This window comes from Sturnira hondurensis, unplaced genomic scaffold, assembly GCF_014824575.4.
Source record: "Sturnira hondurensis isolate 20B ecotype Veracruz unplaced genomic scaffold, ASM1482457v3 Scaffold0019216, whole genome shotgun sequence".
Taxonomy (NCBI): domain Eukaryota; kingdom Metazoa; phylum Chordata; class Mammalia; order Chiroptera; family Phyllostomidae; genus Sturnira; species Sturnira hondurensis.
This window is the reverse complement of record NW_028091847.1, coordinates 3418900-3490988: the sequence shown is the minus strand read 5'-3', so window position 1 is coordinate 3490988 and position 72089 is coordinate 3418900. Positions and strand designations below refer to the sequence as shown.

General features: G+C 39.2%; 1 long non-coding RNA gene across 1 annotated transcript; it reads right to left on the bottom strand.

Annotated features, from left to right (window-relative positions):
* Positions 1–48400: 48400 nt before the first annotated feature.
* Positions 48401–65088, bottom strand: LOC118974255 (uncharacterized). The gene is made up of 3 exons (XR_005063829.1): positions 64889–65088; positions 64717–64792; positions 48401–48735 (listed from the first exon to the last, which is right to left on the bottom strand). It is a non-coding gene; the product is annotated as an uncharacterized LOC118974255 (long non-coding RNA).
* Positions 65089–72089: the final 7001 nt, after the last annotated feature.

Below are 72089 nucleotides of genomic sequence, written 5' to 3'. Positions count from 1 at the left end.
TAAAAGGAAAACTCAATTCAAAAGGCATCCTTGGTACATGTGTCCCTTCGTACTGGCACCTCTCATAGGCACTGTGGCAGAACTGATTCCCGAGGCTGAGTTCGTGAGGAGAGAACCATCTCTGCTCCTAAAGGGTGCAGCACCCAACCAATTGGTCAGGGGGAAGTCTTCTCTCTCCTGGCAAAAAAGGCAAATTTAAACTTCTCTTCTTTGAAAGATAGGAATGATTAGAAGAGAAAATAATGTCTTTGGAACTTTGTACAATCTTTCCTGCCTCACTGGGTCATGAGCAAGTCCTTATTGATTATGAATTCCCACCCCAGTCTTTGGACTTTTGAAAGGTTAAGAAGCCTGACCTGCATGCTCACATATCTACATGGTATGCCTATAAATTAACCAGACAGGTTTCTTTGTATAGTCTGTCTTATTTTACGCTAATAGCTCTCAAACTTCACTAGGGTACTTGTTGGAAAGTTGCTGGGCGACATCCTCAGATTTTGGTTCCTTAGGCCTGGGTTGGGGCCCAAGAACTTTCAGCTGAGAGGATGATTTGGAGGCCAAGGTCCACAAAAAACCACTGCTTTGTATGTGCTTTTCAAATGCTACCTTCTTCCCGGAAACAGCAAGGCTCCCAGTATGGACAGTCCTTGTGTATCCCCTAGTCCTTAAACTTGACCCTTTCCCTGCAGAATCAATCAATCAATCAATTAATTACACACTAAATATCCCCAAATGTACCCTACTTCATGTCGTCTTCCATAGGTTTTATTAAAATTTAAGACTTTAAGAGAATGTAAGTATTCTTAGAAGCTGCAACAACCTCAGCAATTTACCACCTCTTTCAAATGGACTGGTGGTTTCGAAAGAAAAAAATGAGAAAACTGCATATGAATGGTATGGGCTGAATCGTGTGCCCCCAACCCCATTCACATCGTGAAGCCCTAATCCCAGTACCTCAGAGGGCCACTGCGGACATAACTCACTAAGGTGGCCTCAACGGGGGGTGGTCGTATGGGAAGAAGAAGGACACATTCGGAGGGAGCACGATGTGAAACACAGGAAGAACACGACCTGTGAACCGCGGCGAGAGGACTGGAGCAGATCCTTCCCTCACAACCCTCAGAAGAAACACCTTGATTTGGGACTTCCAGCCTCCAGAAGCATTACCCAATAAAGCTCTGTTGTTTAAGCCACACAGTTCATGGTACTCTGTTAATAGGAGGCCTAGAGAATGAACATACCCGCGCTGAAGAGTCAGCAGAGAAAGAATATAGACGAAATTTAGTGTCTCCCAATACAAATGCTCCCTATTTATGGTTTTGCCTCTGTGTGTAGCTGTCTTGCTTAAAAGAGTAGAATAAAGTTTGTATTCCTGGTTAAACTTGATCCTACAATCCTGGAAATGAGGAGGGCCCTCATTATCTAGGTGCAATCCTGAAACCAAAATTGTGTAAGTTTGACCTGTTCTAGAGGGTGATCACTGTCCAGCCACTCCACCCAACGCAGGGGGCTCAGATACTGGCAGCAAGAGACTCCTACAAAAAATAAAATAAAACAACTTGTTTAAAAGTTATTGAAGGGATGTAAAAGAGAAATAATTGCATCCACTCGCTGTGGGAACCAACTTCTCATGGCAAACATTTCATTTCAGCAAACAGTTAAAGAAATCACTTGGAACTTCAGGGTGGCTCCAAGGGAATCAAATTTCTATGAAATTGCTGTTGGCCTTGCCAAGTCTGTCTTTAATGTTGTCTCACCACTGCTTCCACTTTCTGCCCAAAGATGTCTGTTATGGTACAACACTTGGCCAGGAGCTGATAGGATCTCAGCCACCAAGCTCAGACTGCAATCTATCTGCATAACCTGCAGACAGAGGGTTTCGGGAAAAGTTGTCTGAGGAGGGGCGGGAAGCAACAGGAAAACAGGGGACTGAATTATAGACTTAAAAACAAAAGATGGTGTAAAGTATGCTATCACAAATTTCACCAGGGAAATAATCAATGTGCAAAGTTCCTTATCTATGACAAAATAAGGCAAAAAGCACCACTGTGGTAGACTTTAAGCAACCTAGGAAAAAGAAGAAAACAATACAATCAGACCAACTGCAAAGAGCAACAATTAAAATGTAATAACACCATGTCCTTCATTTATAAAGTGAACAGGTGAATGGCACAGAGGACCAGTTATATATGCAATAGAGTAGTAAAAAATGGCAAGCTTGGAAAAGAAAAAGAGAATTTGTCTCATAAAAAGAAGGAAGTGATGAGAGATGAGAAATGTACTGAAACATCTGTTTAATTTCATAATTTAAAGTAGTTTACAGCCTTTTTATTATACCTCCAGATGTAACTTAGTGTTTGAGGGTCAAGAAAACAAGTGAATTTCTATGTTCAACACATTTACAGCATTGGCTTTATATATATTTATTCCAGCAAGAGAATAATGAAGCCTAGTATTTAAATTTTGTCCACTACTGAAATGCAAAAGAGTAAAACAGAATCTAACTCTTTCCCACTACTGAATTAATCTTAACCAGCTAAATAGGAGTCTTTCCCCCTTTTCAGTAATTACCTTAAAAAATGAAAACAGAAACACAAAAGAATACCCGGAGGCACTTCCTGTTATAATCAATTTTACTTTGTTGCTCATTATGACTTATTTTAGAATAAGAACTAAAATGACTTTTTATGGAAATGAGAAGCCAGCTTCGTCTTTCCAATTCTTTGACTTTATTCCTTTTCTCTATCCGTCAGTCTCTTTCTAGCTCTTCCTCTTTCTCTCTTTTATTTGATCACTTTTGGATTTTAAATGTACCCAAGTTCCCAACATCATGAGAGACAGAGAGACAGCAGAGGTCCGTTCTGAGGATTAAGCAGACAGCAAGGCAGAGCACGCAGTTCAACGCTTGTACAGTAGTCAGCTCTAAGAGTTATCATTATTCTTTGGAGTTCTGCTCCTCCAGTTTCTTTCCTCCAATTCTCAAGTTCATCTGCTCAGATTCAAGTTTTATGATGACTGCCTGAGGTTTGTCTGGAAGGAGAGGATTTCAAGTCAGTCAGATGCCCAGGGAAGACTACTTGGGGGCCAAACATCTCAAACATGCAGAAAGGCCAGTTCATTGGTGTGCCCCCTTTGCGGGGAGGAGGGCAGAGAGGAGGCCAAGCAAAGATTCAGACAGGCAGAGGTGGTAACCAGCCATGAAAACATAAAACAAAACCTGACCAAAAGTAGCCAGGGGCAGGTGCACAAGTGAGGAACTGACATCAGGACCCCCTGGTCTGGAAGGGACCACGGAGAGTGATGGGCTGGGATGTGGCCATTCCCGTGAGTGGAAGAGGTCAAGGAGCCTAAGTTGTAAGGTAAAGGCTGAAGCCTATTTTGAAAGGGGGAGTGAGCCAAAACAGGTTCATTCCGAATGCCACCTTTAAAGAGGTAAATCGAGCCTTCTTGTGGCCACCTGCCCGGGACACAGAGGTCTATGCTTATTTCCACTACCCACTGCATGTTGGCTTCTGTGGAGGTGAAGGCTTGGGCAGGCTCCAGTTCAGTGTTCTTCAACTCTGCACTAGGCAGGAGCACTGCTGCACGATGAAGCAGAGACTTCTGGAGGCAGATGGATACAAAGGGTCCCGAGTCCACCCCTCAGTACCCCATGGCCTAGATCATAACCACTTTCCTCATTAAAGGCTCACAGTGCCTGCTCATGACTGACTCCTTCCTGGTGGGTGTTCAGTAGATGTTTGGATGTGTAAAGAAGTAAGCATTCACAAGGTTTGTTACAATAATCCTTTCTCAACCTTTTTCCTCTCCCTTCTTTAGACAAAAATCTAACACAACCTCCAAAACCTTCTAAGTTTCATCTCAAGAAAAGAGGAGCTCTTTCTAGGCTCCCCTTCTGAGTCCTAGAGAGGAAGTGAGGTGAGCGGAATGAGCAGACACTGATGTGGGTAAAATTGGGGTTCAAATCCTATTCCACTTTTTGGAACTTCTCTGAGCTTTGCAGTTTTTCGCTGACAAAATGGAAATAAGAACTTCAAAGACATCACTCTGGGGGCCAGCTGAGATAGGTTGAAATCCTTGGTGCAGTCCCTGAGGCACAGGAAGTACTCAGTAAAATATAACTGTCACCCCTAATCGCTCTGGTATTTAATCATTTCACTCTCTCTCCAATATTGATGGTCTCTATTCTTACAGATTAGAAAATGCAAGAAAAGAAGAGATTAAGTAAATTGCTCAAATTGACACATTTCATGATAAAGCCTTAGGGAAGGAAAATGGTGAGTCTAATAAAATACATTAGTCTATTGAAGATCAAGTTGCCTGCTAGAAACAAATAGGTTTAATCAAGGAATGAATAGGCTTGCACCAGAAAAACAGAACCAGCATTACATGGACATGAAACAACAAGAACAACCAAATAGGCTCATTTAAAGTAAATGTAGACATTGATCTTACACCTTTCAAAAAATTAACCTAAAAGGAGTCATAGGTCTAAATGTAAATTGTTAAAACATAAAATTTTTAGAAGACAAAAAAAGGGAAAAAATCTAGGTGACTTTGGGTGTGGCAACAAGTCTTCAGGTACAACAGAAAAAGCACAATAAATGGAAGAAAAAATGGTAAGTTGGATTTCATTAGCTTTGGCTCTGCAAAAGACACTATTAAAAAAGTTAAAAGACAAGCCACAGACTCAGAGACAATATTTGCAAAACACATAGCTGATAAAGGATTTGTATCCAAAATACACACAGAACTTTTACAATTCAACAGTAAGAAAAGAAACATTCCAATTACAAATGGGCAGAAGATCTGAAAAAACACCTCACCAAAGAAGATATATGGATAGCAAATAAGCATGTGAAAAGATACTCAACATCACAGGCCATTAGGGAAATGCAAAGTAAAACACAAGATCCCACCCCACACCCAGTGGAAAAGAAAACCCACAACAGGTCATCATCTAATGCTGGTAAGGATGGGGAGCAACAGTATAGACACTTGGAAGAGAGTTTGGCAGTTTCTTATAAAAACTGAACTTAGTCTTATATGATCCTGCGATCACAGCCCTAGGTATTTACCAATGAGTTAGCAACTTACATTCACGTCAAAACTTGTGCATGGATATTGATGGCAGTTTTATTCATAATTACCCAAACTTTAAGGCAACATAAATGTCTTTTAATAGGTGACTATTTCTAGATATTAAAATATTAGTGAGCAATAAAAAAAAATCTGTCCAAGCAATGGAAAGAAAGACATGGGAGAACCTTAAATGAGCATTGCTAAGTGGAGGAAGCCAACCTAAAAAGGCTATATACTGAATGATTCCGACTATATAACATTCTAGAAGAAGAAGCCTACAGACACTGTGAAAAAAATCAATGGTTTACAGGATTTGGGAGGGCAGAGAGGGATGAAGAGGTAGGGCATGGGGACTTCTGAGACAGTGAAACTATTCTGTATGATACTGCGATAATGGATACCTGACATTATGCTTTTGGCAAAACTCATAAAACTATACAACAGAAAGAGTGAAGCACGATGTAAACTCTGCACTTCAGTTTGTAATACCTTGTAAGTTGTGACGAATGGACCGCACCCTTACAAGACTTAATAACAGGGGAATCTGAGGGAGTGGAGAGCAGTTGTACGGCAGTTATAGGGGAGCTCTCTGTACTTGCTGCTGAATTTTTCTGTACGCCTAAAACTACACCCCCTTCCCAATAAGGTCTATTAATGTACAAAAAGAGAAGTAAAGATAACCACTAGGAGCCTATAAACTATAACATTTATATGTTTTTGCATAATTTTGATCATGCTGCATACTTTCCCTGACCTAAAGCACTGTTTCTATTGACACAAGGCCCAACCTACACAAATGAGGCCCACGCAGCCTTGCATCTCTCCCTTGTTGTTTTAGCCTAACACTCATTAACTAAGGAAAACCTTTGATAATTGTTGTAGATATGGAAAGGAGAATGAGATCAGACTTGAAAATCACACTGTCTAGCAACAGAGGCAAATTAACTACAGTGGAACAAGATATTGTCATAAATAAAGTAAGAAAAATCTCTTAGAACCACAATAACCCAGTATTTTAAACTCTACAGGGCATTATTAAACTATATCAAAGATCACATTGTCTGCATTTTTTAGAAGTCCCCCAGCTTGCTTTTTTGCCACTGTCTCACATTTAAAATTCTTTTTAACCCTTTCCCTCCTATTCATATTTTTCAGTCACTTGTCACTTCCTGGAGATTGCTAACTCTCGATGACTTTCCGATTTAGTCACACTACTAGGCCAATGTATGTGTGTTCATCCAACACAATCATTGTGATTTTTCCATGAGAGAGAAAGAGAGGCGGATGACCTTTTCTAAAGGTACAGTGTCATTAGGGGCGGGGGTAGGGATGCTACCAGCATGTGATTTCAATGCCATATGCCAAAAGGGGGTGGTGGGGTCAGAAGTGAAATGGTGTGGAGTCTAGAGTGCAGAGTTCAACCTTTCCCTTCCCACCACACACCCTACATCAGGGTCCAAGCTCCCCGTATGAAGTTGAGGGAGAGCTTGGAACAGTGAGCATCTGGTCATAAGTCCCCCGTGCCAGGTCTTCTCTCTGACAGCAGACAAGAGGGAGATCACGTGCTGTTTCCCAGGTTGCCAAGGGCAGGCCACATTAAACATTCCTGTCCTGACCTTGGAGACAACCAGTCACCAAGTACCTGCAACTAAACCCCCGCCTACCTCTCTATGTTCACCTCCTACCGTCCGCATTCCCCCTTCGCATTCTAGCGACACCGTGTGAGGGTTGCTCCTCACACCCACGCTAGGGTTGCCTTTCTGCCTCAGCTCACGCTTTTCCCTCTCTCCTGAAATCACCTGCTTTAATGTCTACTCCTGCCTCCAGGCTCCTGTCTCCAGAGATCTTTCCCCAACCAATCTCCATTCCCACCTATCCTTCCTCTATATTCTCTTTGAATTCACCTGTGTCTAGTCCATGGCCATACCACCCTAAACACACCCAATTTCATCTGAGTTAACCCGTGTCTCATTCTGATCCTCCGCTAGACTGAGCAACTTAAAGTCAGAGGAAATACAGTCTGGGATCTTGTAAGCAACCGTGTGTTTGTACCACCATCTCCCTCCTCTACTGTAAATGGATGTAACATAGCGTATGTTAAAAGTAAAAAACTCGGAGCAACACTGCCTCAGTTTGAATCCTGACTGCCATTTACTAGTCATTTACTCTGAATCTGGGGCTACGCTCGATGTTATCGTCTCTCGGTTTTCTCAGACGTGAAAAGGGGATAATACTTACCTTGCAGATTTGTTGTGAGAGTTGACTGACTAGATAGAGCATAGGTAGATATTTTGATTGACACCTGACACATTGTAAGTACTGGTTAACTGTTAACAGTCATCATTGTCGCCATCAGTGTCATTGTCATCCTCAGATTTGTGGTCTTGACAGGGGGTGCTCGGTGCCTCCACAATGCCTCTCTCAGGGTTACCGTGGCACTGGTTTGGATTTATCGGATTTTCAGGTTGTTCAGCTTAAATAGTTAATACTGACTTTCTGTGTTGGCGTCCTACTGCGGTCCAGAGAGGGTTCTGGAGCTTTAAATAAATAGAACAATTGATCGACAACATCCTGGACGAAAACCACAAACTCTCCTCTCACAGCATTTGTAATTTAAGAAGCAATACTTAATTGTTGGGGGAAAAAACACCATGAAATAAAGAGAAGAAAGAAAGAAAATTGTGGTATTATTGGTAATATCCTTGGAAAGATAAATGTTTCCTAAAAGAAGAATTAGTAAGGCTGTTAATTTTAGCAGATTGTGTTCAAAATGCTGAATTTCTTTAGAATGATACATTTGTTGAGAAGAAAAGTGCTAAGGGGAAGAAAATAAAACTTAAAAAAAAAAAGCTAGCCAGGGAACTGCAAGAAACCCAAGCCAATATGTAGTTTGCATCTGCTGGCAATACCCTCATCAAAGGAGGAAATAAGATACAAAACTGAAATTGCTATTCAAAGAAACTAGATAAACAAAATAACCCATTCAATATAACAGATGTCTGTACAATAGTGTGCGCCATGACTGAAATATCTGACCCACCCACCTACCCACTGGTAGCGCTACCAAAAATATCAATTTAAACTGGGCAACCTGAAGCATACAGAATAAAACCGGCTATCACTACAGTGTCAGCAAAATATATTCATGCTGAAAAGAATGGAAATATTCCAAAGAAATCATCTAAAAAGTGTATTTCCTATTGCTATATTCTCTCTGCTTGCCCCAGGTACACATTCTGTCCTTGTGAGAGTTTTCTCTCCCATTCAGTTAATCAGTTCCATAGTTCTAATAAGATAATCAAAGCTATGCTCAATCTTGTTCTTATTAAGAGATATTTATGTTACCTCTGCTGTGTTCCAAGCACTGTGGTAGTTGCTGGAGGTTCTGAGGTTGTTGCAGGATTGTCCCAGATCTTGAAGTTGTCCCAGATCTCCTCAGTGTTGTTTATCTACATGGTAAACCGAAGCATCACTTTGGATGTATTTAAGCCTTTGTAAATCTGGAATTGCTAAATTAATGGTTCATACTGATTCATTTGATGAAAAATTATGGTCAGTACTTTCTAAACTACACACCTCCATGCTGGCCTCCTAGTTTAAGGTTGCCATGATTGGTCTAAAAGATTTGGAATAAGGCAAAAGAAACTTTATTGCTTTGCAACTCAAATCTGATCAATAAGAAAGTTACTTATTATTTTTCATGCTTTCATGTATGAAACTGAATATTTGAGTGGTGGCTTTTTACTATAATAGTAAAATTATAATAGTAATAGTAACTTTCATGGATAATAGTAACTTTCATGGGTACAGTGAATACTGCCAGGGCAAAACAATGTTGTACTTCAGAAAAAAACAAAACTTGAAGCACAAATAAAAAGTGCCAAAAAATTAATCCCCACATTTCCCTGTTGTCCCATTTCCTGATTAACTTCTGATGGGAGTGACTCTGAGGCAGTGACTTAAAATGTTCAAACAAAAAGGACTTTAAAACGAGGTGAACTTTCATTGCACAGGATTTCTGACAGCTTGTTCCTGAGCAAAGCAACTGGTGTCCCCAGGGACTCATTCAACATTCATTCGAATCATGGAGAAAGAGACCTGGTTTGGAAGATGTTTTTCTGGAGTACAGAGGGGGACTTTGATCCTAGCTCAGATAACAGCTGCCCTCCACGGCAGGGTTTTCTGGTCTCTCTCTCCCTCAGGCCAGGTAAGTCTCTGGGGAGGTGTCTAGTCGACCTCAAAGCTAAGCCAAGCAGCTGATACCTGAGGGAGGGTCTTTGAGTGGGCGAGGGAGCCTGGCATCAGTGTTATCGTTCTGTCGGTCTCGCTCCTGGCCAGACACCGAGCACACAGGAAAGAGGCTCCTAAAGGGAGTCAAGTCTCACCTTGATTTTCCCCCATTGTAAAATTAAAGGAAGGCAGGAAGCCAAAATACCACGATAGATTTTAGCCTCTGCCATTGTGTTTTCTCACTATCCTGGAGTTGGAACAAAGTGTTTCCTTTGAAATTCCTGACCTCTGGCTTTTAAATACAAAAGCAAGGTGACTATGTATAATTAATACCTTAGAAGAAAATAAGTGTATCATAGAGTTAATAGAGTGGGCACAGAAGAATACAAGACTACATCACTTTGTGGAGAACCATTTTTCTTTTAGAATGGGGGCATTAGTGGAAAAATTGAAGTGTCCCCTTTAAAATGCAAGGAGTTAATCTAAATATTGAGGCTGTGAGGTAAAATTATGTCTTTGTTATTTTTTTTTGTATCTGTGAATGGAACATCAAGGGAATTGCTACAGTTACAGGAATGGTTTAAAAATGTAATGAAAATTTGTTTGAAAAGGTGAATATCATATCTCCAGACATCACAAAATTATCCTGCCATTCATAATTAGATAAGACTTTATTTATCCTTCACTCATATACTCATTTAATAAATATTGATTAGGCATTTATTCTGTGCAAGGCACTGTGGGGAATAAAGACACCAAAGACAGTCCCTGTAGCTAGTGGGGGATTAAGACGGTACGAGGTAGGACAGGATAAATGCCGCAGAGATGACATGATCCAGGGGACTTAGCAGATCTCTCAATGACCGGCAGGTCCATGCGCAGCTTTGGCTCCAAGGAGTACTTTAATTAAAAGCTAATTTCAGGATGGCAAGATATTTAGCGGATCTCCTCCCCGTCACATAGGGGAAAGGGGACTGCTATCACCCCACGGAGAAAGGACAGCACCCCTCCACAGATTTATAACGACAAGTGAAGGCAACTTGCTTGCCTCTCTCCTCTCTCCTCCCAACCCTTATTCTCGGATGAGAAGTGTGGCCTTGGCTGCAGTGAAGACAGCTGAGAGAGGAGGAGCAAAAACAGTGCTCTCCAGTCTTCTTCAAACCATCTTCCATTCTTGGGCAGACCTCCCTGGCTCCCCCTGGCAGGGCCCAGCGCCTGACGGGAGGTCTGGGGTCACAGAGGGCATCCTCCGCCAAGGCCCCGCAAGGACTGCTGTGAGCCAGAGGCTTAACCGCAGGGAGAGAGGCAATGTTCTCTCCCTCAAGGAAGGCACCCTCCTGTGAATCCGCTAAGGCTAAAAAAAAGTTATTAATAAAAAATATTGACAAACATTCAGCAGGAGTGTGTACAAAACACATAAATGTGTAGAAAATACAAACTCCAAGTGACGGTTGTTATTCTAACTCAGTAAGCCCGGGAGACACGCTGCACCGTGTGCTGGACACCTGGTCAGTGATTCCGTTTGCTTTAGAGGAGATTTTCAATACTTAAAATGACAAGACTAGCAGAAGAGATGCACATTTTTGCTCTAGCATTTACACCGATTAAACCCAGATGTGTCCGTTCTTTCTCCTTTTTTAAAAAATTCTTTTTAACACTTCAGACTGTCCATAATAGGATTCAATTGGGAAATCGACTTTCTGCCTTGACTTGTTCATCCCTGTGACTGCACTTGGATGCCTTAAACTTTTTTTATTTTTATCCTTTTGTTAGGGCTTTACATTTCTCCCTTCTTTCACATATAATCTTACTGGAGACTTTCAGTGTGAATATCTTTTTAAATCATTCTTATAAAAAAGTATCACAGTGTTTTTTTCACATATGTCCATCTGCCTATATCTAGGTAACTACGTGTATATACAAGGTCTGCCCAGGAGGTATCCAGCTGTGTAATATGAAAAACAGAGACATTTATTGAACAAGATACAAGATACAAGAAACACTGTATACAGGACAATGATGCCTCAGTCCCCCCTAGGCACCTCGGGACCTCACACAGGCCTCCCAGGCCCCATCAACTGCCCTGTCAATTTTTCCCTGAATCTCGTTGACAGTCTGCAATCTTCTCCCTTTCAAAGGTGATTTTAGTTTTGGTAAAAGCCAGAAGTCACAGGGCACCAATCTGGGCTGTAGCAGGGCTGAGTCACCTGGGTAATTCGATGACATCTTCTGCTATAGGAACTTAAAGTTGAACCATTTGAACAAGAAGGCGTCTGAAATTCTTCCACATGATATCTTCACCCTCTTTCCTTGCCTTTCATACACTTTTTGGGACTCTATGGTTAGTTTCTAATACTCACTGGAGAAATCTCACTCTTGACAGGCTACACAATTTAACACTATTTTTCATACTATAATATGATTCTGTTGATCCAGTTGGTATACTAGCTGCATGCTGCACTAGGCACCCAATTAGGCCACAAGTATCTAAAACTCAATGTATCCCTGTCACTCCTGCCACGAACCTGGGAGTTCTCCCTAATTCTTTAGGGAGAGGAAACCCCTGAGGTTTCCTCTCAAGTTCCATCCCCATTTGTCCTCTGAAATCTAATTCATCATCAAGTCCTGCTAATTTCTAGCTCCTAAATCCCTCTCAACTCCACACCACCCTGTTATTTCCACTTCCTGAGTTCAAGATTCACGACCTTTTCCTCAGCCACTGCCACAGCTCCAGGCTCTGTTGTTCTGCTTCTACTCTCGCTTTCCCTCACTCCATCTGTCACACTGCCAGCAGAGGCAGCTTCAAAAATTGCAAATCTCATCATATTAGTTCTATGATTAAAGCCTCCAGCTTCAGAATCCAGGCAAACTTCTAGGCATAGCATTTAAGGTCTTTCAAGATAGATCTGCTTATGGTCTCATTTCCTTACTTCCCACATCTCCAACATATACTCCCTACGTTCTAGCCATAGCAGTTATTTGTATTTCCCTTTGCTACCTTAACAGTGATTTGCACTGCCACTTCAACCTCTAAATACCATCTGTAGAATGATCTGACTCAAGAACAGAAACTCATTCCCCTTAACTAACTGAGCTGGGTAGCTCAGTTAGTTAAGAGTGTCATCCTCATGCACCAAGGGTGAGGGTTTGATCTCCAGTCAGGGCACATACAAGAAGCAACCAATGAATGCATAAATAAGTGGAACAACAGATGTATGTTTCTCTCTCTCTCTCCCTGCCTCTATCTCTCTCTCTAAAATCAACAAAGAAAACAATTAAAATAAATAAATAAGGAAAAAGAGCAGCAACTTGTTTAAGACACATCTCATCTCACTTCCTCCAGAAGCCTGTCTCCACATCTGTGTGTCCCCTTTCTTGGGCCCCACAGGGTAGAGTGGACCACTCTTACCTTTGTTCCCCCAATTATACTCCGAACATACTTGTATATATAGTCCATATTCTACTTTATTCTACTTATTGGTTTCTGTTGCTGTCTTCCTTGCTCACTCCAACTCTGCCCTCACCAAGTTAACATTATTAGAAATACAAAACACTTTTAATTCCTTTGATATTTTTACCCATCACACATCGCTGGGTTTATAGAAGAAATTCCATAATGAAGATGAATATTTTTCAAATAATCCAAACACCATAAATTCAGATAGAATAAAAGCTGCATCAAGCATAACTTGCCCTCACTTTCTTGACTTGGGCCAGCCTTAGTCTAGTTGTTTTCATTACAAAAGTGTTTAAAATTTGGATGAATGAGAATTTACTCCATCTCTTTCCTAGCTGATGTAATGACCAAATCTTTATAGAAAAAACAATTGAGTGTTTCTGTGAAATAGTCGATTTGCAAGCCAATACATTCAGGGTATTCAGAAGCCAGCTATCTGGCACAAATTGAGAGCTACTGGCCAATGAATAACAAAATGTCTCAAAATCCTTGCACTAAAATGCACACGTAGGAAAACCCATCTCTTAGAACTTGTGTTCTAAACCTACAACAGATTATAAACAGAAAATTAAAATGAGAGAGAGAAAGGGCTACAGGCAAACCTATCAGCCATAGCAAGAAATGACAGCTGTTAGCCAGGGAGGAGACATAAAATTAAAAACAGCACTTCTAATACCTTAAAAGGAAAAATTATCTAGAACCAGTAAAGATAGGGGGTGGGGGGGAAACCCCAGTAACTGTACCTTGTCTGTGAACATTGCTGAATTATTCTATACAGGTAGTAGGTGGCATATAGAGTATAGTCATTATTTATGTTAATGAATAGTTTTAAATTAAAATTATGTTTATTATATTCTAAACAAAAATAAAAGGAATCGTATAAAACATTTTAGAATTTTTCCAAAATTAGTAATTTCAAAAACTGCTTAAATCTTATCTATCCAAGATATCCAGAATAACCCATTCTTAAGCCTTTATTCCATTTGAATAAATGTTAGTGAAAGGCCCCTTTCATTCAATAACTGTGTGAATTCTTTTTTTTTTTTTAAGATTTTATTTATTTATCTTAGAGGGGAAGGGGAGATGGAGAGAAACATCAATGCCTGGCTGCCTCTCATTTGTCCCCTGCCCAGGAAACGGGAACTGGCCTGCAACCCAGGCATGTGCCCTGACTGGGAATTGAACCGCGATTGTGTGGTTCGCAGGCCTGAGCTCAATCCACTGAGCTACACCAGCCAGGGCAATAACTGTGTAAATTCTATACATGCCACCCTCTACCCTAGAGCCTATAGGATAATTATTATTATCCCCACTGTACAGACGGGGAAACCAAGGCCCAGAAAGGTCAGGGAAATCAATCCAAGGTCACAAAGCTAGTAAGCAGCTAAGTAGAGATCTGATATGTCACACTTTCATTCATGTCATCACTGAAAATTAAATGACTAATAATTCATGAGTATTTATTAATAAATTGATCATAGGAGTTCAACTTAAATATTTGCCTTCAATTCACAAATCTATATATCATGATTGAGTTTCTTTTCACGGTGAAAAAAACATTTGAAATAATTGCTTCACCAAGATAACCTCAGCCAAAGCAGAGTCATGCAGGATGAAATATTTCTTATACAATGCCTTGTGCATTTGCTAACAGAGGTCTAAGCATTTGTGAAGTAAACTGTTAGAAAAAAGCATGTGAAGTTGCTGCTGTTTCTCACAGGCAGTCAGGAGGTGAGCAGATTTTTCGTCAAGCTCTAATAAAGTCATAATTGTCTACAAATAGCAATGATTCTTCTAAATGAAGACTCCGGCAATAAACTCAACTACTAGCCCTAATACATTAAGGGAACAAAACCCCATAAATTTGGAGGCAATTCTAATTTTAAAAATAGAGTAATATTAGCATTTTAAACTGTTAGTGTAGTACTTAAAACACTAGAAATGTCCCCAAGAGTTATTTATGTAAGGGTTTTGTTCTTGAAATTCATTACATTATTCCAATAAAGACTAAAGAGGTTATTGTTTCTAAATTATTTAGGTGTAGGAGTTAGGCTTCAGCCAGGTGTTCTGTTTATGCAGATGGCAAAATAAATTATTCAGAAATAGAGACAGGTAAAACAGATGGAAAAGCAGAGTAAACTAAGAAAGGCTTGGGCAGCTGCTTAACAGGCCCCCGTAAAACACCCAGTTCCACGTCATGGTCCAAGTCGCCTAGGAGGAAGAGCTCTAGGACTGCAGTCCACCTCTCCGAAACGCCTTTGGGACCTTGCACTTACCTCTGTGATGCTGTATTTAAAATATATCATAAAAAATTCTTCATGGAAACAAATATCTTAATGTAAATAGGAAAATATTCCTGAGGGCATTTTTCCTACTAGATCAGAGAATGAATTGCATTTCCAAATCACTTGAGGCTTTTTCAAAAGTAATTCTTATAGCCCTGGCTGGTGTGACTCAATTCATTGGGCTCTGTCCTCCAAACCAAAAGCTCACCAGTTCCACTCCCGGTCAGGGCACATGCCTGGGTTGCAGGTTCAGTCCCCAGTCAGGGCGTAGATGAAAGACAACCAATGGGTGTTTTTTTCTAACATTAATGTTTCTCTCCCTCTCCTCCCTCCCCCTCTCACTAAAATAAAAATAAAAATAAACTTTAAAAAGGGGGGAATTCTTACACTCTATGCAACAAGAACTATATACATATACTATCTTCCATAAACTGATGGAGTTGTCTTTAAGACCCCCTTTTAACTATTAACATCAGTCTCAATTCACCAATTCACTGACTCAACCCCTATCCACAAAGAATGTGGAAAGATCTTTTTGGTAAATTATGCACTAGCAGCGTTTTCTACTGGTGGGCTATTGTATAATATGGTGATCTGCTGAAGAAATTCTGGGAAGTAACCTGCTTACAGAAATGGACCATTAAGGGAAAAATGGCTCATTTAAATTGGCTCAGCCCATTTAATAATGCAAACAAATTAATGACTCCCCACTTGAGGGAGGAGGTCAATGCAGGCGCAGGAAGAAATGCTCAAAGAAAGAACGGCAGCGTGCCCTGGAGCGGAGCTCTCTAGCCAAGACACCAGGAGATCTGGCTTCTCATCTCAACTCTGCCTTCATCTGGCCTTAAAACCAGGGTGTGTTAACCTCTCTCAGCACTGGTGTTTAACGACTGAAGGAGGTCAGATCGTCCTGTCCTGAAATCCTTTAAGCTCTTATACCCTACAAGTCTGCATGAATTTGGAAAAGAGATAGCAGTGAAAGCAAATTGAATCTAAGTCTACACATCCATAAATAAAAGCACTTAAGAAAGCATCTTCTCTGCATCTTGTACTTTCATTTTTAATCTAATTTGTAAGGTTTAGAGCTATTATTTCAGAGGGCAACTTTTTAGAGATCAAAAGAGAAAAGCTATGATGTAAGCTAAAGATTCAATCTTCTGAATGATTTTTATGATTTGGATATTTGGTACTATGAAAGCTAACCATCCAAAAATGGACTGAATATTTGACTTTCATTGTGTGAAAACATGTTTGAACCAGTTTCCAAAACATATGCCTAAATTGTCACTGAAGCATTTCAAAGGTTGGATATTGAAGATGCTATCTTTATTGACATTGCCATTTTGTCTAAACTTCACCCTATCAATTACCATTAACCCCTGTCCTTGTCCTGACACCACCCAAGCTAAATTTGTCTGATTTCATCCACTCAAAAAAAAAAGTTTACTTTTCCCACATGGCCAGATTGAGAAAGGGTCATCACTGTTCTAGAGAAACTCACAATCTAATGGGGGAGACAGAAAAGTAGGCAAATAATTACAATTCAGTTGCATGGACTAGGATTCCTGCTCTTCCTTCTCAATGTTGGCCTTAGACCCATTTTACCTATATTGTCATTTACTTAATATTTTTCTTTAAATAAACCTGCTATTATAACCTAAGATGTTTATGTCAAAACTACATTTTGTATCATCTCTGTATGTGAAAATCAGTAGCAATTGTCAAATATATACATATATAAAACAACTAAAGTAAATATATTGTTGGTGAGCGTCCTAAAAACAGCTCATTGTTGAAAGACACAGATTTGCACTTCAGAAAGTTTAGCTTTCAATTTGGTTTGGAATATTAATTGAACAGGTATTGAGGCTATGAGAGTAGAGTTTAGGACCCAAACAATAACAGTAACTGTTGACCCAGAGATAGAGAAAATCACTTGAGCATATGTACAGGGGGGCAAGTCAGCAGGACTTTGGGCATTAGTTGGTTGTGGGGAATGAAAGAGAGGAAGGTGTCAAGGACGATCTCCAGGTTTCTGTCCTGGGTGACTGAGTGCAGCCAGGTATCACCTTCCTGGATTCGTCTGGTACCTGGAATGTTCAGTGGATCATTAAAGGTCCTTATCTGCACCTGAGAGGTTTACTGATGAGATAGATATTATCATATTAGTTTCACTGTGCACTCCCACGAGAGTCAGTCCAGCAAAATAGCTGTATGTTCACTGGTGTGTCGGGGCAGGAAGACAGACCAAATCAGGTGACGTAAGCCATGCAGTAGACCCCAAACTGCATTTTGCCCCCCCCCCCTGAAAAATTAAATGCGCTCAAAGACTTTGTACTGAAGCAGTCTCAGATGGCCTCCAGGCTCAAGTCTAAGCTCACTTGACTGGCTAAAAGAAAATAAAAATCCAATGTCTGAAGAAATAATGTAGTCCTTGACTTGCTCATTCCCCTTTTCAAAAAATGTTGCAAATGATGAGGAACAGATGGAAAAATTGTTGATACTTTAGATAATGTCACTGGAAGCATGTCCCCATGCTTCAGATGTGGCCTCCACTTGTGCTGCCTCAGCCAATACTGGATGTTCCTGAGGAAGCAAGCAAAAGTATAAAGATACCTAATTACTAGTCAGCACAGCAAGAACAGCCACATTGACCTGTTAACAGGACAAGGACCCTGTACAGTTGCTCTTTGCTGAGTGATCAAACAGGTTATTAAACAGGCATTCTTCAGGGTAAAAGCACATATTTGCTTCAGTAAGCTGACATATTATGAGACACATTATGTGTACTCTTAAGGTAATTACTTTCATCATTACAAAATCATCATTTATCTTTTAGGTAGGGCATACTAAAATTTGGAGATTCATAGACATGATTGATTGAGTAGGCTGGAGAGTCAGAAACCAAAAAACACTAAGATTGCTTAAATGTTTAGGATCTTGAACTGTGTAAAGTACTTTTTAGGTAGAGATGGTGTCCAGGAAAAGTAAATAACAGGCATAAGTGGAAAGTACCAGAGTGGGGGGAACACGAAGGTGCTGATGGCTAATCCATTCCACGCTAACAAGAAGCAGTTCTCCTGAATGTCTCCTGGGCACACATCCAGCTTTTAGCCATTGAATTCAAACATGTATCTGCTCTTTAGGAAGACCAGTGCTTATACCTCTGCCCCAGGCAGTCGTCTTTCACATGTGGCTCTAATAGCATGGTTGAGAAAACAGCTCAAAGTGCCAAAGACACTGATTCAAGGTCAAAGCATCATCTACCATCTTTATATAGAAAACACAATGCATTAAATTTTTTTCAATGCACCTATTAATTTCTATAGAGAGTTGTGACGGTTTATAATAGAGTTGTGTCTATTTCTATAGACAGTTCGCCATTAAGGAAAGAATGATTTTCAAGCAAATCTTTGATCCAGGAAAATCATTCTGGTTCAGTGAAAGAGCTAGTATGCATATGTTTACAAAAATGCAGCTAACATTGACACACCTCTTCACAGAATCTCACTTGAGAAAGGGTGGCTCAAAATGGCTAATCCAAAACATTTTCTTCCTTTCGGAATTGCTTTTTAAAGAAAGCTAAACACAGAGGCCACCAATTTTTAGCACTGACATAATTCAGACACTTTTCTTCTGCAGGAGGCAGGGAAGCTCCGCCTCTGTGGCGCCTGTGGCTGAGGAGCAGGAGCTGGGAAAAGCAGTGTCATCCGGGCATGCTCACAGCAAGAAGAGGAACACCCTGGGGTACTTAACCGATGTCTTCAGTCCCTGCAAAACTGTAAGGTCTATAGAGCATAACCATATCAGATGCAATATCACAGTGACAATCCTTGCTTAGATGAGTACAAAAGCTTTGCTGGATTACATCCATTTGTTCTGTTTAATGCAAATATAAGAGCCTACTACAGCTACCCAGTGATAAAGGAAAAGATACAGAAATAAATACTACAGATTCGCCGACTCTCAAAGACAGATGTAAAGACAAATAATAGTCAGAGATGCTGAATATTTGAATAAAAGTATTTATGTTCAGTCCTGGAACTGTGTTAGTGAGTCCAATCTCAGCCTGGAGTAAAGAAAGAAGTATTTTAAAATTCTCTCTATGAGCATTAATTCATTGGCTTAAGCATTTAATCATTCATTCAGCAAATATTTATTGAGTACCAACTGCAAGAACAAAAACACAATCCCTGGCCCAAGAATGCTTCATTCTAGTGAGCGGAGACAGACAAGAAGCAAAAAATACATAAATACATATTTTTCCAGCCGGTGACAGTAAAAAGTAATGGGGTAAATGGGCTGGAGTTTTAAAGGAGCCCAGGTGATTAGAATGGTTGCACATCTTACTACTGCATCAAAGAGGGTGTGAGAGCAAATTAGCTGATGAGACCTGAGCAAAAAGGAGGAGGTATTGAGCAGGACGTGTGGGTATGGAGAGAAACAGTGTCCGAGACAGGAAGTGCAAAGGCCCAGAGACAGCAGGGAGGCCCACGTTGCTAGAGCAGAGTGAGCAGAGTGGTGGAAAATCAGGTCAAAGAAGTAGCTAAAAAATAGATGCAGGATTAGAGCATCTTTACTAGCAAGAGTCACCACCTTAATATTAGGCCATGTATTTACATGAATCTGTATCACACCTAATAGTAAAACAGTGAGTGATATAAATCACAGAAGATATGACTAGAAGGTTTGGCAGGAAAAGTAATTACACTAAAATTAATATTTAAGTCCCTGACAACCTAGTCACACCACACAGAAGGTTTGACTGAGGAATAATGATTAATAAAAATCAAAAGAAAAATATTAATAAAATATAATGCCAACTTTCAAGAGACTCACAGTCTGTAGATTTTTTAACCCTCACAAAAATCTAATAAATGACGTATCAGTGCCCCCAAATTCACAAAGAAACTGATGTAAGAAATGTGCTTTAAATTATATATATGATGGGCAAGCCAGAATTTAAACCTAATTTTTTTATTTCTAAATCTTGTGATTTTTACCTGAAAAAAAAATGCTGTTTATTTAAAAACATCTTTTCTCTTAGCTTTACCTTTGTAGACACTGATGTAAGCCAAGTCAGTTTTAAAGAAATCCGCATAAAATAGAACTATTTTATAACTAACACGTTCCTTCTTTATAGAAGAGAGAGAACTAAAGCCAGATGCTTTTAATTGTGTCTTTAAGGTCTTCCGTATTTACAGTTTGATATTGTAAAAATAAAAAAGTCCTTGCATTCAAAGGCACTCACAATCGATTTGAAAGAAGTCCATTTGGCTTGTGATATCAGAAAAAAAGTGGCAAGTCTAACTCTCTGGCAATTTTCATTGGTGGAGCAATCTATATAGAACAATCCCTTTCAAACGTTTAAAACCAAAAACTAGCAGGATCCCACTTCCCCATTACTTTTTTAAAAGTCCCTAAGAACTATTTTTTAAATATAAAAATATTATATTTAAAATAATAATTATATTTTTAAATAATAATTCTTTCCTAATATTCTATCCTGTCCCACAGAGGATGTGGTTGGAAGGTTTCAGAGGAAAAGCAAGTACAGTGAGAATTAATAATGGAGGTAGATCTTTCTTAATGAGCTAATTTTCAACAATTAATATCATTGCAAGACTAAAATATACATAAGGTTAAAATTCACCTTCTAAATGCATCTGTGCATCTCCTTCTTTCACTCTGATGGGGCGGGGTTGCCTCAGGGAGAAGATAGTGGGAAAAAAAAACACCAAAAAAAAAAAAACCTTCTTGGATGTAACCATTCACAACTGATATGATACAGCTCCTTCCTTGAAGAGCTGAAATTTCCCCTGCAGTTAAAAGATGTTCCTGTCTTCTTTATCATCCTTTGTAATCAGATAAGTAAGTGAGATCACAAGTGTCGTGTCCCAACCCTGAGGCAGTATCATACTGAGCAAAAAGCTTCTTTCTTTGCTCTAGCTTGCCATATGCACTTTCACATCACCAGGTTCTTTACTGCTTGAAAAATTAACACTGGCGAATCCCCTTAATTGGCCCTGACTGGCTGAACTCGGGAAAGGTGCCAATTATACAATCTTCCTGATTTTCCAGGTTTACAGAGTACACATTGTCTGAGAGACAGTCCCATTTTATTTTCTGATTTACTTTCAAAGGTGTATACCACGAAGCAATAAAATTGTTCAGACTATTTTAATTAAGGGATGTTTGATTCATTAAGCTGTTATAGTTCAGAATGAAAAACAGTGAAGGACACATTAAGCAGGAATGGGAAGTGAAGACGAAATATTCTCTGGGGAAGAGAGGACTTGAACTCTGGTTGTCTCAGTTGTCAAGTTGGTGATGGGGTGACGATGATGAACAATTACCTGTCAGAGCTCCTCCAGACCTGAGACTGCTAAAGATAAGCTAGCCACTGGGGGCCTTCCCGCTCAGATGTCCAGGTGTGCCTTTCGTCTGTGGCCTCCTCACTGAGCAACATTGAACTGGTTCTCTCAATCCCGGTTCTAGAGTTTCTGGAGAAGATTGCAGTTCAATGGCAGTGCCATTTATCACAGTAAGCTATCTACCTAGAGATTTTTTGTCATTCAGAAGACTTCCTAAGATGGGTATGTGCTTCTTGCTAGCTTTGGGAAAGATGACACATAAGAATACGCCTAATATTTTAACATTTTATTCCTCCAAATGTAAATATAGACATATTTGTATCAGTTACCATTTTTAAACCACTTCCATGATTTCAACAATTTAATTTTAACATGTGCTTGTCTCCAACTGCTTCAGATATGACAACGTTCTAGTGCCCTATTCTCTGACATTTTCCACAAATTAGCTTTTTTTGGAATAAAGGTGTACAACCGCGCGGATGGTTTAAGTTTGCTGGTACTCCTTAAATCCACAGCTGTCTCAGAAGAAGGGGAAGGGGGAATACATGGGGATGGAAGGAAACTAGACTCGGGGGGTTAACACAAAATACAATATACAGATGATGTAAAATTGTATACCTGAAACCTGCATAATTTTATTAACCAATATCACCCCAATATATTTAATTAAAAAAAAAACAAAAGCCAAAAGCTTGTTTTTCAAATGAGCTTTCAACTCCCTTGTCTTTCCAATGTACTGGTTCAAAGAAGCCAACTCTGCAGTCCCAGGGAAGTGTCAGACTTTTGCTATCTTCTTTTAATTGATTTTGAAGAATAGCTTGTATAATATAAGTGGGCAGGTGTTTTGTGGAGGTTGTTATTATTTTTGTTTTGGGTTTTGTTTTGTTTTTTGCTATTCTTATTAGTTTCTCACTTTATTGCTTTGTGTTCAGGAAATATGGTTTTTATGACTTCTGCTTTCTGCAATTAGCTGAGATTTTCTTTACACTTTAATTATACAGTTAGTCTTCTGTGCTATATGTGTTTGACAAAACAGTATATTCATTGTTTTGGGGGTACAAAGTTAATTATTAAATGTGTTAATAGTGTTACTTAAAACTCTGATCCTTTCTTGTTTTTGTCTAATTGTTCTGTCTAATTTCCAGGGAACTGTCTCCCACTGAGATCAGAAATTGATGAATTTTCCTTTGTAGTTTTAACAGTATTTGATTTATATACTTTAAGTCTATATTGTTGGATACATAATGATTATGACTGTTATATATTATTGTAGATTTTTCCTTTTCACAATATGAAATATTCTTCTTTGTCCCTTTCAATGCTTTTTCTTGGACTCTATTTTGTCTAATGTTAATTTAACAATACATAAATAAACTTTATTTTAGGTAGCATAAATCTGACATGTTTTTCTTGTCCTTCCTTGATTTTAAATTTACTTAGGTAATTTATTTGGGATATCTCACAAAAAAATATAATTGAAGATTTTTAACCAAAGTGAGTTTCTTAGTAGTAGAAAAACATTTATTGTGATTACTTATATACTAGGACTTCTTGCCATCATAATTTAAATTTTTTGTTTAACTTTGTTACTAATTGTATTTTTTTCTTCATAATTTTCTTGTGACCTATTGATTAAGGGTAGAGTACTAATTTGGGAGTAGAAAGATTTGTTTAATTGGTTTTCATATATGGTTGAATGTTATGTATTTTATTTCAATTTTTCCAGTTTTTAACCTTACAAGTATCATGTATTTCCAATACTCACATTTAAGGTATATTCTCTACTAGTGATGTTTAATTTGAAATGAGATTCTTTAACATAACTTTCATTATGCCATTTGACTCATCTATTGAGCTTTTCATAGCAATATCACTTTGAGAAACTATGTTATTTTTTGAATCGATAATTCACACACATAAAATATGCATAAAGGTACAAACTGTGATATTGTCAAACATGAGTCTCTCTTCTATCCCCATATCCTCGCCTTCCAGTTCTCTTCCCCAGAGACAGTCGCTGGTGTCATTTCTCATGTGTCCTTCCAGAGACAGTTTATTCGTACAAAGTCTTTAAGTCTGGCTTTTATGTTTAAAACACAATGGTATTATACTCCACACACTATTCTGCTTTTGTGTTTTGTTTATTTATGTTGCTTCAGTTTTCCTTAGCAATGTATTTTTCATATCTTTCAACAAATACATATGGCATTTCATTTTTTGACTGAACTTTGTTGGTTTTTCTTTTTAAAAATGTTAAAAAGAATATATTATTTGAAGAAGCAATGTATCATATTGTTCAAATTTTAAAATTAGGATATACTATGAAAATTATTTAGCTTATTCCCCTTTGACCAGTTTCTAGCACCAAACCAGGGAATTGCTCGTTTTATTTTCTTGCATTGTTTCAAAGTTTTTCTATACAGTACAAATGGAATTATTTTCCTCCTCCTTATTCACAAAAAGATAACATAATATATACTTGTCTTTTCACTTAACAGTGTATCTGGAGAGAACTTTCAGTATCTTACCCATTCACTTTTACAATGGAATGGGACCTAATCATTTGAATATACCATACTTGCTATTAATGGTTGTTGGATTTGTTTCTAACTTATTGCAATTATATAAAATGCTTCAATAAATAGCTTTTCATATATTATTTCATTCCCTTTGCAAGCATATCTGTGCAAGTACATCACTAACATTCAAGAATATTTCTAGAAAAAATGCCTATCCTACAAATTATGCCATCTTTTTTAAGGCATGGTTTTTCCTTTTATGAAGTACTATATTTACTTAGCCAGTTTACTATTGGTAGATATTTTTGTTGTTTCCAATATGGTGCTAATCCAAAAAATTCTGTATATACAATTAATATCTTTATATACATGCAAGTTAAATTTCATCTGTGTATATGCACATCTGTGACCTAACTTCCCAGCCCTACAATTGCTAGGTCAAGGGTATTTTATAACTTGACATGTATTGACTAACTGTCCTAACTGCTCTTCATACAGATTGTGATGAACTTACTCTCAGCAAGCAATATATAGGAGCTTATTTTCTCTTGCTTTAACCAAATCAGTGTATTTTCAATGCATTCAAACTTTACTGATTTTAGAGGTCAAAATGTTGTCATCTAATTGTATTTTTAGTTTGCACTTTTCTTACCATGAGTGGGGCTGAGCATATTGTCAAATATTTAAGAACCATTTATATCCTCATCCATTTTCCCCATTGTTGGAGTTTTATTGATTTACAGGAACTCTTCATATATTGAGGTTTTATTGATTTATAGGAACTCTTCATATATTAGTCTTTTATGACAAATATTTAATGCCCCATATCTCTAGTTGTTATTTTTATAGATGTAATCATCTCCTGGAATTCTCTGATATTAATTGTACTTATTTAAAATTTTTCTGTTTGTTCTATTACTCAAGAAGATGGGCTGATCTTTGAAAATCTCTGTGCACCTGCTTGCTGTGTTTACTTAGGCCAGCCTCAGTAATTATGGGGGGAAGAGAGAAGGTACAGCCAAGAGCTGACTGGTATTTTATTTTCTGAGTGTAGAGGTTCCCCAGCCTTCCTGGAGGGAACAGAGTAACTGCCTGGGCGGCTCCCTGCCCTGGCTCCAGCGCCCTCTCACCTAGCCCGGGCCCAGCTCAGCAACGGCCCCAAATCAGCACAGGTGGGAGAGAGAGGGGAGAGGGACTGTCCAGCAGCAACAAAAGGAGCTGCCAGTTACACACTCAAACGTGTGTCCGGCCATCCTTCCTTCTCCTAGTAACTACTGACTCTGAGCCTGGCTTTCCCCAGAATTGTTCCTAGCTGGGTAGAAGTACTCTTTTGGCATGTTTTGGGCCATATTTTCTGCAGATTATTTCTCCCATGATCTGTTTCTATGCAATTTGGTTGTTTGTTGGCCAGCAGTCTGGTTGGTTCATTTTAATATTTAGGAGTTCCTTAAGATTTCCAGTCTGTATTAGCATTCTTCCTTGATTCCCAGCCAACTGATACTTTACTGTAAAATATTGTTTCTGTTATTCTTTGGTATTTGAGGAAGGAAGAAAGATGTGTACTTAAGACACTATCTTAAGCTAATCTTCCCAAATTACTTTGAAAAACCAAGAGGTAGGAACAGGACCTACCTTTTCAACTACAGGGCTTTGCTTGTGGGCTTCTTGAAATCAGGCACGATGAATATATACCTTGGTACTTGCTTAGCATGCTGTCTGGCTCATAAGTGGCTCAGTAAGTGTTTATGGTATTATGAAAGCAAGGGAGAAAGGAGAAAAAGGGAACTTGAAGAATAATTTCTATTAGGGCCAATTCAACATGTTTTTATTGAATAGTACTACATGCAAGACCCCACTGAGCACAAGTACTATGGAAATGAATAAAACTCTCTCCTTGCCCTCCTTAAGCATGTGTATGGGCAAGGAAGGTAGAGAAGCATGCTTCCTAAAGTTCAAGAACTAATATTTTAACAGAAAAACCCAGTAGAAATATGTTGTAGCTCTGCAGGCTTGAGAGGAGAGCAGAGAAGGTAATTACTTATTTGGACAAATAGAAAAAGCCATTTCAAAGTGACTAAAAAACTGGACGTGGAGGAGAAGAAGATAGAGGTCTAAATCATGTTTTATTACATGCACAGAAAGGGTTTGAAGCTGTTTCTCCAACTCTTTCATATACCTAGTCATAAAAGTGAGCAATAACTGTAATTTTTACTTTATTTTTATTGTTTGCACTATTACAGACGTCCCCATGTTCTCACCCTTTGCCCACCTCTCTCCAGCCGCCCTCACCCCCTGTTCCCTCTGCCTATTATTACCACACTCGTCTGTGTCTATGGACTATGTACATGTATGTTCTTTGGCGAATCCCTTCCCCTTCTTTCATCCAGCCCCCTCTCCCCACCCCCCACCCCCGGACAGCCATCAGTCTCCACTTTTGAGATTATATCCTAAGAATAACTGTATTTTTAAAAAGATGGCCAAAAAGGAATGTTTCTTGGAAATAAAGGTGACAGATAAACAACTGTATGCCAAAATTATTTCAAATATTAAAATAAATAATCTTCTGAACTTTGATACAAGTAAAGTAAATTTTGCTTTTAGCACACATTAGATTTGCTTTCAGAGAGTGTGCTGATGCACTGAAGTTGTCTTAGGAAAGTGGCTCAATGTGAACAAGAACCGTATGGCTCTGCGGGGTGCTCCACTCTGAAAATCTTAATAGCTCACTTCTGCCTTCCAGCATGAATACTTCAGATTTTAAGTTTTATATATTTTTATTACAATAACGATAGGAATCTTTAAAGTTTAAAAATAACTAAAGAGAGGATTCAATGTCTTATAATTAGACCATTTGGTAATAGCAATTATTAATATTTTGGCATATATCTCTCTGGTGTTTAGTCCATTCATGCATCACACACATAGAATTAAAGTGGGATGATAGGATACATAATATTTTAAAACATTTTTTACTTAAAATACATCATAACATTTATCTATATTACTAACTACTCCACAGTAGACTTTCTAAGGACTGCACTATCATTTATTATGCTCCTATTTTTTGGACATTTATGTTATTTTTTATATTCTAAATAGTGTCACAGTGGACATCCTTTTTATACATACTGATTATTTCTTAGAATAAATTCCTAGAAGTAGAATTATTGTGTCAAGAGCACGCATATCTTTGAGGCAATACGCAGCCCAATTGTTCTTCTGCAATGTTACGCCAGCACACGTGAGCGGTTTCCATTTGACACCTGTGCTATTAGCCATTATTTCATAGTGTTGCCAAGCGGTAGTTTGAAAATGGTATTTTATTGCTGTAATTTACATTTCTTGGATTACTAGTATTTTTTACTATTTTTTCATATGTATTTTGGTTTTTTACATTGCCTTACATATTCAGTTTCATAGGATAGGATAGGACAAGACAGGACAGAATAGGACAGGACAGGACAGGACAGGAAGAGTAAGATAACCTAGGGTAGAGTGGGGTAGGATAGAGCCGCCTGACACCCTGACAAACAACAGTATCTGCAGACTGCTAGAGGGGTGTGGGCTGAAACAACAGAACAGTTAAGAGGTGGACCAGTCTAAAGTTGGACTGGACTAAGACAAACTTCCAGGATGCGTGACCCTCTTCTTCCTTCTCTCCCCGACCCCTATCTGGGGCTAACGTAAGTGACATAGGGCCTATGGGAAAGATACATATAGCTCAGTCCAACAACAGGGAGCACTCATAGACCCACAAATCTAAAAGATTTTCACAGACCCACACTCATATGTCACACCGAGTCAGTGACAGCAAGTTCCCAAATGCCGCCTCATGAAGAAGGGCTGAGGAAGTAAGGCAGACCAATGATGCAACCAAGTAACTGGGATGGGATAGGCCAACTGAACAGCAGCTACTTCTGATGCCTTCTAATGCCCCTAATCTCATTCCTCCCCTGAGACTGTAGGCAGAATCCTGCACACAGTGGGGCCTGAAAATATTTGCTAAATGAAAAAAAATGAGTAAATAAATGAACAGATGAAATCTGCAAAATCTATGACACTAAGTCACAAGTGAGCAATATTTTAAGAATTTTTGTTATCTCTTCAAAATAAAGATTTTTAACTAAAAGTAATGGGAAAGTAAAATCTTTACTTCCACTTTTATCAGTGGTCATTGCATGTATTTAAAGTCTCCTACCAGGAATTCTAATAAATATCTAAGTCATTCCAATTTATCTTGCCAGTTGGTACTTAAGGGGAATTAAGCAGTGGATTACAAGAATGGTTTCTTCGCAAGCTTTGAAGTCTACTGTTTTAGGCTGTGTGATCACAGGAGTGTCTCATCCACTTCCCTTTCTCCTTTCTTTTCTAATCTTTTGTTAAAGAAAAGTAGCTATAAACATACCAACCTATGTTGCTATAATGATTTTCTTAGTTAACACTGTAGTCAAGGTTACACACAGACTTTTATTGTAATCCCCACCTTCACTAGTTGCCAAGGTTTTGAACATCCCTTCAGCCTAAACCTTTCCAGGCTTTGTTCCATATTCAGATAAACTTTAAACTCAGTCTGTTCAGCTGCTTCTGAGAAGAGAGAAAACAAGAGGTGTAATGTTTTGCCCAAAAGTGTTAGAAAGACTAACTTACAAAAGTTGACATATTACTGATGGCTACTCATTACTTGGGAAAGACGTCATCATCCCAGGAGTTATCAAGGAATCAAAAGACTAGGAGAGAATAATCAGGGGATATCTAAAAGCCAATTTGGCTCTTTTGACTGAACCTACTCAGGTATCTTCACAACTTCAGAAAGTCTGAAAACAACCTATTGATAGGTGGGTATTCCATATACTACTACTCAAAGGATGGATATTGTTAAATGTGAGCTCTTTTATTCACTTGAGTGTAACCTTTGTACACAGATAATGCTATTCATTGGTTTACTTTGGTTTAAAAATTAATACTCAATGGGGGAAAACGAGGCAACTGTAATTGAACAGTAATAATTTTTTTAAAATTAACATTCAATTCATCATGGTTACAAAGCCAAAACTTCCTTACACTTTTAAATTCTCCACACAAAACTTATAATCCTAACACATTTCAGCAAACATTTTTAAATTAAATTTATTGAGATGACATTGGCTAATACATTATATAATTTTCAAGTGTACAATTATATGATTGCATTGTGTGCTCACCACCCAAAGTCTAGTCTCCTTCCCTCACCCTTTATCCCCCTTTGACCCTCTTTATCCACTGTATCCATCCCCTGACATCCTCTTCCCCTCTGGCAATCACCATACTGTTATCTGTGTCTATGAGTTTGTTTGTTTTGCTTGTTCAGAAAACATTTTTTAAAGCATTAGATAAATATTTGGTCCCATTTACAGACTTAATTATCTTAAAATATTCTTAACTGCCTTTATAAATTGAATATATTGAATAAGTGCACCTCCTTTAAGTATAATTTTTGACTCAATAAACCCTTTCAAAATCCTTCAGTAAATCATGTAAATATCATAAATTAAAGTTTTAACTTAAAAATCTCAATTCTAAACCATATATTCAATTTCACATTTAAAATTTGAATAATAATTCTGACATTAACTTTAAAAAGCCAAATTATCTTAAATTACAAATGTTTAAAATACCAAATATGCACAGATTTATGTATGCAAGAGTTTTAATACTATAAGTGTGCATTTTATAAACACTACTTAATTCTGGAGACACTATTGAGGGGCAGTTAAAAACTGTTTATTCCCTAATAAGTAATTATGTCAAATTTGGAGGGTAACTCCTCAAACCATCAAGACCCCTGATTGCTTCTAACATGTTCACAATTTTTGTTGTGTGGCTTTTCTCCATTTTTCTTCTTTTTTTCAAGTATATTTTATTCATTATGCTATTACAGTTTTTTTCTCCCCTTTGTCCGCCTCTGCCCTGCAATACCACTCCCTCCAGGATCCCCCCTGGCCCCACACTTAGTGTATGTCCATGGGTCATATATATAAGTACTTTGGCTTCTCCATTTCTGATACTATTCTTAACCTCCCCCTGTCTATTTTGTACCTACCACTTATGCTTCTTATTCCCTGTATCTTTTATCCCATTCTCCCCCTCCCTGCTGATAACCTCCACTTCTGTGATTCTATTCCTATTCTACTTGTTTGCTTAGTTTGTTTTTTCAGACACAATTGTTGATAGTTGTGAGTCTGTTATCATTTCACTGTTCATAGTTTTGATCATCTTCTTTTTCTTAGTTCCTTTAACATTTAATATAATAAGGGTTTGGTGCTGATGAGCTCTTTCAACTTGACCTTATCTAGGAAGCACTTTATCTGCCCTTCCATTCTGCCCTTCCAGTCAGAGGAGATAAGCTTCTTTTCATCCCAAGACATTCATCTGTTTGGCCCAGATGAAAAAGCAAATGAATTGTAAATGATGACAGTAGACTATGTTAACTTAACAAGTGGTAGCCACCGTTCCACATGCTTTGCTCTATGTGTACCTTTCTGGGACAGGTAAGCATAGTATTCATCTGGCCAGTGTGTTCTTGTCAATCACATCAGGAAGGATGATCGCAAGCAGTACACATCCATACAGAAAGAATAGTAGTACCTATTCGTGGTCTTTCTCTTCTCTGTTACAAGGTAGTCCAGGTGGACTTTGATCATCTTGATATTCCACAGAATATCACATTCGTTCACTCTCTGAATGAGGGCGTACTGATTGGGATGGTGAGCTAGAAGCGGCAAGTACTCTGGACGTCCTACTTAGTCACATGCATATCACAGGGTAAAATAGATATCCACCAAAGATTAAGGGGACTCCCACATCAATAAATATGTTTTATGATAAATAAAAAAACATTTTTCAATGTTGTATTATGAAATTTTTCAAAATATGAAAACGTTGGAATAATTTTACAGAAAATCCCTGAATATCAAACACCTAGATTCTAAAATTAACAACTCGCTATTTGTGTTTTATTGTATTTCATAAAGTGTTTAAGACTTTGATAATCTGGGGTAAGTCAGAATATCCCTTTTAAAAGAAAATACAAGGTGCACCTTGCATTCCTTACCAACAAAAAAAGACAGAGTATTCAGTGACCTATTTTGAATTTGGGACCAACATATACTGGCCTTACTAATACCAAATGCTGGCAAGGATACAGACAAACAGGAATTCTCTGATTTAATCATTCAATGATTTAGAAGGCTGACAATTTCTAAAGGAGCCCAGAGCAAAAAGAAGGCTCGGCAGCAAATCCGGTCTGCACTGTGAGCTGCCTACCCTCCAGACGACATAACCCGACGGAGTCAATGGCACTAGGGATATCCATGGCAGGTACTTTGATCTCTGGAAAATGATAATACAAAAGCTACAGTAGAAAAACATTTCAGATTTTGGAGTAAAGCACTGTCTTTCATGGCAGAAGCTACATGCATTTTGCAAAGCAGCCCCCAACTGCCACTAAGCCCTAACTAAGAGACTAAATAAATGCCTGGCAAAATGGCTATGCCAGTGTTGCAGCCCATCATGACCTGGTATTTTCAGATCTGCCAAGTTTTAAGGTCATGCCAGGGCAGCAGCAAGACATTACACTGTGGAAATTGTGCAAAATCAGGTCCAAGTAAAGTCAGAGGATACAAATAAGCTACATGAACAGGACTTCTGACTCCCTCACACTTACTATATCAATGTCTAACTGTCGATTCACAACTACCATTTTGTTGAGGGGTGGGGAGTATTCCTACGGCTGGCTGACAGAGAAGGAGACTCTCTGTCTGGGTCACAGCTGGGCCAGCACAATGCATTGGTACAAAGTGAAAACGGACTGCTGCTGCATGATAGTACCACTTGGGGGTAGCCCTAAATTTCAGTTATAGGGAAAACTTTAGGGTTAGCCCTAAATTTCAGCTGAGAGGGAAACTTTTGAGTTTTTACTTTTTATTCAGGAAGAATATACAAAGACCCCTTATTGGCAAATGGCTTGGCTGGTGGGTGAGGGTCTGGAAGGAGCAAGTTTGGAAGAATAAAGAGAAAAAATAGTCTAGGAAAGAAGCATATAATGCACCCAGTGGAGTGGGTACAAAGTGGACACAGATCTCAACCTACTGCCAACCAGAAAGCATCCAAGTCAGGGGAGACAGTCAACAAGGATGACCCCTCCTGTGGATGTCAGCCACCTCCTCTGCCACCCCCAGGCTTGCATAGTGGGGCCAAGATTGGAGTCACCATGGTGGCAGAAATAGAAATAGATGTATGGGCCCAATGGTATGGCCTCCCACTCACCAAGGCTGATCCACCTGCTGCTACTGAACACCCAACCTGCCAAAGTGTTAACCTGATACAAAGCCCTTGAGAAAGTACCAACACTTGAGATCAGCCAGGCACTACATTGATCACACCAGACTCCTTCCACCTTGGAGGAGGCAGTGATTCAAAATTACTGCAATTGATACTTACTCCCATATGGTTTGATTTCCCTGTCAGCCATGTCTCTGCCAGCACCACCATTCAAGGACATATAGAATACTCAATATACTGTCATGGGATTCCCATACAAATATCACTCCAAATCAAGGGACTCATTTTACAGAGAAGTATGTGCAACAATTCGATGCATGGCCAAGGGATCCATTGCTCATACCACAAAGTACATCACCTGGAAGAGTCAGCCTACTAAAATAATGGAATTACTAAGGGCTCAACTAAGGTGATAACTCAAGGCAAAAACCTCTCTGTAGGTTGGGACATTGCCTATCAAAATATAGTTGTGAGAACTAAACAAACAGCCAAGCTGTTCTCCCAATGACTAAAATAAAGAGACCTAGACACCAAGGAATAGAAGTAGAATTTGTTCTTCTCGCCCTCATTCACAGTGGTCTGCTTACAGAATATGTGCTTCCTGTCCCCACAGTTAGGTTTTACAGGATTAGAGATCCTGCTAAGCAGGGGAGTACTATTTCCACCACAGCAAACAGTGAGAGTTCCGCCAAACTGGAAGCCAACTGCTGCCTGTTAACTTTGGGTTCCTCATACCAGCAACCTAGCAGCCAAAGAAAGGAGTTACTTTACCCGTGAGGGGAGAAAAGTAATTGAATGTGATTATCTTGAGGAGTAGGATTTCCCTCTACACAATGAAGGCTGAGAGAATATGTCTGGAATACAGGGGATTCACTGGATGTCTCTGGGTACTTCTATTCAAGGTGATATTGGTAAATAGACAATTGTAGCAATAACATCTCAACAAGGACAAGGAAATAAAGGGCTCATATCCCACAAGGATGAAGATATTGGCACACCACCAAGCAAGCAATCTAGAGGAACTGAATTGCTGGATGAGGGTAAAAAAAACCTAGCAAGGGTATTGAAGTAGTTAGATGATGAATACCAGTTACTACCTCAGGCCCAGTACAGCGGTGGGGATTGCAGCTTGTTACACTAATCCTTTGTATTGAGCTCCTTTTTGGAGTCAATGCAGCCGCCAGCACTGTGAAGATTCAGTGACAAATTGGTCTTAATATGTGTGCAAGCAGAAGGTGGACTGTATCAGGTGCTTCTGTACCTTACCTCTCTTCCTCTTGTTCTCACTTCTGATTCCATTTGCAACTGTGGCTGTGGTGAAGTTCATGGTAAAGGGTGACCACATCTTGCCTCAAGCATGTCTTTGGCTTATCATGGTGTTTTTCTAATATAAAGGAGTGAGATACCCACAGTTTACTGGGCATGGATGCTTGCACAGCACAAGTGCAGGGGAGTTAACATCCCACACCCCTCAACCAATAGGAAACAAAAACCAATGGACAAGTGCTTCCACTTGTTGGATCCTGGGATCACTTCCCAAATAAGTTATCTGAATGCAAGTTATTTTCTCAGGCTCTGTTCTCTAGGGTAACCCAGACTAAGAAAGAAACCAATAACAGTCAACATAGCACTAGCATATAAGATATAAAATGCTACACAACAACTCTAAAAGCTTTCATTCTGCAAACATGTCAGCTTCAAGGGCAATAGAAAACAGTTTTGACTCATTTTAGCCAGTTCATCCTCTTCTTATAAGTCAAAAGTTAAGACAAATACACTCCTTTGCAGATTCTTCCTCAGCAGAAATTAACAATAAAGAGAAAGTATTACAGAAGAGAGAGCATATTTGTAGTTGTTTCCTACTGTTCCTGCAAATTACCACAAACTCAGTAGCTTAGAAACAGTACAAATGTGTTATCGAATAATTCTGTAGAAGTTCAACACACGTCTCACTAGGCTAAAATCAAAGTGTGAGCAGGGCTGAATTCCTTCTAGAGGCTCTAAGAAAGAATCAGTTGCCTTATTTTCCCCAGCTTGCCAAGGCTTCTCACAATCCCTGGCTCATAGTTTCCTTTCTCCATCTACAAAGCAAGCATTGGCATATCATGTCCTTTCTACCTCTTATCACTCTGACCTCTTCAGCCTCCCTCTGTCAGTTTTAAAGAGGCTTCTGATTATACTGGATCCCCTCTGATAATGCAGGATAATCTTTTTATCATAAAGTCACTGGGTAAACAACCTTAATTCTATCTGTAAATTTCCCTTTGCTGTTTAACATATTCATAGCTTCCAAGGATTAGAATGTCCTTGGGGGTAGGGTATTGAGCATTATTCCACCTATCACAATATTAAAGAAAAAATGAGTTCTTTATATTCTACCCTCATATTTAGTTTAGACCCAAACTCTCATTCAGTTTAATACAACTTTAATTTCTTGGTTATAATTATATTAATTTATAACGTTTGATTACATCAAGCCAGTGAGTCCATTTTCATTTTATAGGTGAACAGAATAGAATATGAAAAGAAAAATGAATGAAAAAAAATCAAGTAGGAGGGAGAGAAGAAGGGAAGGAGCAAAGGAAAAAAAGAAAGAAGGAAGGAAGAAAGGAGCTATTTCAATATTATTTCCACATATGGAGAGTATGCTTAGCTACTGGATCCTGAGGTAATTGAATTGGTTGATGGTTAATTTTATGTGTCATCTTGATGGGGCTAAGGGATGGCTAGACAGCTGGTAGGACATTATTTCTGAGTGTGTCTGTGAGGGTGTGTCTAGAAGAAATTGGCATTTGATTCAGTAAAGAGATCTGCCCTCACTGGTGTGGACAGACTTCATCTAATCTATCGGGGACCCAAATGGAACAACCAGATGAAGGAAAGACAAATTCACTCTCTCTTCTTGAGCTGGGGCATGGGAGCTCCTGGTTCTCAGGCCTTTGGACTTTGACTGGAACTACATTTCCAGCTTTCCTGGTTCTAGAGCTTACAGATGCCCTATTGTGGGGCTTCTTAGCCTCCATAACTGTGTAAATCAACTGTTATGAGAAACCTCCTCTTAAATATATCTCTATACATCAGAATGGTTGTTTTGCTTAAAAACCCTCACATGACTGGAGAAAACTGTCTCAGGAAGAAGCACCCATATGCTTGAAGTTAAAAATCTTGGTCAAACTCAAAGTTCTGACAAGAGATTCTGTTCATCACAGCTAGTCGAAAATCTCAACAATTATGAACTTTCACTATCACTATTTGTTTAAATTGTAATTTAAAATATTGATATATTTAAGTCATTCCAGCTCAAATTATCTTGAAACAACTCATATTCTTTTTGACCCTTATTATATACATACTACTGAAGACCGTAACATCCTTTAGAAAAACCAATGGGCATTAGCCAATACAATTTATCGTATAGGTCTCTTCAGTAGTTTACCATTCATTGCTCTTGTGTGAATTGTTCGTATTTTATAACCTCCCAAATCTGATCTGTAAGATTAAATGTGATAAAGTGTTTCAATCGACAGCATGTAATATTTTATTTTACTATTGATCTCAATCCATGTGATTAAGATTAATTCTGCAAAACATATTTCTTTTGAACCAGTAAATCCAGCAGAAGTGATAAAGAAATGGCAGCATCCTGAATATGCACTGGCACTTCAAAACAAATGGGTTGTTCAAAAGTTATTTGAGATTAGTTTAGCATGAGTAGGTATTTATTATTTTTGTCTTGGCCAGAAAATTGTTAGAGAAATAAGGCTAATGGTAGAAGTATTTCTTCTTGAAAAGCATAATCATCTTTTCTTGAGAAGACTGGCTTTAGAATATCCTAGTGCTCTTACCTCCTGTGTGTTTTTGGTTATGCCAGATATCAGTTTATTCGGGAAGCCAGTAACATACAGTGTAATGAATTTAGTATGGGGAATTTGAGAGAAAACTGGAACCAGAAAGTTGTTTGAGGAAGGGAAGTTAGCACTCGGGTCTGTGTTTAACTATGCCACTCCCTCCTAATCAGATACTCCAGTTGGGCACACAACTCCTGTGTGCCCAAGTTTCTACTCCAGAGAGCATCTGTTCCTACAGCAGCTTTCCCTCTACCTCACTCTCAAATCACTTCTTTCTTTTCTGCATTGTCCTGGTCTCTATTGGCAGAAGTGTCTACTGATGTTCAAACAATATTAAGGCGAGATTTATGAGTGAAATTGACCATACCTGTAAACTGGGAAAGAGAAAGACTTCGGGTAAGAAAAAGTATTTAAATCCAGTACTTTGTGTTCTTTATGATTGGGGGATGGTCACTGTTGGGAACTATATACATGCATTGTATAAGTAAGTGGTCTTGGGAGCCTATGTTCACACATCTGTCCTTAAAGAACACTCTGTTATTGAGGATATTATAAAATAAACTGTAAAAGCAAGCAGGTCTACTTCTTATTTGCTCAACAGTTTACTCTCAAAAAGTGGAAGGTAACTAAATCACAATTTTATCAGAAGAAATGAAGTTAAACAGGTAATATATTCTAATATATAGAAAATAATGTAAGCTGTCTTCCCCCCTTTTTTCCTTAACATCACCAGTAATTAAAAGGTTTTAGAGAAAATAAAGTGATCATACTGTATAAGGAAATTAATCATAAATTACATTTTAAAGTTACTGAAAATGTCTAGTTAATCTACAGACATTAGTCTCTTTAGGTATTTTAGTTTTCACCAATATCTTAAATGGATATTTAAGAAACTCTGGCATTAAAGTCTTTGACAAGTACTTGTTCACAAAATTCAAGTGAGTAACCTTTGAAGGAAAAACAATTAGAACATTAAAATGAGGAAAATTTATTTTACCCAGGAATATGGCAGCTAAGTAAATTTCTTACATCTGTACAGTGCTCTGTCCACAGAACTCTTTGTTATCCACAATCTCATCTGACTTTCACAGACTCCGTATGAACTTGGGATTGCCATGAAGGCACTTCATCCACATTTACAGGAGAAAAAGTGAACTCTAGGTGTGTTAGTTACTTACAAAGTAAGTGGCACATTTGAGTGTGAAATTCTGTTTTGTCCAATTCACTGGATAACTGCTCTGAGAATTCATTATCTAAAAACATAATAGAAGCTGAAGACATAAGTACACCTAAAAGAAAGCATAGATAAAATTTGTATTACAGTTGACCCTTGAACAATGTGGGGATTAGGGGCACCAACCCAAAGCAATCAATAATTTGAATATAACTTCTGGCTCCCCAAACTTAACTGCATCAGTTGTCCCTTAGTATCTGAGGGTGGGGGGTTGGTTCAGAACTCTCCACAGATACTACAACCCATGGATGCTCAAATTCCCTACATAAAATGGCTTAGACCAATACGTGCAGTGAGCCCTCTGCATCCACAGATTTCCAACCATGGATCAAACACATTACAGGTACATACTAAAAAAATTTGCATGTAAGTGAACCCATGCAGTTCGAACCCATGTTGTTCAAGGGCCAACTGTATAACAAACCTTTAACCAGTTATAATGTATTGATTTGTATGTAGCTATTTGGTTGCCCCTTTAAAATAAAAATAATTTCCTTTATGAAATATTTTTCATATTCCATAGCTTTGGTAAAACCACTGTATTTGCCATGTCATATACAGAACAAGTTGTAACAGAAGAGTTCCTTAAACATAAGTGACATATACACATTCTTTTGGTAATGAATAAGAAAATTATACTACTATATATTTTTGGCTTACTTACTTGAATTAATCATAGCTTATTACTAACATGAACACGAAGCACACCTTAATACCAGTACCTACATCTATCATAACATCTGTATTGTATACAAGGGTTTGTCTGTACGTAAAGATTTAATGTAACCATCTTCATGTATTCCCAACTCTATTAGAATTAATAGATTAGGAGGTTGGTTGATTTCTATTTCCAAACATCTCCACATTGAAAAATATTTGCACATTCTGATCAGTGCCCTTCTGTGGTTTTTCGAGTTTTCAAATCAGAATAATATCACTAAATCCCATCTAGTCAAAACACTGAAAAATGAACACTGCTCTCTAGGACTAATAATAATAAATTTTGTCTAGTGAGCGTCTGTCATGTACCAGATGATACACTAGATAATTTACTTCATTGAATCCTCACTCCCACAAACAAACTCTTTAAGTGGGTATTATTATCCTGCTTTACAAATTAGCGATATAAGGAACATGCAGCTAATAAATGTAGAGCTGGCTGTTGACCAGGGTCAAGTAACTCAAAATTACTGAGCTACCAGTTTAAATGGTGAAAGACACTATCATTTCAACAATGATCATAGAAGCTCTAACGAGTTTTATTTACTGTGACATTAAAATGCCATTGCAGTAACAACACGGTGGCACTGACTTTCTCTGCAAGTGCCTCTTACACAGATCGGAACTGTCTTCTCTTCTTAGGAGATAGCCTGTTCTGTCAATATTCTGCTTAAATGACAAAGCACAAAAGAACTTTCAAACATTGTATTCAAAACTGTATAACAGGAGGCAAGAAATATTTTGGCACACATATTTTATACACAATATTGGCAGTTAACATTAAACTGCATCTTGTTGTAGTGAATTAGAGATATTAAACAGGATTATCAGTTGAAAAAAGATACAACTCTTCTTTCAAATCACGGTAGACCAATCAAATGACTGCATGAAATTCCGTAGCAACTTACTCTAAAAGATAAAACATGACTAGTACACAGAACCATCAAATAAAAATTTTTTAAGGTTTTATTTATTTATTTATCTTTAGAGGGGAAGGAGAGAGGGAGAGAAACATCAATGCATGATTGCCTTTCATGCGTCCCCTGCTGGGAGTTGGCTTGCAGGGAACCAGCCTGCAAACCAGGCATGTGCCCTGACTAGGAATCGAACCCTGATCCTCCGGTTCACATGCCCGAGCTCAATCCGCTGAGCTACACCAGCCAGGGCCCATCAAATAAAATTTTTAATTAAAATAAGCTCAGCACACATTTGTACAAAATAAGGGCAGAATATACAGCCTAGCAGAATGAACAATGGAAGTCTTCCTATCCAAAGATTTTTTCCCCAGACTTAGAAGGAATAAAGAAACTGGTAATAGGTTTTTGACTCACAATGAATTGTGGACCTAATGCTGTGGCTGGCAGGTTGTCCCCAGGTAGGGTCACATAGGTGGAACAGGCCCGCCCACAGACAGCCACACTGCCCCTGAACTTTCCTCCTGGTGAGTACAAGTGGCTTCTCTCCTGAACATCCCCGAAGTCACGCTCTTACTGGGCCTTGCCTGGAGCCCTCCCCAGGTCAGAGGGCACCAAGGCCTGCCATAGACTGCACTCTGGGCTGGCTTCTGTTGGAGATTTGTAGTCAATGCTAGACCTTGGAGCAGTCTAAACTGCTGAGGGGAAAGACTGGTAGGACAGATGACCTGGGTTCAAATCCTCTTTCTGCCCCTTACTTCTGCATCTTTAGATAAATTACCCAACTCCTGGGAGTATCTGTTTGCTGATCTACAAAACTGAGATTGCAAAATAAAACTATAAACAGTATTGTAAAGATCAGCTGATAGAAATGCCAAAAGACTGGTACAGAGCCTTCTGGATGCTCAATAACTTTTCCTCCTTCTCCCTTCCCTTCCTACCTATCTATGAATTTATTCAGGGCCCCTCCTATCTCCTGGGTGAAAAGATTGGTAAGCTTTAGAGGAAGCACTTCTCTGTCATTTGAGGCTTGCACTCTTCAACTTCCTCATTTGGCACCGTGTCTGTTTTTGCAGTTTCCCTTAAGAAGGGATTCTAAACAGAGAAGTGAGGAGCAGTGAACCTCCTGCTCAGTCTTTTTGTGGAGCCCTAAGGTCACAGTGAGCAGGCCTGGGGAGGTTTTTTTCACTAACGGCCAAACTAAATGATGCGTTCAATTGGGTGAGGGCTGCCTTCAGGTGAAGATGAAAAGAACCCTGGCTGCCCCAGGAGAGAACATTTCCTCCAGGATGTTTTCAGCTGCACTTCTCCATTCCACTTTAAATAGCACAGGTGATAAGGACTTTGTGTGTGTAACCCCCTGAACCAGCCCAGCAGCCCTGTATCACTTGCTGCTACACAGAAAGAGAGAAGGCAAGGTTGTGCAAGAAGAGATGCTTTAGCTTTCCTTTCAATTTTTTTTTTCTGTCTCACTCCCCGTTTGGAAGGAAAGAAAATACAAGCACAAAGAAAGTAACATTTATTTTACCAAAACTTCAAAAGACACCAAATCCAGGTCTCCAGGTAAGTTTCTGGAGCACACCAGTAACCTTTGATTATAGTTCCAATTAGGATAAGTTTTGCTAAAATGAATTAGGTATTTCTCTGTGTCTGCCATGGCCATATAATAAGAGACATTCAGTCATTTACTGTACATGTCAGTGACGATCCAGGGAAGACTTTTAGAAGATGAGGGTCTCACTCTCTCCAAAGGGTCAAAGGGCAGGTGATTTCACAATAAAGGGCAGTGGGTTTGGACCTCAAGGCTATGGGAGAAAGCCTGCTATCTGATCAGAGTGCATACTGCTCTAAGGTTTGGCTGCCAATCACAGCACAATAAGTAGACCATTATATTTTACTATCTGCTACTTGCATAGACTAAATGAGAGCAGTTTATATACTTTTGATCACTTTCTTTGTACTTCAGGCTGTTAAAAAATGAATATGTCATATATCTAGTTTGGTCATCAGAGCTTCAAATACTAAGAAAATTGAAAAATACTTTTGTAAAATAATTTTGTAATCTTCCCTGGCTATATAAAGAGATAAAGCAGTTTTTTGAACCATGCAAATATAGCATACAGCAATTAGCAATACAAACATGAACACTGCCTACCTATATGCTTACATATTCCTATAAACAAATGTCAGAGCAGGGTTAAATGCAGGTCTCTCCAAACTCCTACCTCATACAGTTATTGTGAAAGTTAACTGTGACAAACTCTAACAACTAACTTAGAGAAATGCCCGACATGAAATAAGCACTTAGGAGGGTATACGTCACCCCCCAAACACACACATACTTCATTTTTACGTTTATCACTGCACGTGCCACAGCCTAGTCACTGCACATTCCACGGCCAGTCAGTAACACAGAAGCCAACAACTGCAAGACAACCACCTGCACACAGTCAGGGAGGAGGCTGCAGAGTAGGAAGAAATCACTTTTAAGGTGAAAGAACAAGGCTATGTGATGGCCTAGGTGAGGATGAAAACAAAGTGCTTAGAAAAAGACACCAGGTAAGGAACACTGTGTGGCCTGGGGGCTGGGCAGGAAATTACAGGATGCAGCATGCAACTGAGCTTTGCCACACGCCAGAGCTGGATGAGAGCCTGTTTCTGAGTTCCTTTTTCTGCAAATGGAGGTTGCAGGTGAAAAGATGATACATCAAAAACCTGAGTGAGTATCTGACAGGAATGGAAACAAGGTCTCCTCTTGGTTTGCTCTGGGATGTAGCCGTATTTTCCTCATGACCATGTGCCCCGTCTGCAGACTATATATTTTTTCTATTTTTCCCTCAGAAATGACCCATAAAGGCTATATTATTTTACTCTACACAAATTGCTTTCCATAAACTCAGAAGAAAAAAAGTGCTTAGAACTATCATTATAAACACAACACATCTGTTTTTAATAACTGAAGAAGTATAATAAAACTTTGGGAGAATATCCAGAGTTTTATCCTGAAGAAAAATTGTATCCATCTGGTCCCAAGAGAGACAGTTTTTGCATTAAGTGATATTTGTTGGTTGGGTGATTGGAGAGTGGGAGTGAGGAAAAGGGGGAAGTTGTTAGATCCAACACTTAGCGTTAAGTGGAGTTAGTTTCTAAAAATGTAGCATCCAGAAACTGGTGAGTAATCCTTCTTCCTAGTGAAATATTATGTCACCAGATCTGCTGATCCAATGCACAATAAAATTAATCCTCCCTTCTGCGATGCTGGTGATATGGCAATCACAGATGTGCTGAAACAGGAGTGTTCATGCCAGGCGGAGTTCACGAGCCACAGACCTACCCAGTTGTTGAGTTTCCGGTCCATACTTAACTCCGAGCCCACAAGATCTGAAGAAAGGAAGAGGCAGCTAAGGATTCACTAAACAGCCTTCCAATCCTTTCTATTTCCTCTCTTCCCCCCAAATTGCAATTGCAGATGATTTTTAATTCCCCACCAATCTGGCAACATAGTGCTTATGCAGACAGTATAGGTTGGGAGAGAGGGAGGTGGTGGAGAAGCAGGTAAGGGGAAGAACTGACATCCGTGGCCACGTGCATGTTAGGCCCTTGGACACTTAAACCTCCCACTATCCCCACGGAGTTGGCATTTCATGCATTATACAACCACCCAGGGACAAAACTCTATTTGGGACCCAAATCTGTGCAACTCCCAAGCCTTTTCCATTATACCATGCTGAGCCAAACATTTTATGGTCCACGCTTAAATTTTTCTTCTTAATGAACCCTACTGATTTCTAAAAAGGGGGCAGCAGGTGAAGGGAATTTAGCCACGATGTAGTTTAATAACTCAGTCTCATCCATGGCAAGGTTTACTCATAGGTAACTCACCGGTCGAGTCCATTATTGCTCTTTGTGACTACTCCATGATATCAAAGGTTGTCTTTTTTTCAGAAATAGGTCATATGTCCATGGCATCAACATCCAGCCCCTGGAACATCAGGAAAGAGATTCTGAATGACTGAGCATGGGTCGCATGCACTTTGTGGCTATGAAGAGGCAGGACCCCTTGTCTGGCAGTCACACAAGACCACATGATCTGGGACAGAGAGTTGATGTTACCAAAAAAGCAAAAATGATGGATATCCACTGAAATGGCACTTCAGAAACCTGCAATTACCTTGTCCATTACTTAAATTTTTATTATCTGTCCCCCTCCAACTAGAGCGCAAACTCCCCGAAGGCAGGGAAATAGTCTGTTTTGTCCCTCTCTGGAACCAGACAGGGAGCACAGAGCCTAATATGTAGCAGGGACTCAATAAATGCTTGTTACATGAATGGGTCAGGCAAGATCCACATGTTGTCTGAAACCTCATTATGAAACACTAATGAATAAAGCTTGGTGCTCACTGAAAACCTAATGATTCATGGAAAGGAAAAAGTAAAACTAATTATTTGTAGATGGCATGGTACTATATAGAGAGAACCCTAAAAATTCCACCAAAAAAGCTACTGAAACTAACAAATGAATTTAGTAAAGTAGCAGACTACAAAATTAATATTCAGGAGTCAGTTGCATTTTATATACCAATAATGAACTAAAGAAACTAAGGAAACAATATCATTTATAATTGCATGAAAAAGAACCTAGGAATAAATTTAACCAAAGAGATAAAAGACCTGTGCTCAAAAAACCATAAAACATAAACCATAAAACCTTCGAAAGAAGATACAAATAAATGGAAGCATATACTATGTGAATGAATAAGAAATAACATCATTAAAATGTCCATATTACCCAAAGCAATCTATAGATTCAATGCAATCCCTATTAAAATAGCAATGCACTTTTCACAGAGCTAGAACAAATAATCCTAAAATTTATACAAAACTATGAAAGGCCCCAAACAGCCAAAGCAATCTTGAAAAAGAAAAGGAAAGTTGGAGGCATCACACTACCTGATACCAGACTATACTACAAGACTATAATAATCAAAACAGAATGGTACTGGCATAAAAACAGACACACAGCTCAATGGAACAGAACAGAGAGCTCAGAAGTAAACCCATGCCTATATGGTTAATTAATATATGACAAAGGAGGTGAGCATATACAATGTGATAAAGACAATCTCTTCAATAAATGCTGTTTGGAAAATTGGACAGATAACATGCAAAAGAATGAAACTAGATAACTTTTTTACACTCTGTGCAAGAATAAACACAAAATGCATTAAAGATGTAAATGTAAGACTCAAAACCAAAAAATTCCTAGAAGAAAACATAAGTGGTAAACTCTTTCACAGTGATCTTAGTAATATTTTTTGGATATGTCTCCTTGGGCAAGGAAAACAAAAAAATTAGACAAATAGGACTACCTCAAATAAAAAAACTTCTGCAGCCTTCACCCTGGCTGGTGTAGCTCAGTGGATTGAGCGCTGGCCTGCGAACCACACAATCGTGGTTCGATTCCCAGTCAGGGCACATGCCTGGGTTGTAGGCCAGTTCCCAGCAGGGGACTCACGAGAGGCAACCATACATTGACATTTCTCTCCCTCTCTCCTTCCCTTCCCCTTTAAAGATAAATAAATAAAATCTTTAATTAAAAAAAAAAAGCTGTTCTAAAAAAAAACTTCTGCAGCCCTGACTGGTGTGGCTCAGTTCGTTGGGCATCGTACTGCAGGGGAAAAGGTCACCAATTTGGTTCCCAGTCCAGGCACATGCCTGGCTTGTGGGCCACTCACCTGTTGGGGCGCACGAGAGAGGGGACTGATCCATGTTTCTCTCATGCATCAATGCTTCTCTCCTTCTCCCTCCTTTTCTCTCTCTTTAAAAATAAATAAATAATCTTTAAAAAGAAAGATTTGCACAGCAAAGGAAACCATCGAAAAAATTGAAAGATAATCTACTGATGGGAGACCATATATGTTTATAATATATCTGATAAGGGATTACTACCCAAAATATATATACAACTTATACAATTTAACACCAAAAAGAAGAAAAAAAAGAAAAAAACAGTTAAAAAATAAGAGGATGACATGAACAGACATTTCTCCAAAGACATTATAGATGGCCAATAATCATGAAAATATGGTTAGCATCATTAATCATCAGGAAAATGCAAATTGAAACCACAATGAGATATCACCTCATACCTGTCAGAATGGTTATTAATAAATCAACAAGTCCTGGCTGGTGTAGCTCAGTGGATTGAGCGCGGGCCTGCGAACCACACAATCGCGGTTCGATTCCCAGTCAGGGCACATGCCTGGGTTGCAGGCCGGTTCCCTGCAGGCTAGTTCCCAGCAGGGGACGCACGAGAGACAACCATACATTGATATTTCTCTCCTTCTCTCCTTCCCTTCCCCTCTAAAGATAAATAAATAAGTAAATCTTTAAAAAAATAAAATAAAATAAAAATAAATCAACAAACGAGTCTTGGTGAGGATGTGGAGAAAATGGAGTCCTCATGCACTGTTTGTGGAATTGTAAACTGTGTACAGTCCTTATGGAAAACAGTATGGGAGGTCTTCAAAAAATTAATAAGAGCATTACCTTGTGACCCAGGAATTCCACTTCTTGGTATTTACCTACCAAGATAAACCCAAGAAACCCAAACCACTAATTTCAAAAGATATGTACATCCCTATGTTCCTTGCAGCATTACTCACAATAGCCAAGCTATGGAAGCCGCCTAAGCGTCCATCAGTGGCGGAACGGATAAAGAAGTGGCACACATACACAATGAACTATTATTTAGCCATAGAAAATAATAGAATTTCACCATTTAGGACAGCATGAGTGAACCTAGAGGGAATCATGCTAAGTGAATGATTCAGACAGAGAAAACCAAATACCATATGATTTTACTTATATGTGGAATCTAAAAGATGGAATGAACACACAGACAATATAGAAACAAACACATAGATACAGAAAAAGAAACCGATGCTTGCCAGATGGAGGCACTGGGAGGACGGGTGGGAAAGGTGACAGGACTAAGAAGTACAAATTGCCAGGTATAAGAACAGTCGCAAGATGTAAAGTATAGCATAGAGAATATATTCAATAAAAGTATAAAAACTGTATGGTGTCCGATGGGTACTAAACTTATCAGGAGATCACTTCGTAAGTTATATAGATGTCTAATCACAATGTCGCATACCTCAAACTACTACTGTTTGTCAACTGTAATTGAAAAAAGTTAAACCCAGTGATTCATACAGCCCCCATTAAAACTGATTTTTCTATCAGTCAAGTCTCGAAATTGAACATGAACCCTAGCAGGCCCAACAACGGCCAGGAGAAATCTGCCCAGCTGTGACTTCAGCCCCTTCACAGAAACAACACTCACCAACTCTTCACTCTGAAACAGCCAGCTCCCTTGTCAGTTGAGCTGTGGCAGTTCCCATGAAACATCCTTATAGTTTTAATTAAACACCCTTTATTTTTAAATAGCTCAAGGATCTTAATCACCAAATACAATGTTGTAATTCCATTTCATATATCTACGCTTTAGCTTGTGTCTCAATGCCATAAAAGTTAATCTCTTTTAATTGGGAGGTTGACACATTTTTAAAATAAAAGTCAGGGATCAGGATTCCCACCACCTCATCTTTACCAATGCCCTAACCTCTTGAAAATGTCATTTTTGTGTTTCTTCTCATTGCCCTCCTCTGAAGACCTCTGTGTTCAGATGAAATGTCTGTCTCATTTCTCATTATATCCCCAACACCTGGTACGGTCCGTGCCCAGCACATAGTTTAGCCTTCAATAAAAGGCTATTACACTTAATGAATAAGTACATCGTTGTGCTTTTTCTGTAAATCAATTTCAATTAAATATGACTAATTATTGAATACTAAGCCTATGCCAAGCAGGGCACTATTGGGAACCCAGAGGAAATGTGATCTTAAGCATTCTTGCCAACCATATAGGTACTTTTTTTCCCCTCGAAGACTCTCTCTCATTAAGATCTACAGAAAACCATCGTAAGGAAGAAGAGGTTTTCTAATGACATAATTTACCTTGTTTAGCAGCCTCCACCCCCACCCAATGCCACTGGTAAGGTGGCCTATTGGGGGCAGGGCTGCACGAGGATTTTTGTGAACCTAGGCATTTGGCCGTCACAGCTCCCTTCCTCCATGAGAACAATTAGAAGTTTTACTTCGTGACTGCACTGGTGCAAAGATTAAATAAACCAGGCTGGGGTCATTATTATATACTCATTATTATTATGTTCATTTTTTTTCTTATTTTAAACAGAATCAGTATGAGAGCGTTTATATGAGCCACTAAATGCACCATAGTTCCCATAGGCACTGTGCCTAATGGGTAAGTGGGACCTGCTCTGGGGACCACATATAGGGACCATGTCCCCACAAGAGAGAGTTCTCCTCCTCCTTCCTTTCCTAAAGGGATGCAGTTTCAAGGCAAAGAGCTGGTCCAAACTTTCTAGCTGGAATCCTAACTCAGGGGGTCTCTCCTTTTCTTGTCAAATGTAAGAATAAACTGAGACCTAAGGGGGGGAAACCATATCTGCATCAACCTTCTGCAGGGTTTTCATCATGCTGACTCTTACCTTTTCCATTGCTAAGCTGTGGGAAAATTATGCCTCCCCAACACTACAGAGCCCTCCTCTTGTTTATGTAAAGACCCCAATTAAGCTAGAAATAGAATTTAGCACTGCAAACATTGTTTAAAAAATGTTAAGACATCCAGTCCAGTGCTCCTGTTCATTATTCACTGCTGAAACCTAATATTAGTAACAGCATGTACCGAGGACCTCGACCATGAATTAATAATGAAGCACTTGTACTGGAAAATATGTGAGCACCTAGTTACTTTCTTTGGCAGGCACCTGTGGGGACAGGAGTTCACTCTGTCTTACACAGCACTTTCAGTGATAGCTTTGCAGGATAGAAGCAGTTATCCATTATTTTGGAGGGATTGCCTGCTGGGGAAAAGATAACCGAGTACTCATGGACCACCCACCCTCCTTCCTTCGTGCTGCCAAACCATTTCTTCTGTGAAACTTTCACTTTCCCCAAGTACTAAGTCTCATCCATGTTTTCACACATGTAATTTCAACCATTTCTTCATCCAGTTTACTCTACCATGAGATTAAAAATGCCATAAGGACAAAGAGAGAATTGTACAGAGAAGCAACGTGGGACAGTGGCTGAGGACACAGGTCACAGGCCAAATCAGACATAGGCTGGAATTCTATCGTTATGGACCAACAGATAACAATTGTGTGATCTTGAGCAAATCGTTTAACTCTTCTGATCCTTAGTTTTTCCTCATTAGAGGGGAGATAATAATACCTACCCTTTCTGGATTACTGGGAGGAGTAAGGACTGAGCTCAGTGCAATCTACAGCGGCGTTCCGTGAACACTAGCTGTTAACATCATCGTCGTTATCATTTTCCCCATCACTCCCTTGTATCTAGCTTAATAATTAGCACATGCTAATGTTTGTTTTACAAATCATGAAATATATTTTACATGTAACCCTTTCATCTAGGAACAATGGCTTCAGAGGGCAATTTGTTTTATTTGGCTTGGTTTTCGACAAATTAGTTTTCACCTGAGTTTCATCCTTCTTTGGGGCCTCATCCCTGCTTCCCAGATGGAGGAGTCTTTGAATATCTTGATAACAACGCATGAAGAAGGTTTTCCGATGGATTGTCCATTTCTGGCAGATTTTCCTTTCAAGAGAGTTTGGGAGAAATTCTCAGCCAGAAATGAGCTCAGCCCCTATGGATGCAGACAAGAGAAATGTAAACCTGGACATGAAAATACGTTTGTGCAGAGAGGTGTCAAGCATTTGGCTCTGTACGTGTTACTACAACTTTAAGGATTACTTGGTTTATTCCTTGCAAGGCAACCCACCTATCCCCTAAGATCAGGTTTTTTGCTGCTTCCTGCACATGTAAAAAAAACCGCCTTTCTACATCTGCAGAAAACAAGCAGTTGTTGTCATCACTATACTTGCCCTGTGAAACCTTAGCAAGGTGATCGAGTTACACATTCCGCTCCTTTCAGAGGAACCCAGCATTTCAGCTCATCGTCAGGGCGCTGCTGCCTGTGGACCTGATAAACTGGGCTTGTGAGTTTTGTAGCTTTAGACATCAAATCATTTTCTTAAACTAGAATAAAACCCAAAACACTTTTCAAAAACAAACAAAAAAGATAAAAGGAAAAGGGAGGGGTTAGAATTCTCTCTGCTAACGAAAACTAACTCACGGGGAAAAGTCCAGTTGTTGTTTTCTTTTCAAGTATTACATAACTGAATGTAGTCTGTGGTACAGGAAATAATTTTGCTCATGCACCTGCACAGAAAAACCCACACCAACAAGTTTGCTTCAGCCGTCAATCTGTGAGACCAAGAGCTAAGCCTGAAAGCAAAGGTGAAATAAAATACGAAAATTGCACAGCAGCCGCAGAGGAGTCAGCTATCCCGAGGCCCCTGCTGAAACCCCATCTTCAGGGTAGAGTTTCAGACTCATTTTGATGTTTTGGTCACCTGACCCAAGCTCTGAAGCCCAATTGGCCTCTGAGTTTACAAGCTAAGTAATGATGTAACCAGAGTGTGTGGGAACCAGGAGGATGAGACAGATACAATTTTTCCCAGTCATTTATTAGACTTGGCTACTAATTCTGCTTGTTCCTCGGTTTGACTGCTGGTTATCAGGAAATTCGAACTACTTAAAGGACATAATGAGTTTATCTATACGCGGGGTAGAATTTAGTCACATTCATATAACATTAAACCAGTTACAGAGAATCCTAATTTGTGAAATTTAATTATTTATATCTGAATTTGGGTAGCAGATAGATTTCAATGTATCTATATTTTACATGCTCCTTTTTTAAAACTACACATTTTTGTCATTACTTACAATACCATGTTTATGATGCCCCCCAAAATCCATCAAAATAAAAATGGTGAAGTATCCGTGATTTTTTCTATTCCTTGTCTTACTTTATGGAGTTTCTGCCTAAACTGAATAAATGTTTATGCTCGTGTAACTTGTCACTATGGCAACTTTTGGCCTTTAAAATGCTGACACTATATATATCAGAGACAATCAAGCAACCAAGAAATTATCCTTGTTTGACAAGAATAAGCAGAACAAGTTTGGCAAACTTCAGGTATAACCAACACAGCAGGGCAAGGATGGCTAAGGATAAAAGCATTCGTTGTTCAATCCACACGACTTCATGTCACGAAAAATGAGATCACATTCTGGTTTCACGGAAAAAACAGGAGATCCAAAACTGATAGCAGCACTTAAAAGGAATATTTTTCTCTCAATTTCCTATACCTATTGCCCCATTAAAGAAATCATTTCAGTAATGTCTAACACTCATACTATATTGTCTTTCTGACATGTCAGCATGAAATTTGTGGAAAGTTTTCCAACTCATAATTCTGAGCCTCTTAAGGACAGTCTTGCAGTTATACCTCACAAGATCTCATCAACAGATTTACCACAGATAAAAATATGTCACAGGTCTCAAAACTGCTGGTGTGGCTGGACTGTATAAGAAACTCCCTACATGATTTTTTAATTCATTGATGTTATATTTCTGGTGGCATTTATACTCATAGAAAGTGTTTCAAATTCTCAAAATGCTTAATCTAGTTAGCAAATACGTCTTTAGGAAAGAAATCCCTAAAGAACAGTTCCTTATTGTTCTCCATCTGTGTATCACACCCAACACATAGGCAATAGATATGGTGTCTGACATCTACTTAAACCTGTTGGGAACTATATCAAACATTCATGGGGATTAGTGTTGGAACTGGTGTAAACATAGCAAACACTGCTGAAAGCACTTACTCACATTTCCATATGTTATGTGGTAAGCAGAGTCATTTAACCAGTGAGATACCCTAGGAGGTGGTATGCAGGTAGTGAGAACTTGGCAGGTGAGAAGTAAACACTCCCTGGATATATTTACTTCAAAACACCAACATACCTACCTAACTCTGCTTCTCCTCAAGAGACAGGTCAAGTTCAAGATAGGCAAGTTCATTATTAAAAGTTTCTACCGCATAGATAAAAATGATTTAGTACTTCCAGGTGCACTGTAATTCTTGGCAGAAAAATTTAATTCCAGGTGTGTAATCTCCTAGAGAAATCTGTTGTCAAAGCTGGATAAAACCATCACATTAGAAAAATAGAAGTCCACCCATGAACAAAGTACAAGGTATGGCTAGGAAAACTCTCTGCTCCATGCAGAAATTACAGCATAAAAGTGAAACTCCCTTTTACTTATGTAAACACTGCTTGGTTTTGGGCATCATTTCAAAAAAGGTAGAGCTGAACATGCACGAGCATATAGAAATATGACATCCTCTCACTGGGAGGTTTGGGGTGGGGCCCTCTTGCCAAGCCAGACTCTAACACACAGACAAAGGAAAAAAGAAGATGCATTTTATAGCTTACAGATTTTTTTCTTCATTTTTTAAAGCAGCCAGCCAACCAAATAACTCAATCAACAACAACAAAACCAAGATGTACCACAGAGTGGAAAAATGTTATAACAGCTTGAATAACAAGGGGGCCGTGGCCAGGGTGGGAATGTGGGTGGAGGGGGCAGGAAGAGAGATTCCCATATTATGGAATATTTAAACTTTGTAATTCAATGCACATTTATTAATTGATTTCCTTTTAAGAGGCACTTATTTATGACAGGTTTATGAACAATATAGCATGTACAGAGCACTGAAGTTCTCCCATGACTTGTTTTTATTTCCATATGTTCAGATGAAATTAATATCATATTTAATAGTATTACTAGTTGCTCTTGAAGTGTCTGCCAGTGCTACATCCCTCGGGAGTTGTTACCACCAGATTAATATCCTGTGGGTCACTTAATTTAAAAAACCACATTATAGAGGCATTATGTGATTAGATGTACTGCTTTTACAAGCCAGTTGGGGTGTGTGCATTGCATCTGGTTCAGAAAGACTGGTGAGGCCAACTTATGAAGACCTCCAACCTGGAGTCTCGGAGAGGCCAATGATTGTACAGACATATGGACAAGTAGAGAAAAATGGGTCCTCCATCTACTATCAGAAACTGCCTTCAGAACAGGACCTAAAAGGAGCAACTCGCTGAGTAAGAAACGGGCTTGAACAGTTGGTAGGGACGGCTGCTCCAGTGACGGGAGGTATTATCAATTCCCATCAGGTCTGCCGGTCACAAAATACTCACAGTGAATAGAGAGATCACCCTATTTCCATGTTACGCTACCAACACCAAATTTTATCCGTTGTAAAATATTTTACTTGTGAACTTAAAGTGTGCTTTTTATTCTCCCTTTAAACACATTCAAAGCTAGGCACTGGACAGACCACCCGAAACCACAGGAAGCACGCCTTTGGAGTGAGCAGGAGGAATTTGCCATAGGCTCCAAGGACGCCTTGCAGCGGGATGCCCGGCACTTCCTGCAGGAGTTTCAAGTGGCCTCAAGTGCAGAGGCCCCAGGCAACACAGAAGCATCCATCATCATTTACGCTCCACCACTGATTTCCTGTAAGAAGATAATCCATTCAGGCTTTCTCCAGGCCAAGCCCAAAGAGGCCTCAGGCTACCAACAAGAGGGGAAGAAACCCTGAAAGGCATCCCAGGTGGGAGACTGTGAGCTGGAGAACCTGTGTTTGAGGTACATTGTGGGTATTTCTAGTTCTATTCACAGTCAAATTAAAATAATGTTTTCCCCTTTATTAGGATAAATCTACAATAATTACTTGTCTTTTTAACTGTTCTGGACCTTCACAAATACAGTGCACAAAAATGACTGTTTTAAAAATAAAGTCATTTTGTTCAATCCTTTAAATGGTCAGTGGAACAGGTGTTTTTTTTTTCATCAAATATAAGTTGAACTGATCAATTGTGAAGTCCATTTCACTATGTAAAGGAAAAGAAATTTATTAGGAGCCAAGACAGTATGAGATGAATTGGGCAATAAAAATAGTGTGCCTGTGGGTCTGCCAAAACAAAAAATTCTCAACAGCCTCCCTGAAATTTCAACCGAGACCTTACTCCTTGAAGGAAGGTGACGTCTTAGAGAAAGGCATCACCGGTGGCTGCTTTTGAAGCTTGTAGGTGTAAGTAGTGAGGAGCACAAGTCTTTCAGTCCACTCCCAACTATCTGGGTTTGCTCATTACTTAATTTTTTAAATCTGAAACAACGGGCAAAACATATGAAAATGAGAAAGGGAGGAGTGGAAAGATGATACTCTTTGTATTTGCTTCTACCATTTGCCACATTTCTCAAATACCAAGGTTCCCAGTCTCCAGAGAACTTTGTGAATCCTTTGAATGAATCCTTTGTGCTATTGGTCAGTCCTTTATTTGATAAAGAACTAATAATTCCCAGTGGCTGAATAATTACTGAAAACAATGTCCATTTTCTTACATTTGTATCTTTAAATGGATAACAGGTGGAAATTACTCTCAGTTTGTACTGATCTAGACATTTGGAATACTGTCCCAAACTGTGTCACCCTGAGTGGGTCACCCTGAGTGGGTCACAGAGCATCTCTGGGTGTGTTTCCTTATGCGTAAAAACATGTTATTTCATCTGTACAATTCAAGAGATTGTTGAGAAGAATTAAGCGAGCTCATGATCATGAGAATATCTTCAAAAATATGAAGCATTGCAACAAATTCGAGGAACAGGGCAATTATTAAATGATGATGACAGCAATGAGAGAGGATATAGGTGGAAACTGTATATCTATAAAATCACAGCTTAGCATTTGTCATGTGGGAATTTTCATATTTTTTGCCATTTGGGACTGATGACTGATGAGATACTAATGAAAGTTATGAGCACAGTGGTGACCCTTGAATGAAACATGTTTTAAATATGCAATGTCTACTTTTCCAAAGAAAATTCATGATATGCATATTTTTACATTTACTAGAACTACAAAAGGTAGCAAAAGACATTAATGCAAAGTGTGCAACATTTTGCAGGCTCTGGAAAGTATCTTTCCCTGTTTTGCCTCCAGGAACCCCTCCTCTTGAATGATGCTTGGGAAGGCCTGTTGCAGGCCATCTTTAGACCTTTAGTCCGACTGAGACACTGCCCTGTCTGCAATTCGAGTGCTATGATTTCTGTCAAAAGGTAAAATAAACATGCTTCTCAGTATCATCACCCAAGAGATTTTACTTCTGACCCTCTGGATCTGCCTCAAGTGGCTACTAAGTGATGGAAGGATGAAAAAAAGGGAGAGTGTATAACAGTCAGAACTAAAACTATGCCCTAAGAACACCTGTAGTTTTCCTAGTTTAACCCCTATGGGAATGAAGGCTTAATTTTGCAATATCAGTTACTTCCCTGTTAAGCAAATGCACTACAAAAATTTTATCTTTCTAGATATGGGCACATATCTCTGTTCACAGTGCCCTTCCATCACTAAGACAAAAGAAAAGCATATTGATTTTCCTGGAAACCGACATACCTTTAAGTTGACTAGCTGGAAATCTATTTTTTAAATAGGTAGCTGGAGTTGCCATAAGAGCTTTGATAAGACATTCAAGGACAAAGGCACTAGGCCCAAATCAGATGCAAGGGGCAGCTTCTTGGGGCTGCTCTGAGATAAATGGCAATTATTTATGCTCTGCCTTATGGCTCGGACACACAAAATAAGGCTAGGGCAGGAAGAGCAGTGCTATCCATGGAGAAATGAGAAGTACAGCCTTCTGGGTGGACAGATTTAGAGTATCCCTGTTTTTAGCAAGTAGATTACTCTGCGGATGGAGGGCAGGGCAAAGCTTGTGCCCTGTTTCTTGTTCAATATCCTGTGCTAGGATTTCAAGAACACTTGCAATCCTCTTGCATTCCTCCTTTTGCCCATTATATTCCTCGTCTACAGCAGGCACTTGCAGCTCTGCCAGGAGTGTCTGTGAATCTGTGCTAGGACATCAGGACCCTGCCCGGGAGCTTTGTTAATTATCCTAACTCCCCCTGCTGGCGGGTTTAACTACAACCCAAATGAAAAACCCTCCTCTCATTTGGACAGAGTAACTGTTGTGTAAAAACATTTTTCAAGTGAATCCACACAGTGAAAGAATAGGTCCACAAAACCAAAAAAAAATCTTTAAAAGATGGTGAGTATTAACATGAGAATGTAACTCAGTATAATATAAACAAATTGTAGGCTTGACATTATTTCTAAAACCAGTTTTTAAAGTTAGATTTGTAAACTACAGACTAGATCCGTTGGTCTAATTTTTCCCTCATTCTCTTTTTGTCCCCACACCCCTTCTCATTTTTGTGGTTTGCAATATTTCCCTTTGTCTCTAAGCTCTAGACTTCTACTTAATAAGCACCAATAAAGATTGGATGTTATCCTTAAACAGTGGTAGCATTCCCCACCTGCTAATTGCTTTATTTGTACTCACTGTTTCCGCCCTCTCATCAACAGGGGCTTTAGCATAAAGGGCAATGAAGTAGAATGTGATGAGGCGAACAGGAGCCAGCCGAGTGAATGCTTCTATAATTACACAGTAGCCTGGAGTAGCTCTTCTCAAATCAAATTATGAGCCTGGATTACCTAAAACTCTCAGGACACAGCCCAGGTTTTCATTTGTCTGTATGTTGCTGTCGACAAGCAGCCGTCTTTCCTCCCACCTTTATTCTTCACGGAAATCATCAAAGCTCTCGTTCCAATGCAATATTCCCAAAGCAATGAGACATCGTGGAGAATGTTGTTTTCTTAAAGGGCTCACCTAACCCTGTGTGTTTTATAACTGTTTTTATTTTATTTTAAAACAAGTGTTTCTCATGATTATAACCACCCCTTCATTTGCATATCAAAGTTTAATCCCAGCTGAGTTTACTCATGATTCTTTGGCAAATATTTATATGCCTTGTCAACATCCCAACCACCCATAAGGCAACTGGAACAAAAGTTACTAGGCCTGGGCAATGTTTGGCTCCTTGTTTGAACACCTGACCATCCCCTTGGAAATGTACAATACATCGGAAATAACAGTAATAAGAGGACCAGACTCAAGGTCGGGCCAGCTGGAATAAGTACTGAAAGCTTCAACTGACTAGCAGTGTGCCTTAAACCAGTCACTTAAGTTCTCACTTTCTCCATCTGCAACCCAAGGAGATTGTACTAGATAATCTCTGAGCCCCTTCTTGGTCTATAGTTTCAAATATAAGTATATATGGATAATATACACAGAAGACAGTACAGATTTGATTGCAGTAGCTAAGCAAAGCAAGATAACAATTCATTCCTCAAAGGGTTTAAATGGTTATTAAACCAAGATCTGGTGTGTCCGAGATCAGGTCAAAAAGTAAACCAAGTGTGGTAAGGCTTGGCTGGTGGGTGGATCCCGAGAGAGCGCAGCCGTTTAGCCCTGCCAGGCCCTGTGCAGTGTTGGGTTGGTCCACCAAGGCTTCTGAGAAGGATGCACTAGATAATCTCTAAAGTTTTTCCCAATATTGAAATTATGGCTCAAACAGAAAAACATTCAAATTGCCTATTCCAATGTGTAATATTCACTAAATTTTACTCTATATTCTTGAAGAAAAATAAATATCATTCTGAATAATTATGAAACAAATATTCTGTGTTCCATAGTACTCTGTATTGAAGAATATTCAGTTGGCTTACAAACATGTATTTAAGCAGGCATCCTGATGGGGAAGACAAGTAAGATTACAACCATCACAAAAGTAAGGAAATTTTTCAGATATGGTCATCATGGTGATAGGTTCTGACATCATACGCCAATTTGTTAAGGAGGCTCTTAGCTAACATCAAAAAGATAACAAAATTTTATCTTCATGGCTAAAATGTTTATTTGGAAAGTCACACCAAACTAAACTGATAATATCAATTGCATGTCCATTTTTTAAAAGCTATCCGTTTCCTACACCAAAGCCTTTTCAAAACCATTCATTAACCAAAAAGTCACAAAACAAGCTGAGTTTCAAATTGACGCCACTTGAGGACTAAAAAACCTAATGATGCAAATTCTATATTGTCATCCCTAATTTCAAAAACTATAAACATAAGTGGTAGCACCTTCTAAGTACTTTCCATGTTTACTTAAAACACAAGCTATACCCAGAAGACTAAAAACGCCTAACCAGTAAGATCTCAACAGAGCCACTCAATGTGTGAAGTGACAGTGGCCCCGACATGGACGTGGGCCGTATTGTGAACTGCTATTGCCTCCTCTGTGAGGTTAACTGAGATGGGTGGGCAGAAGAACACCACTTGGGAATGCATTCGGTAAGCAGATTACAAAGGAATTTAGAACCTCCAAGTGTACAAATTATACACGTGCAGGGTAACAGGAATTTGATTTCTGGTATTTCAAGTCAAACCTGTAGCTCCCATTCCAGAATTTCCCTGAAACATCTGCAGGACTTTAAACCTACTTTGCAAATGTGAAAGGCTAAGATTAGCCCATTTGAGGTTTGCTCTTAACCACTGTTTTTCTCTTTCATTTGTAATTGAAGCAAGCAGAGAAAATAAATTTCACTAAAAGTTAATTATATAGTATTTGTCATTTTTATTATAATATCCTCTTTTCTACCTCATTTATTTGCCATTAACAATACTACATCTGACTTGTTGCTCTCATAAAGGTGGGAATTTATATGCATGCATGGGTGTGTAATATATATTTTATATACAGGCAACATGTATTTTATACATCCGTATACATACATAGCATGGAAAAGGAGGTATTGCTCGGTTTTTCAGACTGTCCTTTCTAAAAAACAATGTAGTTCTTTTCGTGCCGCCATTTTCAGTCGGCAACTTACTCTCAAAACTTCCCTCTAAGCCTACAGCATATTCTTGAATGGAACACTGGTTGCACACCCAGTATCTGAAAGCAGGCTCTGGTTGCCATCCTGCTTCTCCGCTTTCTTACCCGATAACCTCAGAAAACCACTTAACTTCTCACTGTGCCTCAGTCTCCTCACCCATAACAGCATCCACTTCACAGGATTGTTATGAGGATTAAGTGGGTTTATATGTGAAACAAATTTATAATAATAGCTACCACGTAAGAAGTATTAGACAATTAGATGGTACTCTTGGTTTAGTTATTATATTTTACTTTAACTAGAATTAAAAGAGCCATAATGACTAATAAGGCTGCCATATTGGACAATACCATTATGAGCATTTTGGACTTATATCTACAGTTGAAGGCATGGCCCTGAAATGCACTACCATTATAACCTTTACTCTCAGGGGCTTCAGTTTCATAATACGTAAAGTAGAAAGAATAATACCTATCACCTAGAATAAATGTAATTATATTTGTAAAGGGCCTACTATATTCTACTTTATAAATATTATTTTCTTGATTCTCTAGCCTCCTCTAAGTTGGTATTATTTGGACAGAACAGCTTTTAGAAGGACCAGACACAAAGCAGAGAGACACTTTTAGCTCTTTTTAGATTTCAAAAGGAAAAATACCAGTTCCTCGATGTTCTCACTTCCTTTACTGTAACTGTCAGTCTTGAATGAAAATGTGATGTTCTGTTTTGACAGAACACCCTGAAATGCCTGGGCATCTCTCAAAAGGCACAAAACTAAGAGAATCCTCAAGACCCTCTCACACTCGGAGAGCTGCACATGGGGTCCCCGGCAGGCTGTGGCCATGGAGAGCCCATTTGTTTGTATCCACCTGGACAGGGGGCCGCAATCCAGGCTGCCTCTTGTTGCCTCTATAAAAAAAGCAATCACTATGGGACAATGTTCCAATAACCTTGTGATCTGGCATCTGCCTTCATCAAAGAACTGATCTCAAATAGCTGGGTGTCCGCAGGATAACCTCCTTATATTGAAAAGTTCTTGCAATTACATTTCTAAAAGGTGGTAGAAGAAATTTTCATGTATCATGAAAAAGAAGTGCAGTCTCTTTCAATGCCTTCGAGGATGTGCTCCTAAGGGTCTGGGACACAGGACATCAGGACAAACCTGAGCAGATAATTACAAGCCTGGGTGTAGAAGGAAGGACTTTGGAAGTACAGATTGTAGGGTCAGCATTCCTAAAATTGGAACTTGACTTCAGAAGGGCAGGATGGGGTCCAAAATACTTTGTCAGCAGCCTCAGCGCATTTCTGAAGTTATCCTCTCTGGTGAGAAAACCTTTTGCTGTCAACCATGTATTTGATGCTTTAAAGATTTTAGCCAAATTGGTTCCTTACCAGGTCCTGAATATAAAGACTTTCTGGACAATCACAGCTTTGCGTGAATAATGTATCATGATTACAATCCAAAAATAGGTAAGACTACCTATCTACTCAACCATTATATTAACAACCTGTATGCCAGAAGAAATGGGGCAGGGGAAAGGAGGAGCACCGAGAGACACATAGATGAGAAATACTGATTTCATCCAACTCTGGGCTAATATACACCAAGGGAGGGGAGCCCCCCCAAAAGATGCCCAAATTATGCACAATGGCAGAGAGCTGTGGCAAAAGCAGAGGCTTGGTGCCACAGCCCACTCCCCATCACTCAGTGACTGTGAGATTTGGGTCCAGTTACTGGATTTTTTTTTAAGCCTCAGTGGCTATAGTATGGGAATAATACTACTTTATATTGAGAATTACAAGGATTAATTAGACAATGTATAGAGTGCTTAGCACAGTAACAAAGTCAACAAAGATTTGTCTTCTTCACTCCTTAGGCATTTTTAAATGATATTATGATCATTCTGTTTAGCTTCCACAGTTAGCACAGGCTATCCAAAAGTATTTATTTAACCTTTCACCCAGATTTCAAAAATGAATGAGTCATGTATTAAGCCAGGATACCAATTTCAGCAAATATTGAGGTTTTGGGATTTAGTACTCCCAGGCCTTAAATGAAGTTCAGGTGATACAGATTTTATTTTTCCCTGATGTATGACTGAGAGGAATAAGAAATCAATAATATAGGCATTGGGCACCATTTGCCAAATGAGTGCAATTTCTTTTTCACTCAACAGCATGTTATTTGTTACCAAAGACATTTTTCCACTATGGGTCTTGACTACATCAACCCTCTTCTCCTCTAGGACTTCTTACTGCATTTGAATAAGAAATAAGATCCTTGAAAATGGCTCCTGAAACCTACTCTGGGTCACAGTTAGACCAAAAGATGGCCCCACTTCCTGTGTTTCTCCCTGCGTCCCTTGACCAGCTTTTCTCATGCCCACCTGGCCCTCATCTTGTTCCTTCATGACACAAACCCAACTCTCAGTGGGCCACAGTGTTTTAGATGAAATTAAACAGAGTGGAAAAAATTGGGGAAAAAAAGATTTTTCAGGCCTATTTCAATTCTGCAACATTGTAATTTTAAAGTTATAAAATCCAACTTTCTAAACCATCACTTCCTCCCCCTCCCATCAGAGTCATTCTATTCTTTTCAACAAGTACCAGAATAAGAATGCACACCCCCCCGTACACTTGCCTCCACAAGGTCTTATCCAGAATAGAAAGTAAACCTCTTCAGCTTCTCATTACTTAAGACTATGATTTACAAAAATTCTTCCTGATCTTTAGCCACTTCCCTCACAGAGAGCACCCAAGCCTGGCGCCAAGCATGTAATTAGCACACCATAAATACCTGTTAATTGATTGACAATGTTAATATTATTCATTCTTTTCATTTCACATACTTGTTCAGTGTTTTTACCTGTTTTCTATTTATCCTCTATGCCTATCTCCATTGTTGTTTTCTCTAAAACTACAAGCTGCAGAGTGTAGGAGCCACGTTTCTTTGAGTCATTGTGGATAATGGGCTGTAGAGAGATGCTTAAACAGGCTTTTCAATTGATTGATTAATAGAACGATTGATGGATGGATAGAGGAAAGGGTGAATGCATTACAGCATTCTCCATTTGCTATTCCAACAGACTAAACTTACCAAAAGAGTCCCGTTCTGCCCTTGCCCCCTGAACAAAGCGGCAGAGGTAGGTGAGGGAGAGGGTCAAGGAACAGCCGTCCCTACCGCACACAATAGAGGAGGGGGTCTTGCTGAGGATACAGCCTCTCCTGCCACTAATTGCTGCAAAACATCTTTTGAGGCAAGGTGGTTATTTTCTATTATTCTTTGGTCATTTTCTTAGAAACTTGTATTTTTTAAGTTGTAAAGGGGAAAAAACTAACAAGAACTACACATTTTTTAGCCCCACACTTTTTAATTTTGAGTCACAGTAAGTGCAATTAATTCCCCTGTAGTTGATAACTTACTTACTCACTGTCTAGTATACATTCAGTCTATAGATAGACTGTTTCATAAATCAAAAAAGGCATAGAAGAGAAACACAAAATATTTAAATTGCCAGATTTAATTTAGAAATTTAGAATGCATGCTAATTTCAGGTCCAACCTTAAGGTTCTTGGACTCAAGTATATAAAAACTTTTTTCCCCAGATTGTTTTAACCAGATAGAGGAGCAGACAGGACTAGACACATGGAGGCAAAGCAAAAGCTCTCTGGGTTTTCATGAATTCTGTCTGGAGATATAGGGCCATGTCCCTGTCCACGTTTATTTCTGCCAGTGTTACATGCAACATGCAAGAGGGACGAGTTCCCCAGAAGCTCCACCCTGGGGAGCTAGTTAGGCCCTTCTGGGGCACTCACTAAAAATCCATTACTCTTTCTGCCACTCAAGAAAACATATCAGAATCTCATACGTGAATAAATTAGGAAAGAGTCCAACTTATTTTTTAATTGTTCACTCATTTCTTTTTTTTGAAAATATGTATTGAGTACCTACTATGGGCCAATTATGATTCTAGGCATTGCAGATACAAAGGTGAGAAGATATAGAAATTCTCTACTCTCACAAAACTTATATTCACGTAGCTGAGCCCTTTCTTTGCTAGTGATTAATTGGATATAGTACACAACAGTACACTCACTCTCTCTCTTTGGCTCCTTAGCATTGTTCTATGGGCTGTAGAGAGAATAGACAGAAGAAGGAGCTGAGCTAATAGAGGGATCTAACTCAATCTTCGACAAATCATCCATGTCCATTATGTAGAAGAAACTGGTCCAGGAGGTTCCTGTGCCCTATCCTTCAACATTGGGACTACCACAATAATATGGCTCTATAATGACTCTAGAAATCTCCATTTGCCACACATGGTAATTGAGACTCATGGATCTTAGTGAGGCTTAGTATGCCATTATAGAGGAATGTTTCACAACAAATCAGTGTTAGGGTGCAAGTGAAACAAAATCAGTCTATAAAACATATGTAGTATAATACAGTTTTATTTAAGACAAAGAGTAATTATGCTTAGAAAAAGATGGCTAGAATGTACAGCAACCTGTTGGCAGTGGTTGGCAGTGGTGAGGGTTGTGGGTGCTGTGCACGCAAGAATGCATGTGTGCATACACTTTTCAATGCCCTCTAAATTTTCTACAATAAATGTTTTTGTAGAGAATCACTAAATTCTCCCATTAGCAGGAGAAAAATTTCACCCCTCCCAAAGACTACATCAAATATCACTGCAACAAAGGAGCCAGCCCCCCTGTCCAGGTGGCCTCCTTTTGTAACAGGAGGTGATCTTACTTGGCCTTGCCACACTTGGAATAAAGCCCTGGAAGCTTTCCTTGGCAAACTTCAGTTGCGCCTGTTCGCCAGCATCGAACTCCTGACCACAGCGTCCTAACCCTGCTATTAGGTGCAGTGCACCAGTGCTATTCCAACACCTGCCAATAGTTGGTCGTTTTTACAATAGCACTTATCCTGTTGATATAAATTACACATTCTTTAACAAACATCATCAAAAGAAACTTATCACGGTGGTGTCAAACACAAGACCTTTCAACATACACGTTTTAAAGGAGGTGGTAGATTTATAAATCAGGCAAGGTACCACCCTCACTTGAAAGATTCATGTGTTAAAGAGAAGTGTGCTAAAAAAAAAAAAACCAACAACATGGCATACCTACTTTCAGTTTAGTCTGTTTCCTCCACCTTTTGGAGAAAGTACAGGGCTACTCACCAGTGGAGAGAAAATAAATGATTGCGTAAACTCATAGACTCGATTTATCGCAAATTGGCAAATATAGTTCATGGTTAATTATCTGCAAAGACTTCAGTCTTGTCACTTTTCAATATTCTGGTCAGCATTTAAAAAAGGAACCAACTCTAATGAGTTAAATAATTTTTTCAGGTCCTCCTAAAGCTGATTTCTATAAAGCTCTTGGAAAAGCTTCCTTTTGTTTTGTGCTGAGATGTTTTTAAGTTAATGTAATTCCCTCATGTGAAAGCTAAGAGCACCTGCACCTTAACCCAACTCCTAAGCAGGAAAACATCTTTTTAAATATTTTTAAAGCCCAAATCTAGGAGCTCTGAGTTTCTGCCGCTATTTATCTGTGCTGAATGGCAAAAAGAGAGCCTAAACCTCCCAGATGGAAAGTTGGTTTGGGGAGTTAGTATGAGATTTGCCTCAGCCCTCTGATAATGATAGAATCTAAGGAGATGATTCGTACAGCTAGTGTGGAGTCAAAATCATAGAAATACATGTAGAAAATTCCAATTAACTACTGGCTCCATTTAGAAAAGAATCTCCTCCTGAGAAAAGAGGTTTTGAGTTTATCTCCCTTGTTCCTTGCTCCTTTACCTTTGAGCTTTTGGGGGGCTTGAGGGTGGGGGCAGAAACGCTAACCTTAATTAATGGAAGATCCACTACACCCCGGGCAAGGGTTTGGGTCCCAAGCCCGGGTCTCCTCCTGTGCCTCTCCCGAGAGTAACGAGCAAGCAGGCTTCATTACTGGCAGCTGAGGGGAAGGGTCACTGGGAATGGATTTGCAGGGCCCTCATTGAACGATCACTCCATGCTGAGAGGAGCTGGCCATGCTCTCGGACACCTGGTCATTAACATTGCTAATTAGCAGCCATTAATCAGGGCGCTCGCTTTTTTTGTTGTTGTTGCATGTCACCGGCTCCGAGGAACCTAGTGAATAAGAAGATTGTTTCATTACCTCCACAAGAGGTGGAATGAAAGCAGTTCCCATCAGCTCAAGATGAGATGGATTAAGGGGAAGGTTAGACAACAGTTTGAGATGAGCCAGGGCGGGCGGGGGTCGTTGGAGGGGCCAGGAGACCTGAGTTGTCTGCTTAGGGAAAATCAGTCACCTATAATTAATGAAATCTATTGCACCCTAATTCTCATCATCCCATGAGCAGTCCTCCAACCACCAAATTTTTGTATCTTAAGAGCTTTATTTTCTTCTGTTTGTGCAGACCTTATCTTTAAATCATTTTAATTCTGTTTGAAACTCAGTATGTTTAGGTTTGATATTTTCTGCCTTCTCATTCTAAATTAATTTTTCCTTCCAAAAGATGGGCAATTAAAAATTTTAAGGAGTTATAGCTGAAGCACTTCCAGCATGTCTTCACATATTTACTCCAATGGATACATTCCAACCAACAGTCCAAAAGTAATGAAAAAATAATTCTACACTTTTTAGAATAGAAATAATAAGTGGGTTATGTTACTCCTAACTGCCCCTAAAAGGCAAGAGGCAATGAAAAGACCCTATATTGGTTTGTATATAATGATACTGAGGAGAATAACATGTCATTAAAAAGGGCTAAAGATTGTGTGTGTCTGTGTGTGTAAATCGTTTCTTGCTGTTAATCCAAATGCAATGTGATAAACATGTTTCAATGGGGTGTTTTCTCATCTGGAATGTGGGGTGTCGTGTAGAGAACATTGTATTTACCTTAATTTCTGGAAAGTGGAAATCTTGGTAACAGGTTGTATGTCCAAGTGTTGTTGATGTTGTTGGCATTGTTTATCTAGAAAAAAATATTAAAATATTGTGAAAATATTTATTTAATTAGCAGTTAGTTTGCTGCTAAAATTCATTCATTCATTTATGAAAATATACTCACCGAAGAGCTGCAAAGCAGATCTCCTTGACTTTCGTGGGAAGTTCTCTTTATTAAACAGTGAGCACTTCAGCATTTCGCTGTTTCTGCTCTAGTCTCTGCAGTGAGTTACAAAACGTGGTTTGCAGTGGCACTAAGTGACTAGGAAGCAGAGATTGCCTAAGTATTTATTAGTGCTGTGGCTTCATTTGGACATGTGTAATAAATATACATTTGCTCATGTAATACGTACCCCCGCACTTTCAAAGCAAAATTATCCATTTAATGTGCCCTACATTTCCAAACAATAAAAGCTAAACCTGTTTTTTATGTACTAATTTGCTCTGTTTACAAAGAACTCTGAAGTTGTTGGGCAAAGAAAGCAAGTATGTAAAACCAATCTGAGGAGCATTTCAATTGGGTTGGAAATCCGTAATATGATTTCTAGGACTTCATGGGAAAGTTGAACACTCAAGGGGAAGTTACACAAAGAACAGCTGAGAAAAAGTTGCATTCTGGCACAGAATCATGCAAATGGGGCACATTCTTCAGTTTTCTCATGACGGATTGCCTCTGAAACCACCGAGCCAAGCTGCAGCAATGCTAATGAGGGAGATGCATCAATGAACAGTGTCATCCCAGGGGCTTCCAAAGGGGTCGGGGATGAGGAGGGGGCCGGAGGGAGTTGGAGGAGGAAGAAGGAAGAAAGGAAGAAAAAAATGATGGTGGTGGGGGAGTGAGGGGAAAGGGGAAAAAATGGAGGAGGAGCAGTTGAACTTTGAAGTATTAGGGCTAGGGCATTAAAAAACAAAAATAACTTAGCAGGTAGCTCTGGAAGGTACAAAATGAACAGCCTTAAAATTACACCCTGTTAAGATTTTAGAGATTTTAAAAAGCAAAATAGGATGGGAGTTAGAAAACTTTTTAAACTGCCTGTTGGACAAAAAAAAAATGATATTAAAGTTGGGAGCTAAAATGCTTCTCTCCAGAGAATAACTTGTGGTTTCTTTACTGAGGACTCTCGACTATAGTGGGACAGACTGGGGGACCATCTATGCCAGGAAAAAAAAGTAGCAATTTTTAGTTTTAACTGCTCTGTGGTTGCAGAAATCTAATTTAAATACGTTTTTAAATTTCTGTAAGTGCATACATACATTTGTAGCTCATTTACCACAAATGAAAGACAGTTTTCTTGTCAGTTCAATTGTGTTTTTGAAAGATTCTCTTCTTTTTAACTGCATACACAGAAAGATTAGTTTTTTAAAAAGAATGTTTCTCTTGAAATTAACACATGATTACTCTTGTAGAGATCTGTGAGATTTCTCTTTCCTGAGTTGCTAATACCACTCACTTGCTTCCATCTCATCTAGTGGATGCAAATTTATCAATTTATTTTTTATTTGCTTTTTGTTCTGGGTTTCCAATACAAATTTCTCATGGAAATCAAATCAATAACAATTTATTGAATGTTTATTATACTTAACAGACTTGAAAGTATTCTTATAAGGAAACCCCTAAAAATCTATATAACACTGTTAAGTTTCGGACCTCGAGAAGTGGTACAAACTTCCCAAACATCATGAATCTGCACCTTTTGTAAGAACACTGCAGTGAGGGCAGCCAGTCTGGTGTTGGTGTGAACTGTGTGGTGCACGTCCAAAATGTCCCACCGAAGCCGATTCAGTGCTGGTTTAATCAAAAGTTGAAACGTATTTTTCCTTTCAGTATCTTATTTGATTAGCACCTGGTTTTAAAAATGTAAACAGCCAACTGTGCTCCTGGTTTGCTAGCCATTTTAGCCCTGCTAGCTAGGTAAATAAATAACTTAAGTAGAAAAAATGAGTGTTAATTTAAATTCTTTAATCCACAAGGAGTATACAAAAAGCTTTGTTCTAACCCATCAATATACACTGAGGCTAAAATCGGGTCCCTTTTATTCTTTTGCTCAATTTCAACCAATAGGAGATGCAAGATTCCAAATTAAAGCTCCCCAACTCAGTCTATTGTGTATTACAGTTCATATGGTATAGTTTCCAAGACCACCCACAGTTCCAGGACTGCCTAATGGAAGATTGTATCAGCTGCTGTACCTAATGACAACTAGATGAGTTAAGAATGAAGTGTTAGCATTCACAGTACTTGTGAGCATAAAAGAGATTATTCACATCATTCCAAAGATAACCTTTGCAGCAAAATGCCTTCATTCATGTAACATGTTTCTAACTCATCAAGTACATTATCAATTGAAATTACCTTTAAAAATTTAAATTTCTCATATAAAAAATTAAAACACAATGCATTAGAGGATCTACTAACATGCATTTAGATCGTTTTAAATTATATATTCATGGAAACTGCAAAGCATGTTTCTGGCATCTCACAGTGTCATATCGCAGAATAATTACAAAGCGTTATGAACTGGTAGTACCCCATTGTCCACCACACACCTGAGATCCCGAGGGGTCTCAAAACACTTTCCCTCTGAAAACCCCCGAAAGGCAGAGAGAACACACTTGAACCACAAGACATCTGGGGGTAGAGGCTGAGGCTGCCCCTCTTCTTGCTACCCGGCCTTCCTTCCCAAAAAGGGACAGTTCTTCAAAGTCTCCTGTTTTGTTTATCAGTCTTTTATGATTTACTCCACCATATAGCCACTTTTATTTTAACATAAAAATTATTTAAACTACCATTTAGTTTGCTACCTTGCTTGATTGCTTGGTTTTGAATCTTAGAGTAAAACTGACACTCCGGGGAGATGCACCCCGTGTCTCTCCCCAGAACACTGTTGCCCAGGCCGAGAAGGCACTGCAGTCAGTGAGCCTTGCTTTGAGCTAGGGGACTCTGGTGTGAAGCCCTCCCTGCTGCAGACCGGCTCTGGGCACCCGAGTCCCTTCGCCACCCTGGGCCGTGGCTTCCTCGTGCATAAAATGATAGGGCTACACTAGGTGTGTTGATCTTTAAAGTCTTTTCACCATCAGTGTGCTATCTAATAGTTCTGGTAACACATTCTGTTTTTTCAGTGGAAAGAATGACTACTAACAGATTAATGTAAATGAATTCTATGAATCTTTCCCCATAAAAGGATTTTAAGAGTACATGACCTCCATATGTGAAATATAAAGATAAAAATCTACTTAACTGTTTTGGCCAATTTAATCTTCCAAAAGTATAAATATCAAAACCTGAAAAAAATGTCCTGTTTGTATTATCTTTTGTTTTTGCTTGTTCAATAAATCCGTGTTTAACTGGAAATAAGTAATCAGAACTCTTTATTAGTCAAACTTCTTCCTTGGCACATAATTCCAAGAGGGAGATGCAGAAAGAAAAACTGAGGACAAGTTTTTTGTCATTTAAAAATGTCTAAATTATGTACACTTATACATGAGACTCTGTCTAACATACCATCCATCCTTAACCATGACATTCTGGTTTCAAGCTCAGGGTCTGGAATCAACCCTGGGCTGAAACCCTACCTCCACTGTTTAGTTGTGGACTTATCATCCTTCCTAAGTCTCAGTGCTCTCAACTGTAAGACAAAAATAATAATAATAATTTCTCATGAGGGGGCATTAAATGAGATAAGTGAAGTGCTCAGAACAGTGTTCGGCCCAAGGTTAAGTGCCCCACTAATGTTATTAATTATTAATACCATTATTAGATGCTGGGCATTGATGTTTCCCTTAACATTAAAGGCCCATCGCCAACATTAGACAGACACTTGGAGCACGCCAGAGATACTGTAATAGGGAACTAACCCAGACTACTTAGCCAAGTGTTGTCCAGATTGCCTTCCGGAAGCATCTTCTTTGATCAAAAACAAAAAGCTTCCATCTTCTTACTCCTCTCCTCAGCACGATCCCAGCCCCAAGTCACCATCATGGTGCTCAGCCTGAATAGACAGTCTTCTCTGCCCACCCGGTGATTCCCAGCACATTCAGAATCAGGATCCTCAGGATCATCACACGGTTGCTTCCTGTCCTAGCAGACAAACCTAACCCACCCAAACACACCCCCAGGCTCAGTCTGGCCAGGTTCACCCGGACCTCTCTGCCGTGGCTTGTATGTTCCCACCCTCATGCACCTCAGTCTCTTTCTTTATAAGATTTTATTTATTTACTTACTTACTTTTAGAGAGGGGGGAAGGGAAGGAGAAAGAAAGAGAAACATGTGAGAGAAACATCAGTTTGTTGCCTCTCGCACACTCCCAACTGGGGACCTGGCCTGCACTAACCCAGGCATGTGCCCTGACCTGGAATTGAATGGATGACCTTTCTTTTTGCAGGACAACGCCCAACCCACTGAGCCACACCATTCAGGGCAGGGCAGTCTCTTTCTTCCCAAATTTCAGTTTGACACCCCTCACCCCTTCATTAGCTCCCTATTTCACTCAGAATCAAATCTAAACTCCTTCACGCAGCCTTCTAGGCCCCCCTTTCTTACTCAGCCTCAATTTCCTTGTCTGTGCTCCACCCCACTACCCAGCCAGCAGCTGTGTTGAAGTAGTGAACAGTTCTCATAACTCCACATTATTCGTCTGCATCTCTAGGTCCTCAGGGGTTCTCTTTTCTTCTATAACACTCTTTCCCCCTCTCCCTGAACCCCTTCTTCAGGTTCCTCACCGCCAATTTCTGTGTGGTCTTAAGTTCTCTGCTTATGGGAGTCTTTCCTGACTGTGGAAGATTTGATTAGGGACCTGCTCAGGTGCTCCATGGCATTCCAGCCCTTAGGGTTTTCTAACCCTAACTGGAGTTTTATCAAATACCATTGTAATAGGCTGTGTGCTTATTTGTCCTAATCCAAATAATAGATTCCCTGATAACTGGGGCTGGTTACTACTGTACCCTCAGCCCTGAATTAAGTCTTCAGTAAATATTTGTTACATAGATTTCTTTTGTATCTGTCTTGATATAATCATCTTTGGTGTCCAACCCAAACTAGGTACATTGATAATAATAGTAATTTTTAATAAATTGCATCAACATTAGAAACAGCCATTAATTAACCAGCCAACCACAGAAGTGATAGGGGCCTAATGAAACACATCCACACTCACTTTCTTGCCATGCTGTCCTGGAGAATGTTGCACAGAGGTCTTGGAGGAACTAGGGCATTCTTATTGAATAGAAACTTACTAGTTTGGTTATGCATCTTCAAAGCTGCGCCCTCCCTCCTGAAGGCTAAAGAACGTGAGGAGGAAGTATTTGGGAGAAATAAAGAACATCATGAACCATTAGAAGTTACTGGGAAGATTTACATGTTGGGGTGTTAATTGGATATAGAGGAGAATTTGGGACATAAATCTTTTAAAAATATTTTGCTTATGATTAAGAAAAACTGTGAGGTTTTCCAACCCCTGTAACTCTGTAGCGTGTGGGAACGGAGGGGAGCGGGGCAGGTCTCTTTGCTGTGTGTTAGGACTCGCACTAACCGAAGTGCTTTCCCGTGTGTGCTCCTCTACCCTGACCCTGCGTCTGACCCGCCAGACGCTCCCGCACACCACACGTCAGTAAAGAAACGCCTCGAATCCCTCAGCTCGGATCACGAACACTTATGTCTGAACACCCATCTCACTTCATTTCGCCTTCACTTCCAGTCCACTTTCTCCAGACTTTTTATCCCACTCTGGTGTCCATTTTTGGCTCATTATGGATCCCCGGACTTGGTTTTCCTCCGGCTTTCCTCTTAATGTTCTCTTGGAACTTTGTTTCCTGATACTCAATGTTTGATCAATTCTACTCCTAGACCCTCATTCCCCCAAAAGAGTAGATTGTTTTAATCTCCTTTTTACTAGAAACATATATTCCACATATATCGAGGGAAATAAACAGCCAGTCTAGAACCAAATGTTCATGGTGAACACCTGAGCCCCCGGCCACACAACGGCTGGCCTTTCCCACTGTGCAGAACATGCACCCCTCTGACGTGCCACTGGAGTAGCAGGTGGTGCACCCGCCTGGCAGCGAATGCCAGCGGTCCACAAAGCGCGTGCGACGGTAATTCTTTTCAGTTTTCGTCTCTAGTGAGAACAAAGTCTCAGCTAATCTTCAACGCCTTTCCTCTACTTGACAACAGCTCTAACACAAAAAAAAATTTGATAACTAATGTATTTTCAGCTGTTTACTTTAACAGTTACATTCTCTTTATGGCACACCAGATTTGTTCACCATTTATAGGGGTATTTTCATAGTAACAGTGTGATATTTTCATAGTAAATAGTTTCCCTTGCAACTAAATTACATTTAAAAGGTAAATCCAGCCCTAGTTAGTATGGCTCATGAGGTTGAGTGTCATCCTGCAAACCAAAAGGTCACTGGTTCGATTCCCCATCAGGGCACATGCCTGGGTTGCAGGCCAGCTCCCCAACTGGGGTCGTGTGAAAGGCAACCAACTGATGTTTCTCTCCCTCTCCTTCCCCCTCTCTTCCCCTCTCTCTAATAATAAATAAATTAAATATTTTTAAAAATAAAAGGTAAATCCATATAAACTTTTATTTAAAAAATAAAGTGCCTGGCTAGCTCAGTCGGTAGAGTATGGGACTCTTAAAAAATAATGCAGGTACAGATAGTATATGGCCATAATAAAATTTAAAAAAAAACAACCATGACAGTGGTCATGAATTGCTGCATTTTGGTAAATAATTTTAAAAAAGGCCAAAGTTGTAAATCAAAATTACAAATTAGATTTAGATATCCATAATAGTTTACATATTTTCTGACCCTCAAAATGCCAGGTTTTCTTTAAATCAGCAATAAAAGTGTGTCATTAATTCTATAAGCATGTCTTAAGAGTATTTTAAAAACATAGTCTCCCCATACTTTCATGCCTGGCCCTTTCTTCCTCAAAACCAAGAATGATTGTTCCATACACTACAGCACTCACAGGTCAATGAGAGAGAGAGAGAGAGAGAGAGAAAGAATCCTTTAGTCCCACAATTACCAAAGAAATAAGCAGAACCTTGAGAAAACAAGCTGGTGTTCAAGAAAATCATTTTCATTGCCAGCACCTAACCACTGGCCTCTTTCTCAAAAAGAGGGTGAGGCCGCAGGGTAATAAAAGGCCCAGTAGAACCACATACAAGTTCCACATGTGCTGCCCCCTGAGTGGCCTTCAGGGGGGCAGGAGCGGAAGGGGGAGCAGGGGGATGGGGTGAAGAGCAAGACAAAAAAAATCTTGCTTCTGGAGGGGCAGTTCATCTTACACAAAAAACTAGTGAACATGACAGGTT